The 72,089-nt window shown below is 41.7% G+C and overlaps 2 protein-coding genes across 2 annotated transcripts; one reads left to right on the plus strand and one right to left on the minus strand.

Annotated features, from left to right (window-relative positions):
* Nucleotides 1-4,197: 4,197 nt before the first annotated feature.
* On the plus strand, nucleotides 4,198-21,710 carry LOC118359009 (regulator of G-protein signaling 5-like). The gene is made up of 5 exons (XM_035737133.2): nucleotides 4,198-4,351; nucleotides 10,148-10,261; nucleotides 15,594-15,655; nucleotides 17,998-18,164; nucleotides 18,320-21,710. Exons 1-5 carry the CDS (start codon nucleotides 4,308-4,310, stop codon nucleotides 18,479-18,481), a joined length of 549 nt encoding a protein of 182 aa, XP_035593026.1. The 5' UTR covers nucleotides 4,198-4,307; the 3' UTR covers nucleotides 18,482-21,710.
* A 20,639-nt stretch (nucleotides 21,711-42,349) lies between these two features.
* LOC118359010 (regulator of G-protein signaling 4-like) lies at nucleotides 42,350-53,788 on the minus strand. Its single transcript, XM_035737134.2, has 5 exons — nucleotides 53,618-53,788; nucleotides 53,267-53,365; nucleotides 48,283-48,344; nucleotides 47,165-47,328; nucleotides 42,350-46,751 (listed from the first exon to the last, which is right to left on the minus strand). Exons 1-5 carry the CDS (start codon nucleotides 53,659-53,661, stop codon nucleotides 46,512-46,514), a joined length of 609 nt encoding a protein of 202 aa, XP_035593027.1. The 5' UTR covers nucleotides 53,662-53,788; the 3' UTR covers nucleotides 42,350-46,511.
* Nucleotides 53,789-72,089: the final 18,301 nt, after the last annotated feature.

The raw sequence follows: 72,089 nt of genomic DNA on the forward strand, positions 1-72,089 counted from the left end.
AAAATTCCAGAAAATTATGTCATGGCTTTAGAAACTTATGATAGGCTAATTGACATAATTTGAGTCAATTGGAGGTGTACCTGTGGATGTATTTCAAGGCCTACCTTCAAACTCAGGCTGGACATCATGGGAAATTCAAAAGAAATCCACCAAAAACAGTTCTAGACCTCCAAGTCTGGTTCATCCTTGGGAGCAATTTCCAAACACCTGAAGGTACCACGTTCATCTGTACAAACAATAGTATGTAAGTATAAACACCATGGGACCACGCAGCCGTCATACCGCTCAGGAAGGAGACACATTCTGTCTCCTAGACTTGAACGTACTTTGGTGCGAAAAGTGTAAATCAATCCCAGAACAACAGCAAAGGACCTTGTGAAGATGCTGGAGGAAACATTTACAAAAGTATCTCTATCCACAGTAAAACAAGTCCTATTTCGACATAACCTGAAAGTCCGCTCAGCAAAGGAAGAAGCCACTGTTCCAAAACTGCTATAAAAAAAGCCAGACTAAAGTTTGCAACTGCACATGGGGAAAAAGATCATACTTTTTGGAGAAATGTCCTCTGGTCTGATGAAACAAAAATAGAACTGTTTGACCATCGTTATTTTTGGATGAAAAAGGGGGAGGCTTGCAAGCCGAAGGACTGGTGCACTTCACAAAATAGATGGCATCGTGAGGATATAAAACGATGTGGATATATTGAAGCAATGTCACGGTCGTCATAAAGAGGAGACCAAGGCGCAGCGTGGTAAGCGAACATAACTCTTTAGTTCGGTTCAGTGTTCTCTCTTTAATTAAACAAAACTAAACGTGAAGCAATATGGCTAGTGCAGAACAGGCAACTAAACATAGTTTGTGGGTTGTTATTCTATCCAAGGCATATGGCTACCTAAATATGGTCCCCAATCAGAGACAACGATAAACAGCTGCCTCTGATTGGTTCTCAATCTAGGCAACCATAGACATATAAACACCTAGACTACATCAAATCCATAAACATACAAAACCCCCTAGACAATACAAAAACTACACAAACCACCATTTTCACACCCTGACCTAACCAAATAATAAAGAAAACAAAGATAACTAAGGTCAGGGCGTGACAAGCAACATCTCAAGACATCAGTCAAGAAGTTAAAGCTTGGTCGCAAATGGGTCTTCCAAATGGACAATGACCCCAAGCATACTTCCAAAGTTGTGGCAAAATGGCTTAAGGACAACAAAGTCAAGGTATTGGAGTGGCCATCACAAAGCCCTGACCTCAGTCCTATAGAAAATTTGTGAGCAAGGAGGCATACACACCTGACTCAGTTACACCAGCTCTGTCAAGAGGAATGGGACAAAGTGCGCAAAATTCAAAAACACTTTTTAGAAATATGTAACTTTCACACATTAACAAGTCCAATACAGCAAATGAAAGATTAACATCTTGTTAATCTACCCACCATGTCCGATTTCAAAAATGCTTTACAGCGAAAGCACAACATATGATTATGTTAGATCACCGGCAAGTCGAAAAAACATGCAGCCATTTTTCCAGCCAAAGATAGGAGTCACAAAAAGCAGAAATATAGATCAAATTAATCACTAACCTTTGATGATCTTCATCAGATGACACTCATAGAACATCATGTTACACAATACATGTATGTTTTGTTCGATAATGTGATTTTATATGCAAAAATCTTCTAAAACATCCGGTGATTTTGCAAAAATACTAATAATAAATATTGATAAAAGATACTAGTGTTATTCAACAAATTAAAGATAGATTTCTCCTTAATGCAACCGCTGTGTCAGATTTCCATTTTTTTTACAGAAAAGGCATAATCTGAGAACGGCGCTAAGAATCCAAAACAACCAGAGGAATAGCCACCATTTTGAAATCAACAAAGTTAGAAACAACAGCATAAATATTCACATACCTTTGATAATCTTCATCAGAAGGCACTCCCAGGAATCCCAGTTCGGCAATAAATTACTGATTTGTTCCATAAAGTTCCATCATTTATGTCCAAATAGCCACTTGTTGTTAGCGTGTTCAGCCCAGTAATCCATATTCATGAGGCACGAGCATTTCATCCAGACAAAAACTCAAAGCTTCGTTAGTCCTTTAGAAACATGTCAAATGATGTATGGAATCAATCGTTAGGATGTTTTTAACATAAAACATCAATAATGTTCCAACCGGAGAATTCCTTTGTCTTCAGAAAGGCACTGGAACGAGACGTAACTCTGATGGGAGCGCGCGTCATGAGACCAAGGCTCTCTGCCAGACCACTGACTCAAACCGTTCTCATGAGTTCCACCTTTAGAGTAGATTCCTCATTCAAGTTTCAAAATACGGTTGACATCTAGTGGAAGCCCTAGGAAGTACAGCTTCATCCATATCTCAATGTGTACTCGGTAGGCCAAGCTTTGAAAAAATCCAAACCTCAGATGTCCCACTTCCTGGTTGGAATTTTCTCAGGTTTCGCCTGCCATATGAGTTCTGTTCATTCAAACAGTTTTAGAAGCTTCGGAGTGTTTTCTATCCAATACTAATAATAATATGCATATATTAGCATTTGGGACAGAGTAGGAGGCATTTCACTCTGGGCACGCTATTCATCCAAAAGTGAAAATGATGCTCCCTATCCCAAAAAGGTTTCAAAGAATTTTAATGCAATGCTACCAAATACAAATTGAGTGTATGTAAACATCTGACCTACTGGGAATGTGATGAATGAAATAAAAGCTGAAATAACTCATTCTCTCTACTATTATTCTGACATTTCACATTCTTAAAATAAAGTGGTGATCCTAACTGACCTAAAACAGGGAATTTTTTCTAAGGAATAAATGTCAGGAATGATGAAAAAATAATGAATTTGGCTAAGGTGTATGTAAACTTCTGACTTCCACTGTAATTGTGTGAGATGTTGTCACAAGTTACATTGCATTAGCTTCATCAGTCCAGTGTTTTTAGATGAATGATTACATCACTGCGAATATACACAGTTTATTAAATGCAGGCTTGTTTCACAATCTATCCAAGATAAATGGGAAATACCTAAACTCTCAGACAAGCACGTTTTTGAGAAGTCCCACTGTTATCATTGTTATGATTTTGCTTTATAGTGATTGATATACAGCAAGTATTACTCTGTACCACCATTAGCGAGTAGACCTTATTTAGTGTTGTTGGTGTAGCTACATTCTTTACCAGTGTGGTGAACTTTCACATGACAATCAGCTTGAGTTGGCATGGGTATGTGAGCCAGTCTTTTTCGTGTTACTGTACATTAGTAACCAATGTTATCAGCTATATAGGAATGGTAACTTCACATCCCATTGTTCAGGGTTCAAGTCCAAACCTCAGTCTACTGAGACTTGCTAGTGCCAAAGAAAGTTGGAGAGCGTGGGTGTGCACTCTATGTCTGTGCCTACCATTACTCGTCAATGGGGAAATGCAATCATTGTTCACCATGCTTGATTACAGCATGGTCAGATACATTTGTCACTCTGACTAATCAACACAATGTTGAAAACAATTCAACATGAAACTACTTCAATAGCAACTTTTAACATGAGGTCCGGATCTCTCTTGTAAGGAGATAAGTGTAGGTCTTTTTGGATAAACATGAATGGCTCCAACTACCATATAAATTACCAGGTTTGGTCGTTCATTTTTTTTCCCTCAACAGCTGTAGACAGGATATCTGTGACTGAACCTTTCCTATTTATAGCTAATGATGTTTGCTTTGTGTGATGGTTGAGAAAGCCATGCATGCATTGCTCACATAGATAATGTTTATCGGAAACATGTTTTTCCAGCTCCGCTGGAGTTCATGCCAGTACTAGGACCCCCTACTTGCAGTCTATACCTAAAGTTGAATTCACTTCCATGTTTTGCTAATTGAGAAAGATAATCGAAAGTAATCTTGATTTGAGTGTTTAATAGGCTGTTAAAAGCCTGCTTAATTACTTGACACATTTCTCTTTCACCACCTGATCAATGGTTCAGTTCAGTGCAACTTTGTTTTACCTTTGTAAATTTAAGCATCTGGTTCCAGATTTGTGGTTAGGGACTAACCTCTACTTCCAGCCATCCCAGTTCTACCAGACCACTTCTCATCCAGCTGACCCTGACTTTTCTTCCTGCAGTTGCAGACCTCCATTTCATTGGCTTATGCTCTTGGCACTGAGCCAATAGCTACTATGTATATAAACCCCTCAAGAGTGCTGAAAGACAAAGTCAAAAAGAAAAAGGGAATCTTACGGTGGTGGACTCACTCAACAACACATCAAAAGAAAAACAGAAAATGTGTAGAGGATTAGCTGCATTACCCCAATCATGTCTGGAAAGGTGAGATACCAAAAGCAATATGCTCTTCTGCTCTCTGAAAGGGTAATCTCTCCTACTGTAGCTTGCCTGAAATAACCCCAGAGATATCACATCACAAGTTTCTGAGGCTGATTTCTTAGTCGGAAAATGTTTGGTCTGTAATTAAAATCAGATTTCTTTATTCATAGTTCATTTTTCATGCTGAAGTCATTGACATATGCTGCATGGTAATGAAGTTAATTGTGAATATAGTTCTTCATTAAATAATTTTTCTACTTTTTGCAAAACATGTACGATAAATGGAAACTTGATTAAATACTCTTTCAAAATCTTTCAACTGTCCAAAAAGTTGAAAGGTTCCAGTTGCAGAGATAAAGGTATTGTTCCACGATCTGATAAGATCTTAATGGTTTAATGTTAGCATCTTGCTGACTGTATTCCACTACTGCAGTCCAGACTCAGCAATTTCTTCCACCTGCAAGACAGGAAGATTTTGCCAAACTTAAAAGCAAAAAAGAGGTACAGTTTATGCTCTTTGTCATCCTCTGGTGATTAACTTATTAAGAAGCAGATTAGGCCAAAAAAAGCAAAGAGAAATCAGTATGATATTTCTGGCACAAGGGAGGATTGATACATACCAGTATCATGCATACATGATTTCTAACTTATATATTGAGTTATGCATATTCATTTATTAAATCAAACTATTACTCGGAGCAGTATTTTTTGATAAAGGATGTTCATAAATAATTGGCAAATAAAGCAATAGAACTCATTGGCTGTTTTTCCAATATGCATTTGCTGAAAACTGCTCATCACTCAAAGCAATTAGACAACGGCTACCAGTTGATCAGAAATCCTGGATTTAAGATATATTTTATTTTCATAGGGGATTTAACACCATTACTTAAAATTACACATCATTACTTGGAGATTTTTAAATGTTCATCTGCTTTATGGGTTATCCTGATTTATTATGACATAGCCCTAAACTCTTGGTCAACCTCTCAATTGCAGCCCTGGTTAGAATGGATATTCTGTAGAAACTAATGGAAACACGCGGCCTAGTTATTTGAGTGTCATCCCCGGCCAGGAACAACCAGGTCTATTCTGTTAACAAGAAGCTGCACGTATGTATGCATGTGTGGCTGTTGTTTTAGTTGAGCCCATCTCCTGATCGCTGACTATAGGGATAGATGAAAGTAATAAAGAGGAATCAACTACCTGCTGTTCACCATATTATTAATTATTGATCAGACTTTGTCTCGTTTTGTTTTCTCTTGCCATTTTTGGTAATACATGAGTGAGGTGAGCTCTAAGTAATGATAAACTTGGTTATTCTATTCAAAGTCTCATTGATTTACTCACTAAACTGTCCTCTTTGTATTAAATCATTTTGATGATTGCGTTTTTGGAAATAGCAGTGAAATTGTTAGTGTGTCATTGTGTCCACAAAGTATTGTGTCCAGCCTCTTTTCTCTTTTTTTTTTACTTTTCGTTTAGTTAGAGATGTTTAAAAGTGGGTATTTTGATAATTAGAAATTACGGTTAACAGATTTAGTTGATCGATGATTAAAAGGAAAAGGAAAAACCATGTTAGAAAAAATTAAGTTTTATCCCTTTTAAATGTAAATTATTACACGGGTCATTATGGTGTACTGACACTGTGCCATTGAAAACAAAGGTTACATCACATGATCTCTAATGGGCCTGATTCATCTGAGGTGGGGTTGTGTTATCCTGGGTCTAAACTAAGGCAGTGTCGATCATGAAATTCTGTCAGACGGTGATTGTCAAGCAAATAACTTCAAGTCTCACTGTAATTGACCATTAATTAACAAACACATTTAGTATCTCCTGGCTTCCACTAATTCATACCTTTGGAACATCTACATTTTTAAAAGTATAATAAGTCCATGTAATATAGCCTACGCATCACAATAAATCCATTATTGATTTTAGGCATGTCTAAAGAAACATGATATGAAAGAAATGTAGTATATTTCAGAAGAACAGAATAGCATACTCTGAGTTGAACAGAATAGCATACTGTGCTTATGTTAGGCCCTGATCTGGCTATGCCATTATGGCTGTGGGCTACACTAGTTCATTTAGCTGACAAGATTTGCTTAGAATTCTGTGGCATTATTTGTTATTAATTTATAGTATGAAGAATACAATTGAACATAGCTGAGTAAAATACAAAGGATATGGCAGTTGTGGCCTTGGGCTGAATATAATATCTATAATTCCCTTCTCCTGGCCGGGCACTCCGAAGCATCTCTCACTCATATCGCTCTCCGTCACGTGATCGGGTCTTTCTCACAGGCTACAAGTGAAGACAGACACATCGGGGACACAACTGCATGCCTCCGTATCCAATTCCGAGGCGCATATTGAAGATATTGGAAGAACTGTCCACATTTACTTTTTGTCAGCCAACAAGATGAGTAGGCCTAACGAACAGCAAAAGCACTAGCACTAGTCTATGTCAATCTACTAACCCCCATAGTAAAAAAGCTGATGCAACCAATCAGAATGTTTAGCTTCAAATGTTGATAAACTATTAGACTATTTCTTCACATTATAAGGAGAATGTTCCATTAGCAGAAAAACACCATTCTCAAAAGTGAGCGCATATGCGATTATGCATGTAATGCTTTTATTATAAAGGTGCATTTTTATGGTTAATATTATCTTCCCCAAACTTGAAACTCACATGCTGCATATTTATGCCAGTTAGGCTCTACACGCTTTGTAAAGTGGATTAACCTGTTTACTTTTAAGAAGTTATTTGGCCACTTTAGTTGTGATATAAACTGTATCATAACATACAGTACCAGTCAAAAGTTTGGACACAGCTACTCATTCAAGGGTTTTTCTTTATTTTTACTATTTTCTACATTGTAGAATAATAGTGAAAACATGAAATAACACATATGGAATCAAGTAGTAACCAAGAAAGTGCTAAACAAATCAAAATATATTTTATATTTGAGATTCTTCAAAGTAGCCACACTTTGCCCCGATGACAGCTTTGCACACTCTTGGCATTCTCTCAACCAGCTTCATAAGGAATGCTGTTCCAACAGTCTTGAAGGAGTTCCCACATATGCTGAGCACTTGTTGGCTGCTTTTCCTTCACTCTGCGGTCCAACTCATCCCAAACCATCTCAATTGGGTTGGGGTCGGGTGATTGTTGAGGCCTGGTCATCTGATGCATCTTGGTCAAATAGCCCTTACACAGCCTGGAGGTCTGTTTTGGGTCATTGTCAAAACAAATGATAGTCCCACTAAGTGCAAACAAGATGAGATGTGTCTGTTACTTGAACTCTGTGAAGCATTTATTTGTGCTTCAATATGAGGTGAAGTTTACTCTAATGAACTTGCCCTCTGCAGCAGAGGTAGCTCTGGGTCTTCCTTACCTGTAACGGTTCTCATGAGAGCCAGTTTCATCATAGAACTTGATCATTTTTGCGACTGCACATGAAGAAACTTTCAAAGTTCTTGACATTTTCAGGATTTACTGACCTTCATGTCTTGAATTAATGATGGACTGACGTTTATCTTTGCTTATTTGAGCTGTTCTTGCCATAATATGGACTTGCTATTTTACCAAATAGGGACATCTTCTTTGAAGAATATAAAATATATTTAGATTTGTTTAACTCTTTTTTTGGTTACTATAAGATTACTATATGATACTATATGATGTGTTATTTCATTGTTTTGATGTCTTCACTATTATTCTACAATGTAGGAAATAGTAAAAATAAAGAAAAACCCTTGAATGAGTTTCCTATTCCTGTTTCATTTTCATGCCAGCCAGATAGGTTATACTCCTGTTTTAAAGAAAAACAATGTGCCTAATATTAGGAAAGTCGAGAAATAAATATGGTAGACCTAGCCTATAAAATAATGTAACATTTAGGGAACAATGTTTTTTAAATTAATCAAATGGTTAGCAGGAGAGGCCAAGTGGACAATCCTGGCCTACAAAACAAAGATTTATGTCGCGCAGATGAGAGCCAAGGGAACCGAACCACACAGGGTTGTAACACCTAAGGAAGAAACTCTTTCCCAGTGTTTTTGCCATTCATGCTCTCCCCATTGAGTAGAATATATCACAGTGACATCTAGATGGCTACCAATATTAGTTATTCTTGTGTAGTATGCTGTCCTACTTGAAATACTGTATACTCCTGGGAGGGGAAAATCCGCCACGTTACTAGATTCCATCGCCGACACTGTGTTAGGCCACAGCTGACCAGTGGCACTGCACAGGTCGGCAGGCACCTCGATACAATACGGTGCACAGGTCATTCGCATCAGCTTTAGTATGGCCCATAACACAGATTATGTGTAAAATGCATCCCGTCAATCCCCAAAAATATGAGTCAACTGCTAGAAACAAGCAATTTTCTCTGTATTAATGGTGGAAACATAACGGTCACGAATCTGTGCTCAGTATTCTCTATTGCACTCAGAGTGACAGCGATGTTTTTCTAGTTCACGCAGCTAGATATCTACAAGAATTTAGAGCAGACCAAAATGGCTTTTGTCAACTTGAGGTAGGTAGCTAGCAAACATTAGCCAGCTATCTAGCTAGGCTAGCTACGGAAATATGCAGTAATTCAACATTGGCTAGCAATTTTATTTTATTTAAACTTTATTTAACCAGGAAGGGCTCATTGAGATGTAAAACCTCTTTTTCAGGAGCGTCCTGGCCAAGATTGGCAGCACCAAGTCATTATATTACAGACAAAAAACATGAAAAACTACAAGTAATCTAGTAAAAACCATAGAATTCACAAGAGTATAACAAAATCAAAAACAGCCAATTAAAAACATTGACAGGGCAGGGAATCAGTCTCAAGATCATTCATCAGTGATTTAAAAAGATCAATCGGGACAAGTTCTTCCAGTTTAAAACTATTTTGTAAGGCATTCCAAGACGATGGCGCAGAGTACATAAAAGCCCTTTCACCAAATTCAGTTCGGACATTTGGAACAGTTGGCAGGATAAAGTCCAGAGAACGAAGAGAGTACCCACCACATTTCTGAACAATAAAAATGCCCAAACAAAAAGGTAGTAAACCCAAAATGGCTTTGTAAATAAAAGTAAATACTGCGTTCATGTTTGTGTGTGTGAGGGCTGTCTGAGTCATTTAAAAAAATTACAGCATCCTCCTTAATGCCCTTATTTGTTTATAAATCTGCTTATGAACAAGGCAAGATACCTACCCGGCAGCTGCTGGAAATATTATTCCACTTCACAGCTGCTTCAAGATTATATTTATTAAAAACCCTGAGCTTCATGTCTCACCCAACAGCATGAAGATGGCACCTGAAATGGATCATTTGAATCTACAGTAGGCATAAGCTATTATTGTTTTAAAAAAGTATTTTTAAAAGTACAGTATATCAGAGTAATTTTTACAGGAGGCTTCCTAATTACAGTTAATAACAGTATTTTTCTGCATTTTACCCATAATGCAGTGCAATCTATGCTGTAGAACACATGAACGGTATACAAAGCATCTTACAGTGTTTTACTGTTGAAATGACAGAAAAGTCTTACAGTGTACTGTAGGTCTTCTGCTCTGTTGGTGATTGCTTTTCAACTTTACGAACTTCATTGATTGGTTATAGCTATCTGTGCTCACTTGGTATTCCTGACTACAATCTGCATTAGCCAAAGCCATTAGCCAAAGCCACTATGGTCATTACACTGTTCTAACTCCTGAATGTGTGTCATTAAAAAAATGACAGCATCCTCCTTAATGCCCTTACTTCCTCATGTGTTTTCTTTCTCAGGGCTAAAGAGATCAAGTCTAAGTTGGGGGTTCTCCTCCAGAAGCCTGAGAATGGCATTGACCTGATTATCCCCTACCCCGAGAAACCAGAGAAGAAGCCAGAGAAGCTTCAGAAGTGAGTAGTGTAACTTTCTCCTTCCCTCAGACAGCCCTCACATACACAAACATTAACACATACTCTCTCTCTCGCACACACTCCCACACACACTCCCGCAAACACCTTAGAACAGCATGGCTACAGAGTGCATCAGTTACATCCCTGTGGTCCTCAAAGGAAGGAAACATATAGAAACTACTCTGCTTCAAACAGTATCAATTGACATTGGTGAATGTGACTTCTGAAGGTAATTGTGGGTGAATACATATGCACGCACCACTTTTCTGCTTTTAATTCTTATTTATTTTTTGAAACAAGTTATTTGTTTCATTTCACCAATTTGGACTATTTTGTGTGTGTCCATCACATGAAATCCAAATCCAAAATCAATTTAATTTACAGTTTGTAATGCAACAAAATAGAAACATGCAAAGGGGGATGAATACTTTTTCAAGGCACTGTATGTAAACATCATTATTAAAGTGCCATTAATAAAGTGACTGTGATCCATTCATTAGAGTGGCCAAAGATTTGAAGTCTGTATGTAAGCAGCAGCCTCTCTGTGTTGGCTGTTTAACAGTCTGATGGCCTTGAGATGGAAGCTATTTTTCAGTCTCTCGTTCCCAGCTTTAATGCACCTGTACTGACCTCGACTTCTGGATGGTAGCAGGGTGAACAGGCAGTGGCTCGGGTGGTTGTTGTCGTTGATTATCTTTTTGGCCTCCCTGTGACATCGGGGAGGGCAGGTAGTTTGCCCCCGGTGGGGCGTTGTGCAGACAGCATCACCTATTGGAGAACCCTGCAGTTGCGGACAGTGCAATTGCAGTACCAGGCGGTGGTACAGCCTGACAGGATGCTGTCAATTGTGCATCTGTAAAATTTTGTGAGGGTTTTAGGTGCCAAGCCAAATTTCTTCAGCCTCCTTCATTACACTGTCTGTGTGGGTGGACCATTTCAGTTTGTCAGTGATGTGTACGCCGAGGAACTTAAAACTTTCCACCTTCTCCACTGCTGTCCTTCGATAGGAGGGTGCTCCCCCTGCTGTTTCCTGAAGTCCCACAATCATCTCCTTTGTTTTGTTGACGTTGAGTGAGAGGTTGCTATTCTGACACCACACTCTGAGTGCCCTAACCTCCTCCCTATAGGCTGTCTCATCGTTGTTGGTGATCAAGCCTACTACTGTTGTGTCATCTGCAAACTTGATGATCGAGTTGGAGGTGTGCATGGCCATGCAGTCATGGGTAAACAAGAAGTACAGGAGGAGGCTGAGCAAGCACAGTTGTGGGGTGTTGAGGATCAGAGAAGTGGAGATGTTTTATCCTACCTTCACCACCGGGGGGCGGTGCGTCAACTCAAATCAAATTTTATTTTTCACATACACATGGTTAGCAGATGTTAATGCGAGTGTAGTGAAATACTTGTGCTTCTAGTTCCGACAATGCAGTAATAACCAACGACTAATCTAACCTAACAATTTCACAACAACTACCTTATACACACAAGTGTAAAGGAATGAAGAATATGTACATAAAAATATATGAATGAGTGATGGTACAGAACAGCATAGGCAAGATGCAGTAGATAGGTATCGGGTACAGTATGTACATATGAGATGAGTAATGTAGGGTATGTAAACATTATATGAAGTGGCATTGTTTAAAGTGGTTAGTGATAAAAAAAATATCAATTTTTACAATATGAAAGTGGCTGGAGTTGAGTCAGTATGTTGGCAGCAGCCGCTCAATGTTAGTGGTGGCTGTTTAACAGTCTGATGGCCTTGAGATAGAAGCTGTTTTTCAGTCTCTCGGTCCCTGCTTTGATGCACCTGTACTGACCTCGCCTTCGGGATGATAGCGGGGTGAACAGGCAGTCGCTCGGGTGGTTGTTGTCCTTGATGATCTTTATGGCCTTCCTGTGACATTGGGTGGTGTAGGTGTCCTGGAGGGCAGGTAGTTTGCCCCTGGTGATGCGTTGTGCAGACCTCACTACCCTCTGGAGAGTCGTACGGTTGTGGGCGGAGCAGTTGCCATACCAGGCGGTGATACAACCCGACAGGATGCTCTCGATTGTGCATCTGTAAAAGTTTGTGAGTGCTTTTGGTGACAAGACGAATTTCTTCAGCCTCCTGAGGTGGATGAGGCGCTGCTGCGCCTTCTTCACCACGCTGTCTGTGTCATTGGACCAATACAGTTTGTCCGTGATGTGTTCACCGAGGAACTTAAAACAAACTACGCTCTCCACTACTGTCCCGTCAATGTGGATAGGGGGGTGCTCCCTCTGCTGTTTCCTGAAATCCACGATTATCTCCTTTGTTTTGTTGACGTTGAGTGTGAGGTTATTATCCTGACACCACACAACGAGGGCCCTCACCTCCTCCCTTTAGGCCGTCTCGTCGTTGTTGGGAATCAAGCCTACCACTGTAGTGTCGTCTGCAAACTTGATGATTGAGTTGGAGGCGTGCATGGCCATGCAGTCGTGGGTGAACAGGGAGTACAGTAGAGGGCTCAGAATGCACCCTTGTGGGGCCCCAGTGTTGAGGATCAGCGGGGTGGAAATGTTGTTACCTACACTCACCACCTGGGGGCGGCCAGTCAGGAAGTACCCAGTTGCACAGGACGGGGTCGAGACCCAGGGTCTTGAGCTTGATGACAAGTTTGGAGGGTACTATGGTGTTAAATGCTGAGCTGTAGTCTGTCTGGGAGATAGACATCCTGGTCCGCGACGGGGCTGGTTTTCTTTTAGTTATCCGTGATTGACTGTAGACACTGCCACATACCTCTGTGTGTGAGCTGTTGAATTGCGACTCGACTTTGTCTCTATACTGACGCTTAGCTTGTTTGATTGCCTTGTGGAGGGAATAGCTACACTGTTTGTATTCGGTCATGTTTCCGGTCACCTTGCTATGATTAAAAGCAGTGGTTTGCGCATTCAGTTTCGCACGAATGCTGCCATCAATACATGGTTTCTGGTTTGGAAATGTTTTAATAGTTGCTGTGGGTACGACATCGCCGATGCACTTGCTAATAAACTTGCTCACTGAATTAGTGTATTCGTCAATGTTGTTGTTTGACGCAATGTGGAACATATCCAAGTCCACGTGATCAAAGCAATCTTGAAGTGTGGAATCAGATTGGTCGGACCAGCGTTGAACAGACCTGAGGATGGGAGCTTCCTGTTTTAGTTTTTTTCTATAGGCTGGAAGCAACAAAATGGAGTCGTGGTCAGCTTTTCGGAAAGGAGGGCGGGGTAAGGCCTTATATGCGTCGCGGAAGTTAGAATAACAATGATCCAGGGTTTTACAAGCCCTGGTTGCACAATCGATATGCTGATAGAAATTAGGGAGTCTTGTTTTCATCTACCTTCATCTACCTTTAGCCTTGTTAAAATACCCAGCTACAATGAATGCAGCCTCAGGATATGTGGTTTCCAGTTTACATAGTCAAATTAAGTTCGTTCAGGGCCATCCATGTGTCTGCTTGGGGGGGAATATATGTGGCTGTGATTATAATCGAAGATAATAATCTTGGTAGATAATGCGGTCAACATTTGATTGTGAGGAATACCAAGTCAGGTGAACAGAAGGACTTGAGTTCCTGTATGATGTTATGATCACACCACGTCTCGTTAATCATAAGGCCAACCTCCCCACCCTTCTTCTTACCAGAAAGATGCTTATTTTTGTCGGTGCGATGTGTGAAGAAAGCAGCTGGCTGTACCGACTTCGATAGCGTGTCTTGAGTGAGCAATGTTTCTGTGAAGCAAAGCACGTTACAGTCTCTTATGTCTCTCTGGAATGCTACCCTTGCTCGGATTTCATCTACCTTGTTGTCAAGAGCCTGGACATTGGCGAGTAGTATGCTCGGAAGCGGTGGGCGATATGCCCGTCTCCGGAGCCTGACCAGAAGACCGCTTGGTCTGCCCCTTTTATGGCGTCTTTTTTTTGGTTTGCCGGCTGGGATCCAATCCATTGTCCTGGGTGGTGGGTAAAACAGAGGATCTGCTTCGGGAAAGTCGTATTCCTGATCGTAATGATGGTGAGTTGACGTTGCTCTTATATCCAATAGTTCCTCCCATGTCCAGGTCCCAATTGCATAGGGTTCGGTTGAGACCCAGGGCCTCAAGCTTAAGATGAGCTTGAAGAGTACTATGGTTTTGACTGCTGAGCTGTAGTCAATGAACAGCTTTCTTCCATAGGTATTCCTCTTGTCTAGATGGAATAGGGCAGTGTGCAGTGTGATGGCGATTGCATCGTCTGTGGACTTATTGGGGCGGTATGCAAATTGCAGTGGGTCTAGGGTGACAGGTAAGGTGCAGGTGATATGATTGTTTAGTCTCTCAATGCACTTCATGATGATAGAAGTGAGTGCTACGGGGCGATAGTCATTTAGTTCAGTTACCTTTGCCTTCTTGGGTACAAGAACAATGGTGGCCATCCTGAAGCATGTGGGGACAGCAGACTGAGATAGGGAGAGATTGAATATGTTCGTAAACACACCAGCCAACTGGTCTGCGTGTGCTCTGAGGACGCGGCAAGGGTTAACACGTTTAAATGTCTTACTCACGTCAGCCACAGAGAAGGAGAGCCCACAGTCCTTGGTAGCGGGCCACTTTGGTGGCACTGTATTATCCTCAAAGCAGGCAAACAAGGTGTTTAGACCTCTGTGTCTGTAACATGGCTGGTTTTCATTTTGTAGTACATGATTGTTTGTAGACCCTGCCACATACGTCTTGTGTGTGAGCCGGTGAATTGCGACTCCACTTTGTCCCTATACTGACGTTTCGCTTGTTTGATTGCCTTGCGGAGGGAATAACTACACTGTTTGTATTCGGCCATATACCAGTAACTGAAACGTCAGCTCAGGGATTCAAACCAGCTGCAAGGTGAAACATCTTTTGATGTTCCCTTGAGCAACGCACTTAACCCTAATTGCACCTGTAATTCACTCTGGATAAAATATAATGAGAACGAGAGAGATCATCCACTTACTTGTGGAACCTCTTACATAATGACTATTTTCCCTACTAGCTCAGTAGTACAGCCACCAATTATGGTTAAATGCTGCAGGGCTCTCTCGCACTAGTGTGTGTGTGTGTGTGTGTGTGTGTGTGTGTGTGTGTGTGTGTGTGTGTGTGTGTGTGTGTGTGTGTGTGTGTGTGTGTGTGTGTGTGTGTGTGTGTGTGTGTGTGTGTGTGTGTGTGTGTGTGTGTATTAGGGGGAGAACAATCGAGGACCTCTAAACCTCAATGACCTTACAGGGTGCTGTATTAATAGGCTGTGGGTGACAAACTGTTTAATCAAGGGTAAGGTGTGTGTTGTTTAACTGTTATGTTGTGTTTGTGTGTTGAACAGGCCCATTCCTGAAGAGGCTGCTCAGTGGCGTGAGTCCCTGGACCATGTGCTGACCAACAGCTGTAAGTACGCCCAGAAATACACACACACACGCACAACAAATAAGTCCTTGTGAAAAGCCATGAGGTCTTCTTGAAAACCATATGTTTCTTAACCCAATCATATGATACTTTACACGAAATACTGAGCAGACCGACTAGAATTAACATTAAGTCTGATGGTATTCATTATCGTTATGCCGAGAGATCTCCTGGGAGAACTAACATTTTATAATCCATCTGTGAACATAAAGTCTATATTAAGTAAAAGATGACACCTGGATCAAAAATGAAGCTGGAAAATACTGAATGCCTTGAAAACACATTTGCTGTTTCATATTAAATCCACATTTTAGATGCTACCACCCTCCTCAATATCAAAACCAAACATGAATTTCATATTGTGTTCTCATTTTCTGCGCACGCCTGTCTGTGTTTCACACCTGTTTGTCCTAGCTAATCAGCGTCGCAATACAGGCACCTTGCTGCCAGACAGGAAGTAAAACAGAGCATGTGCGAGCAAACATTGACATCTACAGTATGTTTGGTTTTCATTTGGAGGTGGGTGTGGTAGCATCTAACAATTGCAATAAATGTTTTCCTGGGAACTGCTCCACGCTGCAAAAAAAGAAAACTTTTCAATCAGAAAATTGAAATACAGATACACTACTTGACCAAAAGTATATGGACAACAGCTCATTGAACATCACATTCCAAAATCATGGGAAGTAATGGGGAGTTGGTCCCTCCTTTCCTGCTATAACAATGTCCTTTCTTCTGGGAAGGCTTGCCACTAGGAACATTGCTGCGGGGACTTGCTTCCATTCAGCCACAAGATCATTTGTGATGACGGGCACTGAGGTTGGGCGATTAGGCCTGGCTGTGAGTCGGTGTTCCAAACCATCCCAAATGTGTTTGATGGGGTTGAGATCAGAGCTCTGTGCTGGCCAGTCAAGTTCTTCCATACGATCTCAACAAAACATTTCTGTATAGACCTCGCTTTGTGCACAGGGGCATTGTCATGCCGAAACAGGAAAGGGCCTTCCCCAAATGTCATTGTATGCTGTAGCGTTAAGATTCTCTTCACTGGAACTAAGGGGCCTAGCCCGAACCATGAAAAACAGCCCCAGACCATTATTCCTCATCCACCAAACTTTACAGTTTGCACTATGCATTCAAGTAGGTAGCGTTCACTTGGCATCCAGATTATGAATCGTGATTCATCACTCCTCAGAACACATTTCCACTGCTCCAGAGTCCAATGGCAGCTTGCTTTACACCACACCAGCTGGTGCTTGGCATTGCGCATGGTGATCTTAGGCTTGTGTGAGGCTGCTTGGCCATTTCATGAAGCTCCCAATGAACAGTTATTGTGCTGACATTGCTTCCAGAGGCATTTTGGAACTCGGTAGTGAGTGTTGCAACCGAGGACAGATGATTTTTACACTCTATGCGCTTCAGCTCTCGGCAATCCCACTATAGTAGAGTCCCTGGATAGATGAAAGCAAAGAGATTTTTCCAAAAAGAGGTCAGGTGTTTTTTCTTATTTCTGAGTCAAGGGAAGTTGCTGGATCAGGGTTCTGGTTATGTATTTATACTAAACAAAAATATAAAAGCAACATGCAACAATTTCAACAAATGTACTGAGTCACAGTTCATATAAGGAAATCAGTTAATTGAAAGGGCAAGGGCGCAGCCATAGGTGGGCCTGGGAGGGCATAGGCCAATGAGGTTTTCCCGACAAAAAGAGCTTTATAATGGACAGAAGTACTCCTCACTTTCATCAGCTGTCCGGGTGGCTGGTCTCAGACAACCCCGCAGGTGAAGAAGCCGAATGTGGAGGTCCTGGGCTGGCGTGGTTACACGTAGTCTGTGGTTGTGAGGCCAGTTGGACGTACTGCCAAATTCTCTAAAATGATGTTGGAGGCGGCTTATAGTAGAGAAATTAACATTAAATGAACACTTTACATGTTGTCTTGTATTTTTGATCAGTATACTGTATATACAGTCAGGCCCATTATGTTTTCACTTCAGCAACACATAGTGAGTATTAGCGGGCCATGTAAGAATCCAACCCCCAACTCTGATATTGTAAACACTCAGCCATTGGAGCTTATCATCATCCTATCATAACAGAGGCACAGTGGCAACATGTCTCTGGAATTCAGGACTCAGGGGAGATGTTGGAGGATTGGCCAAATGCCCTCTGTGTTAAAATATGGGAACAACTCACTGTCTCTCTCTTTCACTCTGTCTCTACTTTCTCTCTCTTTGCTCTTTGCTCTCTGCTCTGTTTCCCTCTTCCCCCACTCTCTCTCTCTCTGATCATTTAATATTCCCATCTCCTCTATCTATCCGTCTCCCAGATGGCCTGGCCATGTTCCGTGGCTTCCTGCGCTCTGAGTTCAGTGAGGAGAACATTGAGTTCTGGGTGGCCTGTGAGAACTTCAAAAAGACCAAGTCTCCCATGAAGATGACTGTGAAAGCCAGAAAGATCTATGAGGACTTCATCCAGACTGAGGGACCCAGAGAGGTGACAGAAAATGTGGCAAGCAAATGTGTACTATTGTTGTATTTGTTGTGGAAGCCCAGACTTACCTTATCCTTCCTGTCTCCGTCTCTCTCTGTCTCGCTCTCTCTCTCTGACTCTCTCGTCCCTCCCATACTTCTCACTTTTCCTCCCTTAAGGTGAACATTGATCATTACACCAAGGATGTGACCCTGAGGAACCTGGTTGACCTTTCCTCCACAACCTTTGACCTGGCCCAGAAGAAAATTTATGCTCTGATGGAGAAGGACTCCTTCGGCCGCTTCCTGAGATCCGAGAAGTACCAGGAGCTGGTTAATTAAGAAGATGATTGCAGAGTAAGGGTAAATTCCAAACCAATTGGTTATCATTTGAAGTGGAATTAGGCCTTTAAAATTATTTGATGGAACTGACTCAAGCAAGACTGCAGGTTTGATAACTAAGGACAAACATAAAGATAGACCTCATTCTAAACCACCTTGACTCCATATTTCAAATGACTAATTACTATTATATTTGACTTATATAGCTGTAGCCAATCAACATTTTACAAGTTAATTATAAAAGTAAAGTGTGGAAACACAATATGACAATTTGACATTATTTGTTAAATGTTTACTCCAACTGAGAGACAAACAAACCACCAATTAAACAGTGATTTAAACAAATACATTTGAACATCACCATTTCTTAGAAAGATAAACCAAAGGTCATAATTATTGCAGACAAAATAATCTGCAATGATTTTGTCCCATAGTCTAAATAAAAAGTCTAAATAAAAAGATCCTAGACAGACAGATAGACAGACAATATTTCTACAACAACTTTCCCTGGAATAAAAGACCATTGGCTTTCAGAGTTTCTGGGGAGGAGAATATGACCTCCGCCTTGAGACTCTTAGTGACACATCCAGTACCCATCCAGTGTTCTAAATGGGGGAGAAAGGGTGAGGGACTTCTTGGAACCGGACACTCTATTGTTCCCACAGCCAAGTAGTAAACAGCCTAAGAAGAAAAGACATACAGTAGATACCAGGTGCCTTGAGAAGCTGTGAGAATGTGTCCCCAATCATGCTCTCATGCAATCCTTGGGACAAGTGGTAGGCAGTTTGTTCAGTGGTTTACGGACCACTGTATTGTACGTTGATAGGATGGGAATACCGAGTAAGAGTGGATCTCATAAAAGAATAGAACTCAGTATTTTTCCAAATATATATATTTTTTTGGGGGGGGTGAACTAATTGAAAGTCAGTCATTTCATCTAAAGATAGCAATGAAGCATAGAGAATGAGTAAAGGACACATACCCAATACATCAACATAATAAAGTTTTCGGACTTTTCTACCATAACAAAATAGAAATATATGCACTCCATTATGAATGAACTAATCGTATCAAGTATTTCTATACAGCTTTGAGCATTTCTGTTTATCACTCACCATTCACTATCACAACTAGTCTTCACACCTTTCCTGGTCTGAAAAGTAGAAAAGGTATGAAAAGGTTCTTGTAGTACGCTATCTCAGTCTAGTGTAGCAATGATATAAATACCTTACATTGTGTTTCTATTCTGCACTTGCACGTTTTTATATATTTTAAGGGTGCAGCTGTCATAGCCACAACATTGGAGTATTATTACACAGCAACTCAGTACCTATACAAGTCCATATTGTTGCCCAATACACACAATTCAACTTACTGCAACACTGCAGGTCAGGAGTTGACAATATGGTCATTGTAATTCATTGATTGTCCAATAAAAAATGTCACTTGAAGCTACAATGTTCGATCACATACTTTGCAATCACTTGACACGGGTACACTAATAGAGTTTAGTAACGATAAGGCAATTCCACTTTGACAGAATGATGCTGAGACTTTTCACTTTAGAACGTATGTCAAACAAAAACAATGACTGCAAAGTTGACCCATACAACTCTATGTTCAAGGACTACTTTAAACCATTTCCACTGACTCATTTACTTGAAGAACAGCAGATGCAAAGTTTTGTAACAGAATGACGGTTTGTCCTGTTTGTGCCATCATTTTTTTTTTACTAAACTTTGCATCTGCAGTGTTCTTCAAGCAAATGTGTTTTTGAAATGTTTCAGTGTTTTTGTAATATTTTCAGTGGAAATTGTTAAACATCGTCCTAATGCATAGTTGCATCGATGTATTCTCTTACTGTGGAATTTCCCAATACTAACACAAAACTATATGTTTCTGATGTGGCATTGATAAGTGTATCTGGTTGCATAGATTGGCCAATCTACTGCTATTGCTCAAGATGTTGTGCCTTCGGCGAAAACACTTATGGACCTATGACTTATGGAGTTAATATCTGACACTTGTATTATTTGTAGTCAACCACATAAAAGACATCAATACATTACATTCCTGAAGATGTAGTTATTTGTCTATGTAAATATCTACCAGTAATTAGTAGTATTTGTGTTGATTAAGTTGACTACCCCACTGGACTGAATGGGAGTTGTGGCCAAGAGAGGACTGATTGAAGAGTATCCAGGAGAGAACCATGTAGTTTAACTGTCATAAAAGAGAAAACATCTGACTATCTATTGACTATCTGTTGTATTATGCAATATCCATGTATTTTGTTACTCTTTTTGTGATCACAAGTTTATCGTTTACTAAAGAAATCTCTCAACATAGTACCCAAGAGAAGGCCTACACAAGGATTTTTCGCACACCAAGTGTTTCATAATAAGTCATTATTTGTTTGTGTGATGACATAAGGGATCAATATTACACAGATATATAAGGGAGAGTGGGGTAAGTTGAGCCAAGGGGGTAAGTTGAGCCATCCTTATTTCTAGGAAACCATAAAATCCTCCCATAAATAACAATTTTGTGAACTAATACTCACACTTGACTCCCCCCCCCCTTACTAGCTCTGACTTTGCTTATAGCTACTTTATTTAAAACATTTACTTACTCTGACTGTGATATGTTGTTGTCCCACCTACAGTAGCTATGAATGCACAAAATGCACCTACAGTAGCTATGAATGCACTGGATAAGAGTGTGTGCTAAATTACTAAAATGAAAATGTAAAAATGTTGACCAAATATTTAAAAAGAGTTCATCATTTTATGGAGTTTGTGAAGGAAGAAACCACATGGGAAAAGTGGTAAGCAAGTTTGGTCCAAAAAACGGATTTTCACCAAGTCATATTAATTTACTGTGTTAGAGGTTTGTATCTAAACCAAAGTAGATCATTTTAAGATTGTTCTATAAATCAGTTGGGGGTCTTTATAAGCTTCAATATGAGGTCCTAAACCTAGCATGAAACTGCATCCTTGTAGCTGTGTGGGCTATAGACAAAATATTTGCCTTGAGCCAATGGTTGAGCCAATGGCAAGTTGAGCAAATTGAAGTGTTTTCTTCCAAGGCATAATGCAAGGGATTATCACTGGGATACACGGTAAGAAACAGGGCCTGGACTATATTAAAAGTGTTTTTAAAAAATACAGTGTTTGTTAGGTGTTAAGGCTGTGTTAATGCTTAAAATAATAAAAATACAAAAAATCAATTGTGATTGTGTTGAAGTGTGTTTGAAAAATGAAGATAAAAGTAGTGGTAATTTTTCAATCAGCACAGAAATGCGTGTCGGTTTAATTTATGTGGTCCTGCGGCTCAATTTACATGAATTCTGATTATTTCCAGGGAACATCTTGAAATATATGTAAATATCTTTGTTAGAAAAACTGCTATATTTCCCTTGCGGGAGTAATGCTGAACGGAAAAAATGTCTCAACTCACAACTCTCCCCTACATACAGTACACAAAATGAATAACCTATTTAAGACAGAGGGGAGATGATGATAAATCCCATCTAAAATACACACACGCTATGATATTGTATATTAATAAACACACAGCTTCCTGAGGCAGAGTTAGCTAACCTTCAGACTCACGACTACTCACATAAAGAGAGAGGTTGTTTTTCTTCTAATTAACATAGCGCGTACATTGTACCCAGGAGGAGAGCATCATTTTCCCGCGAGTGAATGAAAACGTCAGAGCAGCGAGTGGAAAACAAAGAGGAAGCTGATGCACAAACAGTGTCACAGCTTAAAATGTAGGCTTCGCACTCCTTATTTCTGTCATGTGTTCTTAGAATCACATGGAGGGTTGTGATGTCCCCTTGTGGTCATCTGTGAACCTGACAAAACGTCTCGTTAGTTTTCTATCTTCCCTTTTACATGCGTTCACTTCACACACTAGCAGGTTCTGTCGTATGTGTTGAGATTTACACAACCCAAACGGGCAAAAACTGGTTGAACCAATGTTTCCACTTCATTTCAATCCCCAAAAATCTGTGATGACGTTGAATCAACGTGGAAAACAAATTGGATTTGCAAAAAGTCATCAACATAAGGTTTTTCACACAACGTTTAACCTAAATTCAATAACATGGTGACATTTGTTGTTGATTTCGAATTCATGTTAGTTGACAATAACAATTGAAACATGATGTTAAACTGACATCTGTGTCCAGTGGGAGGGCTGTGTCATTGGAACAGGATAAAGATTATCAGTCATCCTGGTAAATCTTTATAATATACATTTTATGAACAAATACTGTTAAAAGCCAGACCAGACAACATGACTTCATAATGTTAAAAAATATCCTACATCTCTTTTTACTCTCTGGCCAATCAACACCATTACCACTCCATGAACCATATCGTCCCCAGCCATGTGTCCAATAATATACCATGAGAGTACACACAACACTGGGCTGGAGATAAAACCCCACACACTGTGGAGATGGTCAGATAACACCTCAATTCTTCTGTCAGCATGAAGAGATGGAGGATTTACGATGAAAGCTAGGATTACAGAAACATCAAGGTTGCTTTTATAAAAAAGGGCTTCACCTTCTCTCCTCATATGAACTTTTCACTTCAACTGCTCCTCGTCTCTTAGTCCGTAGAAGCACAAGCTGTCTCATCCTACAGCATACAGTGAGGAAGCTTCTCAGGTGAATTTGCTCATCTGTCATGGAATATCGCCATCAAGACTTGGGGAAAGAAGACGAAATAGTACTCCCTAAGGTCTCTAAGTTTAGATCCCATTGATGGATAGTGGCCATGAACCTCCATGTAATAGTATTAATGTTTACAGTAGCTTCATAAAAGGCAGAGAGAGGGCTTATGGACTAAAGAGTATTTCTGAAACCATTGTGAGCTGAGCATTTCCATGAGTACCAACCTGAAATTTAAAGGAGCATGTCAAAATGGGTGTCAAATGAAAGCAAAGAGTGTATATTTTTAGACATTAAGGGAAATATACATTTTTACCATTTTCCATCCCACAATTTGGAATAAGCAAAGTCTTTGACTTTTGGTCAAACAGATGGAACATGGATCTTAGACAACATCTACCAGAAAAAAAATCTTAAAAGGTATTAGAAATACATCAAAACACAAAAATGCTGAAGTAAAGTAACAAGTTAAGGTAGCTCTACCAATTAGGTAGTGTTTTTATTGATACCAAGTTTGTTTATGAAATACGGGCAGGCAGGTAGCCTAACAGTTAAGAGCTTTGGGTAAGTAACCGAAAGATTGCTTGTTCAAAGCCTGAGTCCCCTAGGTGAAAAGTCGCTCTGGATAAGACCATCTGCTTAATACCAAAAATGAAAAATAGTAAATCAGTAAAGGAATTACAAAAAAATCCTGGAACAGATCTATTCTAATTTAAGGGGATTCCATAGTTGTCACCTGCTACTGTCCTCCCTTCTGCTGGCATACGGTTATGTTTAGCTGATAACTATTTTATTTCTCTTGTTGTACTGTAAACTGTGCTCCTGATGGAGTACAGTGCTCCTGGTGGAGTAAAACGTGAGTTTATAAGTCCATTCATTGCGTAACAATTATAAATGCAATCCCCTGTTAAAATCTGTTTTGGTGCATGATTGAAAATAGCTACTATTTCTATTTTTCAACTGGTAATTGAAGCATGCCTCCCATTCACCATTCAAGTTCAGGCAACAGGCTATCTGCGCATTACCCACCACTTAACAATGTGAGCTGGTGGCAGTATACATTTTGAAAACATGCTTAATAGTTTGAAACATATTATTATGAGGCATGTCTTACCTTGCTTCAGAGTAGCCTATAGGCAAAATCCAACCATGGAAAAATGGAGGAAATGTATTTATAAAAACTTCATAGATGGCGCGTGAGTTTCAAGTTTGGGGAAGCTTACAATTATCCTACCATTTCCGTGGAACAGTTTTATTTCTATAATAATGTTTTAATTTCTCAAAATCATTGTCATGTGATTAATCCTAAAATCTGAATTCAAATGATAAAACACTAAAAGTTCAAAGTAAACTAATGCGAGATCACCAGTGTCTGACATATGGACACATTGATACACCGTGATCCATTGGTGGCTAAAGAAATGAGTGCATGGAACACCTAGCCTATAGGCCAATGCAGCAGTAGGCCTATAACTTCCAGTGCTCTTTCACACTGTTGCGGTGGAGAACAGGGTTTCTTATGTACCAGATTCCAGGCCAAGAGTTTACCTTTCTGTATTTGACAACCCCCTTTCAAGCCTATCACAAGACAAATCAACTGCTCCCTTTATGACTCTAAATGGACTGAGGAGGACAAGAGACAAAGAACAGGACGTCTTTTACGACTCACATGTGATAAGGCTGTTGGGTTTTAGAGGTCTTAGGGCGCCAGAGCCAAATTTCTCCTCCCACTCCATGTAATGAAGATATAATGGAGCTAAGAGGGCTCAAATTCAATTATAAGACGTTTTCTTCACTGTATTGGAACTGCTGGACTGAAGATGTTGATATACAGTGCCTTCGGAAAGGTTTCAAACTCCTTGACTTTATTCACACGTGATCCGATTCAGGAAACTAGGTGCATGTCGCAAGTCACAAATTCACAGGAGACCTGTTTATTAGCTAAATTAGTTTTTTTGGGGCAGAAATGCCTTCTTGGACATGTGAACTTCATGTACCTTAATATCAAACTTGTATGCCATCTGTAAATACAAATAAAATTGTTAAATTACGAGCCCAGTTGGTTTAGCCACTGAAAAAGTGGGCAACCTTCCCGCTAGCCATGATTACCTGAGATTATGAGTGGGCTGGACAAGCCGAGAGATGAGTTTGGATTTGTCTGCCATATAGCAGGCGTCTGTCTATTGGAGCTGGTCAGTATGCCTAGGTAATCGTGTCAAACTTGACTTTTTGTAAATGTATTGTGTAGTAAAACTGCATAAACCTAATGTCAAGGTAAAGTGAACTGTTAGCTAAAATCAGTGGAATTCGAGTGTGATAGCTAAACACCTGGAGAAAACACGTCTGGATTACATCGTGCATCAGACAAGAGACGCATCCAACCTTGATGTATACTGGTAAAATAGTCTTGCTAGCTACATTTTCAGATATTACACATTTCTAATTTTGGCAGAAAGTGGTTTAATTTCAAGTGTACTGTTAGCTAACGTTAGCTGGCTGGCTCGCTAACTAATGTTATGTCATGCATTGTGGATTCATTGTTTACCTAGCTAGCTACTGGCTACATTTCTTAACAAAATCTTTCCTCTTAGTGTGCCAGAGCGCAGAATAACTGATGCAATTTTGAACGCTCAACACGTCTGCAACAAAGCTTAATTAAATTGTTGCCAGCAGAGTGTTACAGTGTGGATAACACTGCTAGGGGGAGTAAAATGGTCAGTGTGGTGTTCTTTCACTATGTGAATAAAAGTAGCTAGCCAATGGTAGCCAGTTAGCTTGGGTGCTTGACTGTCATTGTGAGGTCAAAGCTTTCAGGAGCAACCCTACTGTTTGTCCAGAGTCCAGTGTGCGCTCTGAACACGAAACGCTCTGCATTTACACAAGGACAATCTGACAGCACAGTTACAGTCACCAACGCTCTGGATAACATACTGTAACAGCCTAACTAGCTCTGCTAGGATGAGTAATGTTCAGTGGTGAGCTGTTCTCTCTCTTAGATGTCTGGAAGTAGCTGGCAAGTTAGTACAGAATGCACTGATCAAACCTTAAAGAGATGGGTGGGGCTAAGGCTTAAGAGGGTGTGATCAATGCTGAATGGGTGAAGACAAATAAGGGTTCTCCAATAGTCGTACCAAAACTTTGAAAGACGGTTTTCTCAAAAGTGAGTTTACAAGTTGATCAACTTTCATATCAGAATTACTTTCCCATTATTTCCTCAAATGCAGTGTATGATAAACAATTTTGTAGTCTATACTTTTATCCAATGTAAAAAACAGAAGTTAAAATGTTGCTACATACTGTAAGACCAAATCCAAGTGGTGAGTCACACTTTGTTAGGTTACAGCCTTATTCTAAGATAAGATTTAACAAAACAAACTTAGCAATCTACACACAATACCCCATAATGACAAAGCAAAAACCGCTTTTTGGAAATATTTGCTAGTTTATAAAAAAAATAAAAAGCAGATATCACATTTATCTAAGTATTCAGACCCTTTACTCAGCAACTTTGGCAGCAATTACAGTCACTACAAGCTTGGCACACCTGTATTTGGGCAGTTTCTCCCATTCTTCTCTGCAGATTCTCTCAAACCCTGTCAGGTTGGATGGGGAGCGTTGCTGCACAGCTATTTTTCAAGTCTCTCCAGAGATATTTGATCGGGTTCAAGTCCAGGCTCTGGCTGGGCCACTCAAGGACATTCAGAGACTTGTCCTGAAGCCACTCTTGCAATGTCTTGGCTATGTGCTTCGGGTCGTTGTCCTTTTTGAAGGTGAACCTTTGCCCCCAGTCTGAGATCCTTTGCGCTCTGGAGCAGGTTTTGATCAAGGATCTCTCTGTACTTTTCTCTGTTCATCTTTGCCTTGATCCTGACTAGTCTCTGCCACTGAAAAACACAGCCACAGCATGATGCCACTCTACCATTAAGGCCTGATTGGTGGAGTGCTGCAGAGATGGTTGTCCTTCTTGAAGGTTCTCCCATCTCCACAGAGGAACTTTGGGGCTCTGTCAGTGTGACCATCGGGTTCTTGGTCACCTCTCTGACCAAGGCCCTTCTCCCCCGATTGCTCAGTTTGGCTGGGCGGCCAGCTCTAGGATAAGTCTTGGCGGTTCCAAACTTCTTCCATTTAACAATGATGGAGGTCACTGTGTTCATGGGGGACCTTCAATGCTGCAAACATTTTTGGGTACCCTTTCCCAGATCTGTACCTCGACACAATCCTGTCTCGGAGCTCTACGGATAATTCCTTCGACCTCATGGCTTGGTTTTTGCTCTGGTTTCATGCACTGTCAACCTGATATACACAGGTGTGTGCCTTTCCAAATCATGTCCAATCAATTGAATTTACCACAGGTGAACTCTAAATCAAGTTGTTGAAACATCTCAAGGATGATCAATGGAAACAGGATTTACCTGAGCACAATTCCGAGTCTCATAGCAAAGGGTTTGAATACTTATGTAAATAAGGTATTTCAATTTTTTTTATTTTAATACATTTGCAAAAAGTTCTAAACCTGTTTTTTCTTGGTCATTATTGGGTGTTGTGTGTAGATTACTGAGGATGTTTTGTTATTTAATCAACTTTAGAATAAGGCTGTAGCGTAACAAAATGTGGAAAAAGTCAAGAGGTCTTAATACTTTCCAAAGGCACTGTAACGTGAGTATGCATTGTTACATTTCTTCTCTTTTTCCATGTTATTAAAAGAGTAATAGGTCTTTCACTGTAACATAAAATGTATGAATGTTATCATAGTCATATTTGCACTCTACAGACTACATATTTCTTTTTTCAAAACACATTTTAACATTCTACGAACACTTGTGAGACAATTTCAGGTTTTGGCCCAATATTGGCATGCCCAATATTGAGACTCGTACTCCAAACAATGAGATCAGGTACAGTGGGCGAGGCCAGGCCAATGGACAGAGTGATCTATCTCCTTGGAAACCAAAATGTCTCTGTGAGAAACCTACACAATGTTGACTTGCACCATCCTTCTCAAACAAAAGAATCACTTGAGAATCTCTGCTCAGTCACAACGAACCTCTGAGTGTTATCGCTCCCAAAAGGGGACCCGAACCAGCATTATATTGCACCCTGTGCCTTAACAGGCTTTGTCTCTTTGGACTTTACACCGTCATCACGAAAACTCTGAACTGAACAAGACTACACTCAGATTCACGTAAATACCTTGTTGCATTGAATTTCCCATTTATGTGATACTGTTTCTGTGTAATAGTGGTGGCAGTAACTTATTGTAAGGATGTTTGTCCTTGTTACATATCATGATTAATACTGTCATTGCATTGTCTACATTCTGATGTGAATGGATAGCCTAGCCACTGGATGAGCCTAGAGTTTCAGTCGTGCTTTCTGGTGAAGAATTTTGAATTATTTTATTTTGCTATAGCCGGAAGTAATTATATAATTTTGGCAAATTGATTTCCATTTACTTCCTTATTGGACCTACCACTATGACATTTCTCTCCTGTTCCATTGGTTTGTAGTCAAATTACAGTAGCAACCCATTCTAGTTGTTGCATCTTTAGAATCCCCCTCTTTCCATCTCTGTCACATATGAGACCACTATCAGGTCAGCTGTTTAGAATGGTGTTTTCCCACAAATGGCATTTTGGCAATAGTTTTAAAATGACGTTTTATTGGCTGCTTCATTACATGAGTTGCATGTCCTTGTTAAAATGCATTACCATAGATTTCTGTCATTCTGAGCACCTTGGGTGAACACCCTTGTAATGGTCTGGGTGTAGCTGGTGCAGAGGAGTCAGGCGCAGGACAGCAGAGATGAGTAACACAAGTAACTTTACTCAAATATTCCAATAGCATGTCGTAAACACCGAGCCCACAATAACGGACCGAACATACATGAAACAATCACGCACAAAAACCATGGGGAAAACAGAGGGTTAAATAATGAACATGTAATTGGGGAATTGAAACCAGGTGTGTAAGACAAAACAAATGGAAAATGAAAAGTGGATCGGCGATGGCTAGAAGGCCGTTGACGTCGACCGCCGAAAGCCACCCGAACAAGGAGAGGGACCGAATTCGGAAATTGTGACAACCCTAATGGTTATGCACCCAATGCATATGAGTCTGGTAAATTTCTCAAATGGCCGGTAAGTTTAAGTCTTCCCAGTCACAATGTAAGGAGCCACATTTTCCGAATGGAAATCCTGGTCTGGACCACCAAATATGGTCTTGTTTGGGAGTGGAGCTCATTACAGTAATAGTCCATTTGTAGAATAATATCCATATATCACATACATCACAATTAAGATAATAATATTAATATCCATAATTATGCATTTCTGTATAGTACAGATCAGAGACCCATGATGTAATTCTGTTAATGGATGTAAATCCACTACACTTACTGTAGTTCAATAACCAAAATATATTTGTTTAAAGTCAAGGTGTCATGTCATAGCTGGAATTATGTTACCAAACTTTGCATCCGCACAGTTCTTCCAGTAAATGTGTTTCTGTACATTGTTCTCAGTGGAAATAAAAAATAATTTTGCATAGAGTATGGTTTGTTGAACTTCTGAGTCTCTGTTACTGTGGAATTACCCAGATTCTTCCTCCCTTGGCTCCTGAAATATTCTGTCCCTGTCACAGACATAGGCTGTAACACACACACACACACACAAACATGCACATGAAGGTCATTAATACCAGATAACGCTGTGACTCTAAAACTTTCTCATGAATGCTCAGAAAAAAAGTTTTGGTTTAAACACTGACAGTAAAAAGCAATAAATAATTTGTGACGGATGAAAGACAAGAACAAACAGTACATTTGGTTTGTTCAGATCCATGTTGGCAAGAACTACACTTCCGCCTGTCCACACAAAACACAACAGAAAACAATCATATACATATACAGACGCACAAATGCTTCCCAATCAAATTGTGTAAACTTTATTATAATCTAAAAATAGTCATCTGAAACACAATCAGTATGAGATGTTTCAATGGAACTGCAGTTCCTCTCCTCCCAGAGCAGGGATCCAGAGCTGCAGGCCTCCAGAGCTCCAGAGATGCAGGGCTACAGCCTAGGGGACTGAGTGTGATGACATTAGTAACATTACTCCTTAATGACCAGGCCTGCATGGCTCCTGTCCTGCCTGCAGCTGCTAAGACACAGAGAGGAGAGGAATCAGGGGGATAGAGAGAACAGAGTGAGGGAAGAGAGAAAGAGAACAGGGGAACAGAGGAAGAGGGAGAACAGAGGAGCAGAAGGAGAGAGAGAACATAAGAAGAGATAAAACAGGTTATAGAGATTATCCATGCATCCAAAGCCCCACAAAGCACTCTGCTACTCTGTCACATACTCATTATTGATGAATCCACTAACAAATATCACAAACACATATAAACACCCCATCCATCCACTAAAAACAAACATCACCAGCAATGGTGAAATGATCCTAATGATTTAAGACGAATATATTCTCCAGCATTGAAATGGTCTGTTTTTGTTCTCTTCCAATGAGAGGAAGTGTTCGGTACCAGAGATGTCATCCCCATGTTTTTATTTTTTTTCAGATGTTAAATTATTTACTAAACTTAGTTTAAGCCCACGTTTTATCATAATTATTTATAAAAAAGTATTTTGCGGAAAGGGCACACTGACTGGACCAGGCAAAGAGTAGCCCCCCACCCCATTCTCCCTAGTAAGTGATTATTTCCAAGGTGCACCACGGAGCAAAGATATGCTAGGCAGGATGCTAGATACTCTAGTAGTGCGTACAGATAGTATCGTCAGTGGTGGAGGAGAGAGAGTGTAGAGTGACACACACACAGTGTATGATTTGATTTCAGCTGTCGGTGATGGGCAGGACTCACAGGAGGTATGTTTGTAAATGAATTAGACCCAGCTATGTAGCCTATTGATTACTTATTGATTCATAAATAAAACAAAAGTGTTTTGTTGTTTCTCTGTAATACTAGCCACCTAGTAATTTTATGAAATTGACTTTAGCTAGCCAGCTGTAGGTCCCTCTCTCAACCTCATAACTACTGTAGCTTACCAAGCCATTTCAGGCTATCAATCCATTTACAGTAGCTTGTCTAACTATCTTAGCTAGCATGCCTGCTGGCAAGGTCGCTAGACTTTAGAAAAACAAGCAATTACTAAATGTACTGAATAAGACTCACATTCCTTTCAAACTTTTACACATATTTATTTTGTTAAGAACCATCAGTCAGGAAGATACAGACAGCTCAAGAGGTATGCTTAGATATGCAGAAAAGTACTTGGTTTAAATGTAATCTGGCACCTTATAAATATGCCATGATATGTGCAAATTATGATTTTTTTTGTGGGTTAGAGAGTCTGTGTGGGCTTGGTGATGCGTCAGAGACTTGTTATAGTGTGTTAGTGTGCTAATGTCGAGGTTACTGTATCTGGATCAGTGAATGCAGACCTGATAGGCAGGTAGGCACACAGCTAGAATGGTTAACAGGGTTGACAGGACAAGGGTTGAATCTTGAATTTTCTGTTCAGATCTTGTGACCAATGAATGTGTGTGTGGATCATAATCATAATCTCCTGTGGAAACCAGACCTCTCCTATCAACTGCTTTTCTCCCTAATCAGATTCAGTCCATCCAGACCATGAGTCACCCGAGTGGTTTCTAAATGGAGTCTGCCCCTTTGACATCAGAAATACAGATACTGTCAGAGCACCAACTAACCAGTTTTCACTATGATCGTGTTCCAGAGTCATGATCAGGAATGTAACAGGAGGCGTTTTGTATTTTATGTATACATAGCAATTACACATTACCATATCTATCCTTTTCACTGTCTGACAAACTAAACGGGTACAACTAGCAGGCCAATAAATGTCTACAGTCTGGAACACATTTTGTGGTCTCATGGTAAGGGAACTAGCCGGCTACCACCCCGTTACTCAACCCTGCTGCCCTATATAATATACATGGAATCACTGGTCACATTAATAATGCAACATTAGTCAATTTAATACCTGTACCTTTAATTCCTGTATGTTGTTGTGTGGCCACAACAACATACAGGAACTCAAGTCCACCTGATTTAGAATTCATCACAATCAAATGTCGACCGCATTATCTACCAAGGGAATTCTCTTCGATTATAATCACAGCCGTATATATTCCTGATAGAGGAAATTATGGTTGAAATGACTAATTATGTATACATTCCAATCAGAACTGACTAGTCCAAATGCTATAATGTACTGTACATGTGAATTTTCTCTCTTGCTACCTTTCCCAAATGTATATAATGTAGTCAGGAGTTAGTAACAATGAAGGTCTGTTCCTTAGTTCATTCAGTTGTACAAATCTCCAGGTGGTGGGAACGGGCCATCTCCAGATTGTCGGGAATGTTGATTTATGCTGACTGGCCTTGACTTCGTGCTGATAACGCGAGGGCTCAAGAGCTAGAGGGGCCCTCTGTTTGTGAAATGGAACGTTTGGAAAACGCTGACGTCATTTTCAGTTTATAACCTGTGGAAATGTGTGTATGCATTTAGTACTCTCTTGTAATAAACGCTGTTTACCTTTGGCTTTTAAGACTGGTCTCAATCTACTTCATGCATAATTAATGAACTTACAACTCATTAATGAAATAGAAATGAGTGCGAATTGATTTTGGCAATAAAACATACAGGAATATAGAATTCCTCTATCAATTCCCCCCCAAGCAGACACATCGATGGCTCTGAACAAACTTAATTTGACTCTTTGCAAACTGGAATCCATATATCCGGAGGCTGCATTCATTGTGGCTGAGGATTTTAACAAGGCTAATCTGAAAACAAGACTCCCTAAATTGTATCAGCATATTGATTGCGCAACCAGGGCTGGAAAAACCTTGGATCATTGCTATTCTAACTTCCGCAAAACATATAAGGCCCTGCCCCGCTCTCCTTTCGAAAAAGCTGACCACGACTCCATTTTGTTGATCCCTGCCTCCAGACAGAAACTAAAACAAGAAGCTCCCGCGGTGAGGTCTTTTCAACGCTGGTCCGACCAATCTGATTCCACACTCCAAGACTGCTTCCATCACATGGACTGGGATATGTTTCGTATTGCGTCAGACAACAACATTGACGAATACGCTGATTCGGTGAGCGAGTTCATTAGAACGTGCGTTGAAGATGTCGTTCCCATAGCAACGATTAAAACATTCCCAACCCAGAAACCGTGGATTGATGGCAGCATTCACGTGAAACTGAAAGCGCGAACCACTGCTTTTAATCAGGGCAAGGTGACCGGAAACATGACCGAATACAAACAGTGTAACTATTCCCTCTGCAAGGCAATCAAACAAGTTAAGCGTCAGTATAGAGACAAAGTAGAATCTCAATTCAACGGCTCAGACACAAGAGGTATGTGGCAGGGTCTACAGTCAATCACGGATTACAAAAAGCAAACAAGCCCCGTCACGGACCAGGATGTCTTGCTCCCAGGCAGACTAAATAACTTTTTTGCCCGCTTTGAGGACAATACAGTGCCAATGACACGGCCCGCAACCAAAACATGCGGACTCTCCTTCACTGCAGCCGAGGTGAGGAAAACATTTAAAAGTGTGAACCCTCGCAAGGCTGCAGGCCCAGACTGCATCCCCAGCCGCGCAGACCAGCTGGCTGGTGTGTTTACGGACATATTCAATCAATCCCTATCCCAGTCTGTTGTTCCCACATGCTTCAAGAGGGCCACCATTGTTCCTGTTCCCAAGAAAGCTAAGGTAACTGAGCTAAACGACTACCACCCCGTAGCACTCACTTCCGTCATCATGAAGTTCTTTGAGAGACTAGTCAAGGACCATATCACCTCCACCCTACCTGACACCCTAGACCCACTCCAATTTGCTTACCGCCCAAATAGGTCCACAGACGATGCAATCTCAACCACACTGCACACTGCCCTAACCCATCTGGACAAGAGGAATACCTATGTGAGAATGCTGTTCATCGACTACAGCTCGGCATTTAACACCATAGTGCCCTACAAGCTCGTCATCAAGCTCGAGACCCTGGGTCTCGACCCCGCCCTGTGCAACTGGGTAATGGACTTCCTGACGGCCGCCCCCCAGGTGGTGAGGGTAGGCAACAACATCTCCACCCCGCTGATCCTCAACACTGGGGCCCCACAAGGGTGTGTTCTGAGCCCTCTCCTGTACTCCCTGTTCACCCACGACTGCGTGGCCATGCACGCCTCCAACTCAATCATCAAGTTTGCGGACGACACAACAGTGGTAGGCTTGATTACCAACAACGACGAGACGGCCTACAGGGAGGAGGTGAGGGCCCTCGGAGTGTGGTGTCAGGAAAATAACCTCACACCTCAACAAAACTAAGGAGATGATTGTGGACTTCAGGAAACAGCAGAGGGAACACCCCCCTATCCACATCGATGGAACAGTAGTGGAGAGGGTAGTAAGTTTTAAGTTCCTCGCCGTACACATCACAGACAAACTGAATTGGTCCACCCACACAGACAGCATCGTGAAGAAGGCGTAGCAGCGTCTCTTCAACCTCAGGAGGCTGAAGAAATTTGGCTTGTCACCAAAAGCACTCATAAACTTCTACAGATGCACAATCGAGAGCATCCTGGCGGGCTGTATCACCGCCTGGTACGGCAACTGCTCCGCCCTCAACCGTAAGGCTCTCCAGAGGGTAGTGAGGTCTACACAACGCATCACCGGGGGCAAACTACCTGCCCTCCAGGACACCTACACCACCCGATGTTACAGGAAGGCCATAAAGATCATCAAGGACATCAACCACCCGAGCCACTGCCTGTTCACCCCGCTATCATCCAGAAGGCGAGGTCAGTACAGGTGCATCAAAGCTGGGACCGAGAGACTGAAAAACAGCTTCTATCTCAAGGCCATCAGACTGTTAAACAGCCACCACTAACATTGAGTGGCCGCTGCCAACACACTGACACTGACTCAACTCCAGCCACTTTAATAATGGGAATTGATGGGAATGATGTAAATATATCACTACCCACTTTAAACAATGCTACCTTATATAATGTTACTTACCCTACAATATTAATCTCATATGCATACGTATATACTGTACTCTATATCATCGACTGCATCCTTATGTTATACATGTATCACTAGCCACTTTAACTATGCCACTTTATTTACATACTCATCTTATATGTATATACTGTACTTGATACCATCTACTGTATCTTGCCTATGCTGCTCTGTACCATCACTCATTCATATATCCCTATGTACATATTCTTTATCCCCTTACACTGTGTATAAGACAGTAGTTTAGGAATTGTTAGTTAGATTACTTGTTGGTTATTACTGCATTGTCGGAACTAGAAGCACAAGCATTTTCGCTACACTCGCATTAACATCTGCTAACCATGTGTATGTGACAAATACATTTGATTTGATTTGATTTGATGATGGTTGGGACTGGCCATGACCTTACCGCATTTACCTTCTTGTCCTCCATCCTCACTCCATGCGGGCTGATTTGGTAGCCCAAGAATGAGACAGCCCTCTGGTGGAATTGGCACTTCTCCACCTTGACGAACAGATGGTTAGCCAAGAGGCGTTCCAGGACTTCTCGAACGTGAGTGATATCATCTTCCAGGTTGGTTGAGAATATCCGGGTGTCATCGATGTACACAATCACCTGACATCCGAGCATGTCCCTGAACACTTTGTTGACGAATGCCTGGAACACTGATGGAGCATTGGCTATACCAAAGGGAATAACCAAGTATTCGTAGTGATCAGACATGATGCTGAACCTCATCTTGCACTCATTCGCCTCCCGGATGTAAATGAGATTGTAGGCACTCAGTTTGGTGAGGAACCGGGCCCCTCAGAGCTGCTCAATGGCTGATGGCACAGGCGGGAGAGGGTACCGATACTTTTTGGTGATGTCATTGAGTCCATGATAATCGATACAAGGGCGTAATCCTCCCTCCTTATTGGCCACGAAAAAGAAACCAGCCGACGCAGGTAATGTGGACCTGCAGACAAAACCCTGTTGGGGCGTCTCTTGAATGTACTCCTCCATGGCCTGTGTCTCAGCCACCGACAGTTGGTAGATGCGTCTGCACGGAGGTGTAGCACCGGAAAACAGGTCAATGGCACAGTCCCAGGGGCGATGAGGGAGACGGGTAGCGCGGGTCTTGGAGAATACCTCCCTTCGATCCTGATATTCCTCCGGGACGTTGGGCTGGAGGGCAACCACAGGACTCTCAACCGACATGGAACCACAGCTAAAGCCAAGGTAGGCCGAGGATGATCTTGTGAACTGGTGCACTGATGAAGGGGATGTTGTCCTCCACGATGACGGTGAGTGGTTGGGTGATGTGTGTGATGGTTCCGGATCCTAGAGGATGACAGTCGAGACCTTGAACCAGAAAAGGAGAGGAGAGCAGGTAGGTAGTAATATTGAGAGAGGAGGCAAGGATCTGATCCATAAAGTTCCCCGCTGTGCCGGAATCCACTAGAGCTGTAGACACAGTGCAGACAGAGCCCCAGCTGTATCCGTCTGCATCCTTCCACCGCGGAAAGGCGTGTGACCCTACCTCCATGGGTTCACGCTCTGATCCTGAACACTGGCCCGAAGGAGAGAGAGAAACGATGGAGATGCCGATGCTCCCGGAGGAGGTTATTCAGATGGATGGCCATCGCAATGAGTGCATCCAGGGTGAGGTTGTCATCTCGGCAGGCCAGTTCCATCTGGACCTCCTCGCGTAGACCTCTTCTAAATAACGTGATGAGCACCGGCTCATTCCATCCACTGAAAGCTGCCACTGTCCGGAAGGTAAGCGCATACTCAGCAGCCATCTGAATCTCCTGCTGGAGCTGAAGCAGACACTCACCTCCCTCTCTGCCCTCCACGGAATGATCGAAAATACATTTAAAACAAAGCCATGAACCCCTCATAAGACTCAAGCTCCTCTTCTCTCTCCGATGGCAATAGCCCATTCCAATGCTCGCCCAGTCAGCAGAAATAACCATGGAAATATTAGACCTCTCGGTGGTGAGAGTTCCCAGCTGATGTGCGAAATAGAGGGAGCACTGAAGGAGAAATCCAAGGCATTTGGCTGGTGTCCCGTCATATTTCCCCAGGAGGGATAGACGGGCATCGCAGACCTAAGCGGGTTGCTGAATGGGCTGGTGTGCTGACTCGTTGGGTACATTGGCTCTAGAATATCCTCCGCTGTTGAGACATTGTAGACTGAGGAGAACATCTTCCATGGCCGTCCCCAGTTGAGCCAGCAGATCACAGTGTTGACGAAGATCATTGATTGTCTGGGAGAAGTCTGGTTGTCCTTTCTGCTTCCATATTTTGAGTTGGTATTCTGTAATGATGGGGTGGTGAGTCGGAAGCAGGTGAAACATTTTATAAGACAAGAAAATGATACTAACGTAAGGCAATACGCCAATACACAAGAACAATACCAACTGGTGAGAGAACATGGAGAAGTGACAAATAAAGGTGAGGAAATTATGAAGGTCATGGAGTCCAGTTGTGAATCATAATGATTCACAGGTGTGCGTAATGATGAATCCCAGGACCGGTGCTTAGTACTCTGGCGACCTCGTATGCCGGAGGAAAGGAATGGGAGCAGACGTGACACTTCCGCTACACCTGCAATAACATATACTAAATATGTGTATGTGACCATTAAAATGTTATATGATTTGACTAAATGTCAGAATTAGAATTATTTTTAAACTGAGAAATGTATTTTATTGCCAAATCTTTTATTTTAGGGGCTCCCGAGTGGCACAGGGTCTAAGTGGCACAGCATCTCAGTGCAAGAGGCGTCACTACAGTCCCTGGTTTGAATCCATGCTGTATCACATCTGGCCATGATTGGGAGTCGCATAGGGCGGTGCACAATTGGCCCAGCGTCATCCAGGTTTTGTGGGGGAAGGCTGTCATTGTAAATAAGAATTTGTTCTTAATTGACGCACCTAGTTTAAAAAAATTGCCTTGCTGTTTTTCATTTTATTGTTTTAAGTGTGTTGCTATTTTAAAAGCACTTAAAATACAGTTTTATTTGATATTGTTGTAATGAACACGTGGGGAGACACAGACAACAGGTTTCAAGTGCAGGGCGCAGCAGGTGTTAATTATAAAGGACCACAGGAGGAGGCAGGTAACTGTGTCCAGGGGCAGGTAGAAGGTCATACATACACAGGGGTTCCAAAAGGGCAACAGTATAGGCAGGGAAAAGGCTAGCAACATAGTCCGGAAGATCAGGCAATCGGTAGTTAACAGGACATTCATAGGCTAAAGTACAGGCAAGGAATAGGCAAAAGGCGTCGTTGGTGAGGCAGGCAAAAACTTTTCATACACGGGAGGAGTAAATCATGGGGAAAACCAGAGCTCTGAAAGATGTGTGTCACAAAACAAACAATACCTCACAGTGATTGTGTGCAAAAACTGAACTAAATCGTGTGCAAAATTGACATACAGGTGATTAGAATTTAGGTGATTGGGATCTGGAGAGTGAGCTGCGTTAAGGGGATGTCAGTGTTTGAGAGTGGGAGCTGGAAAGTGGGCTGGAAAGTGAGCTGCTTTCAGGGATCTACATGTTTGAGGGTGTGAGTTGGAAGCAGACATTACAGAACACTCCTTCTCTGAGATGTTTTATGAATCTGGGCACAGGGGATTTTACAGGAGGTCGACCTGACTGAAATGAAAAATAAACATATATTTACTGTGGCTCTGAACTAACAAGCTTTTATGATCCAAAACATTTGCATGACTGTTATTGGTACCCACGAGAGCTGTGCAAAAGGTAACCTTCAACATACTTGTCCACTCACTGTGCTTTCAGTGACACACAAACAACCTTTTAATCGAGGTAATCTGCATCAGGCAGGCCACTGACGTAAAACCATATCAACCTAATGATGGCTTGTGATAACACGGGTTAGTGACCACATGAGAAGCTAACAGCGAGCAAACATGTTATTTTTCTCTACACTTGCTTCATCTATTTTTGTGTAACTCATATGCCAAGCTGTACGTATGCAAATACTGTCTTTCCACATTAAAGCTACAGTCTGTGGTAATAAACTACTACAAATATTGTGTACTCTTCTGTCACTAACACTGTGACCTATACAGTGGGAGGTAAGGGCAATATTTATACTGAGATCAATCCTAGTTAGAAGCCTAAATAAGTTCAGGAGTAAAAATGTGCTTAACAAGTCACATAATAAGTTGCATGTACTCACTCTGTGTGCAATAATAGTTTTTCAACATGATTTTTAAATGACTACCTCATCTCTGTAACCCACGCATACAGATAATCCCTCAGTCCCTCAGTCGACCAGTGTATTTCAAACACTGATTCAACCACAAATACCGGGGGGAGAAGAAGGGCACCTATTGGTAGATGGGTGAAGTTATTAATTACACTTTGCATAAAGCCGGTCACTACAAAGATACAGGAAATCGCTCAGGGATTTCACCATGAGTCCAATGGTGGCCTTAAAACAGTTAGAGATTAATGGCTGTGAAAGGAGAGGACCTAATTTACAGAGTAAAAGAAGGAAGCCTGTACAGAATACAAATATTCCAAAACATGCACTCTGTTTGCAACAAGGTACTAAAGTAAAACTGCCTAAAATGTGGCAAAAAAATGAACATTATGTCCTGAATACAAAGTGTGACATTTGCAGTAAATGCAACACATCACTAGGAGTACCACCCTTCATATTTTCAAGCATGGTGGTGGTGACAAGGCAAGTCAGTTACGAAGAAATTCTTATTTACAATGACAGTCTACCCCAGACAACACTGGGCCAATTGTGTGTTGCCCTATGGGACCATTTCTTGCACTGAGATGCAGTGCCTTAGACCACTGCACCACTGAGGAGCACGGTATGCTTGTTATCGGCAAGGACTAGGGAGTTTTTTAGGATAAAAAAGAAACGTAATAGAGCTAAGCACAGCCAAAATCCTGGAGGAAGATCTGGTTCAGTCTGCTTTCCAACAGAAACTGGGATATGAATTCACCTTTCAGCAGGACAATAACCTAAAACAAAAGTCTGAATATACACCGGAGTTAATAACCAAGATTACATAGAATGTTGCTGAGGGGCCACCTTACAGTTTTGACTTAAATCGTCTTGAAAATGTATGGCAAGACTTGAAAATGGCTGCCTAGCAATGATCAACAACCAACTTGACAGAGCTTGAAGAATTTTAAAAGAATAATGTTCAAATATTGTACAATCCAGGTGTTCAAAGCTCTTATAGACTTACCCAGAAAGACTCACAGCTTTAATCGCTGCCAAAGGTGCTTCTAACATGTATTGACTCAGGGGTGTGAATACATATATACGTATTTCTGTATTTCATTTTCAATAAAACTGAAAATAAATCTAAAAACATGTTTTCACTTTGTCATTATAGGGTATTGTAGATGGGTGGATTTAATCCATTTTGAAATTGAGGCTGTAACACAACAAAATGTGGAAGGCAGTGCATTATGAAAGTATCCAGACCCCTTCACTTTTTCCAAATTTTGTTACGTTACAGCCTTAATCTAAAATGTTTTAAATTAAAATGTTCCCCAACAATATACACACAATACCCCATAATGACAAAGAAAATACAGGTTTTTAGAAATGCTTGCAAAATTACGAAAGATAAAAAACACAAATACCTTATTTACATAAGTATTCAGACCTTTTGCTATGAGACTCGAAATTGAGCACAGATGCATTCTGTTTCCATTGATCATCCTTGAGATGACTTGTAGAGTCACTTGATTGGATTCCACCTGTGGTAAATTAAATTGATTGGACATGATTTGGAAAGGCACACACCTGTCAATATAAGGTCCCACAGTTGACAGTGCATGTCAGAGCAAAAGCCAAGCCATGAGTTTGAAGGAATTGTCCGTAGAGCTTCGAGACAGAATTGTGTTGAGGCACAGACCTGGGGAATGGTACAAAATAATGTCTGCAGCATTGAAGGTCCCCAAGAATACAGTGGCCTCCGTCATTGTTAAATGGAAGATGTTTGGAACCACCAAGACTCTTAGAGTCGGCCGCAATCGGGGGAGAAGGGCCTTGGTCAGGGAGGTGACCAAGAACCCGATGGTCACTCTGACAGAGCTCCAGAGTTCATCTGTGGAGATGGGAGAACCTTATAGAAGGACAACCATTTCTGCAGCACTCCACCAATCAGGCCTTTTTGGTAGAGTGGCCAGACGGAAGCACCTCCTCAGTAAAAGATACATGACAGCCCACTTGGAGTTTAACAAAAGGCACCTAAAGGACTCTCTTTGGCCTGAATGCCAAGTGTCACATCTGGAGGAAGCATCATGCTGTGGGGGTGTTTTTCAGTGGCAGGGACTGGGAGACTAGACAGGAATGAGGGAAAGATGAACGGAGCAAAGTACAGAGAGATCCTTGATGAAAACCTGCTCCAGAGTGCTCAGGCCCTCAAACTGGGGCAAAGGTTCACCTTCCAACAGGACAACGACCCTAAGCACACAGCCAAGACAACACAGGAGTGGCTTCAGGACAAGTTTCTAAATGTCCTTGAGTGGCCCAGCCAGAGCCCAGACTTAAACCTGATCAAACATCTCTGGAGAGACCTGAAAATAGCTGTGCAGTGAGGCTCCCCATCCAACCTGACAGAGTTTGAGAGGATCTGTAGAGAAGAATGGGAGAAACTCCCCAAATACAGGTGTGCCACGCTAGTAGCATCATACCCACGAAGATTCGAGGCTTGAAAACGCTGCCAAAGGCCCTTCAACACAGTACTGAATAAAAGTTCTGAATAATTATATAAATATGATATTTCAGAGTTTTGTTTAATATATTTGCATTTATTTGTCATTATGGGGTATTGTGTGTAGATTGATGAGGGGGAAATCATATTTAATCAATTTTAGAAGATGCTATAATGTAATAAAATGGTGAAAAAGTAAAGGGGTCTGAATACTTTCCAAATGTACTGTAAGTCAAGGGGTATGAATACTTTCTGAAGTCATGGTATGTTTTTAGAATCTGGTAAGTATTACAATAGCAGCCTTTCGTTCATTTTTGGAAGTTTGAAAGTAAGTGACTAAACAGAAAAAACAACTCGGTGAAACAGTTTTGTATTTACAAATACATTATAAATAATCGTGTCAAGAATAGAGGCTTAAAATAAATAGAGAATGTATTATTACAATGAATATGTAGTAATAATAGGAGTAATAAGAAGAGTGACATGAAGTAGACCAATACATTGAAGTAGACCATTCACATGTATTAAAAGCTATGGAAGAAGTTGTTCAGCACTGCAAGTTGTGCTGTGATTATATCATTCTGTATGGGAGCTGCTACCTTCATGCATTGGAACGAAGCTGAGGGACAACATCGAAATTAATGTGTAATCAAAACTCACAGAACCATATAATTGATTTATTTTACCTTTATTTTAACTAGGCAAGTCAGTTAAGAACAAATTCTTATTTTCAATGACGGCCTAGGGACAATGGGTTAACTGCCTGTTCAGGGGCAGAACGACAGATTTGTACCTTGTCAGCTTGAACTGACCAAGAACCAGATGGTATCCAGACCCCTTGTTACTAGTCCAACGCTCTAACCACTAGGCTACCCTGCCGCCAATTGATATAATGATATAATGGTGATACTGTCATTATATCAATTGTGTCAGCAATAGTATCAATATCAATGATATATGAGAGCCCAATAAGACACGTTCATCTGCCCTACTTGTCCATCCCCAATAACTTTACAACATAAATCATTCACAATAAGTAATACAGGTAGGTGTTATCAAAATACAATACCAACAAAGCTATAATTGGAACAGTTTTCATAGAATGAACACAAAGCTTACAGCCGTGGATATTTAAGTTAAATGTTAATGGTTGAATAAGAAGAGTGACATGAAGTAGACCAATACATTGAAGTAGACCATTGACATGTATTAAAAGCTATGCAAGAAGTTGCTCAGCACTGCAAGTTGCGCTGTGATTATATATTATATATATTATATTATGGGAGTTGCTACCTTCATGCAGTGGAACGAAGCTGAGGGACAACATCGAAATTGTTCTGATGATGTCCACACAGAGGCCTGGCTCTCTGTGGGTTAACTTTATTTATTTGTTTATTTGGATCCCCATTAGCTTTTGTAAAAGCAGCAGCTTCTCTTCCTGGGGTCCACAAAAAAAACACAAAACATGACAAGTAACAAAACACTGATACATTGATAGACAAGAAAAGTCATACAAATAAAAAATATTATGATATGCAAACAATGCAAATTAAAAATAATACAAACAATACAACAAAGAAATACAACAACAAAAAATGGTGTGTGTGTGTGTGTTGTGTGTGTGTGTGTGTGTGTGTGTGTGTGTGTGTGTGTGTGTGTGTGCGTGTGTGTGTGTGTGCGTGCGTGTGTGTGTGTGTGTGTGTGTGTGTCCCCTCATAGTTTTGTTGTTTGCTTGAGTAATTGGAGATGGAAGAGAGTTCCATGGCTCTGTATAAAACTGACTACTGCCGTGAGCTCATGTGGACTTGGGGACTGTGAAGAAACCACTGGTAGCATGTCTTGTGTGATATGTATGGGTGTCTGAGCTGAATCTTATTTTATTATGCAGGTAATCTGGAATTTTCATCACAGTAATATCTATCATAAAAACTACAAGAGAAGCAGTTCTTCTCTCGTCAATCCTCAACCAAGAAAGACTAGCATGCGTGTTGTTGATGTTAGTTCTGTATGTGCAGTTAAGGGCAAGGAACCAGGTCTTCTTCTAGGATTTTTTCCCGGTGCTTAGCTCCAGCCCTTTACAATTACAAGCATACCCATAACATGATGCAGCCACCACAATGCTTGAAAATATGGAGACTGGTACTCAGTAATGTGTTATATTGGATTTTCCCCAAACATAACACTTTGTATCCAGGACACTTTGTATCAAGGACAAAAATGTTATTGCTTTGCCATATTTTTGCAGTTTTACTGTAGTGCCTTGATGAAAACAAGATGCATGTTTTGGAAAATGTTTTATTCTGTACAGGCTTCCTTATTTTCGCTCTGTCAATTAAGTTAATATTGTGTAGTAACTACATGTTATTGATCCATCCTCAGTTTCTTCTATCACTGCCATTAAACTCTGTAACTGTTTTAAAGTCACCATTGGCCTCATGGTGAAATCCCTGAGCAGTTTCCTTCCTCTCCGGCAACTGAGTTAGGAAGGACGCCTGTATCTTTGTAGTGACTGGGTGTATTGATACACCATCCAAAGTGTAATTCATAACTTCACCCTGCTCAAACGGATATTTAATGACTGTTTTTTGGCCGTATTTATTTAGGCTTGCCATAGCAAAGGGGTTGAATACTTACTGACTCAAGACATTTCAGCTTTTCATTTTTAATTAGATTTCTTTGTTGAAAAACATAATTCCACTTTGACATTATGGAGTATTGTGTGTAGGTCAATGATAAAAAAAATCTAAATGTTAACCACTTTAAATTCAGGCTATAACACAACAAAATGTGGAAAATGTCAAAGGGTGTGAATATTTTCTGAAGGCACTGTAGCAAATAGCAGTGGCAATACAGTCTGCTACCATTCTCAATAGTTTCCCATCAAGGTTGTCTATCCCCAGTGGTTTTTTGATTACTGATTGATAACCATAGTTTTGCCACCTCTCCCACACTAAATTGACCATTAAAAACAGCAATCCTTCTCTTTCATTATTATCTTTTATACAAAAATATGATGTTTCACTGTTAATTGTTGTCATTTCACTTCAGAGTTTTTCCACGTAACTAGTGAAATAGTCATTGAAATTACTGGCAATATCGAAAGGTTTTCTGCCCACGACATAATTTTTTATTTTACCTTTATTTAACCAGGCAAGTCAGTTAAGAACAAATTCTTATTTTCAATGACGGCCTAGGAACAGCAGGTTAACTGCCTGTTCAGGGGCAGAACGACAGATTTGTACCGTGTCAACTCAGGGGTTTGAACTCGCAACCTTCCAGTTACTAGTCCAACACTCTAACCACTATGCTACCCTGCCGCCCCATTAAGGTACTCCAAAGTATTTTTCCATTGTGTTTTCTGTCATTTATCTTTTTTTGGTAATATAATTTCTTATATTTGTTAAGTTTACAGTATGTCAACCAATCAGCTGAGCAGCCTGACTTGTTTGCCACCTCTTTTGCATTATTTATTTGAACCATAACAATTTTTCAATTCATCATCAATCCATCGGGCTCTAACAATTCTCACAGTTCGTTTCTTTAACTGGTGCATGCTTGTCAACAATTGGAATTAACAATTAATAAATGACTGTAGGCCCAACCTTTGGCTTTCCTTGTTATTGCCACAATGTTATGGTCACTACAGCCAAAGGAAACTGATATTGCCTTGGAGCAAAGCTCTGCAGCATTAGTGAAGATATGACCAATACAAATGGATGTTACAGATCCAACACTATTAGTTTGCACTCTAGTTGGTTTAGTGACAACCTGAGTCATATTACAGGCACACTCACAAGCTTCCTCTTGAGAAGACAGCTAGTTGCTAACCAGTCAATGTTCAGGTCACCCAGAAAGTGGGATAGGGATGGATAGAGAGGTAGTTCCTCATTGTTTTTCCCTGTGTTTTGAATCAAAACATCACCTGGTCATGACTTCATCGGCAGGTTAACAGAGGGCAAGTGAGCTACACCTCAGCAGTGCACAAACGAGCCTAAGGTAAAGCACTGATAGAAAAACATAAACACCAGTCATGTGAAAGGAGCTTTTAACACCAATCCAGACATAGTTATCTCCATTCATAAACTATAATCTAATTTAACACTCAGTTTGAGGAAGAGCATTTTCAAGCCGGAAAGCATTATTGGCGTACATGCATGACTTAGCTTTGAGCCCTTGATGAAAGCAAGACAGGGGGGAAACAGGGAGCTGACCAGAGTGAAATGCCTAAATCTCAGTTTGAATCATTTGACTCTTGTTAGAACTCAGGAAGATATTACATGGAAAGAAAATAGACCCTCACAAAACAATGGAAAATCAGGAGAAAGAGGATGATATTTCGTCCTGAAAATCACATCTCTGATCGTTTTCTTCTCTCCCTCTCCATGCATACCCTAGTCTGAAAGACAAGCAATTTGTGATACTTGTTGAAATAGTTCTCTTGAGCAACGGACAGAAAAAAAATCTAAATCCACCCACTCATAACAATGTTTTCTCTTCAAGACAACCTACTCTTTCCCTCACAGATTATGACAGTGTTTTAATTGTCAATGTTTCTCTCTTTCTATCTCTGTCTATGCACCACCGCTCTCAGAACAGCCTCTCATCCCTCCCCTTTTCTCCAGAGCACTGAGTTGGGTGGTGGTGGTGGGCAACGGGGACAGATCCTGGATCAGTTTGGAATAGAGGAACCTTCTGTATGAGTCTTTCTCCATCAAAGTGAAGATTTTCTGCTGGGCGTTGTCGAAACAGAATGGGCCGGCATTAGACAGGTTCTGTCTGGTCTCCTCTCGCGTTGCTGAGTCCAAGTTCACCTGAGAGGGGGAGGGAAAAGGAGAAATATAAGTAATGAAATACAACATGGATACTGTGTCAATAAAAGGTGCCATAAAAAGCCCTATAAAAATCCAAAACGGCAATCATAAAGGAACAACCACAGGTGCTTTTAGAAAGGGAGGAATCGTTAGAGGAAAAAGAGGATACATCAACAGGATGTATGAAGTGTTTTCAGAATCCATGTCAAAGGCACTCATGCAGGAATATTAAAAACTTTTATATTAATGGAGAAAACTGATGTATGGAAAGAGCCAGGTCATTACTCATAAGTGTACTATGACTCCAACAGAGTCATAGTGTGTAACACAGAATACTGCCTTTGAATGAAACCATTTTGGGGTAGCAGAGATTACCAAGGGAAAGTTTAAGACTATTTTTATTCCCATTTTACCTCGTTAAGAGCGTCTGCCGCGATGTACTGGTCATAGATCTGTTTGGCTTTACCTGCCATATTTTTGGGGGCTGACATTTTGTATTCCTCACAAGCTTTCCAGAACTCCATGTTCTCCTGGCTGAACTCTGCCTTCAGGAAGGTAGTGAACACCGTACGGCCAGCTGAGACAGACAAAGAGAGAGAGAGAAAGAGTATACATTAGTCAGGTGCTGGGTTTTACGATTTATATGAAGCTACACAATATTATGCTCCTAATGAAATGCTCCTAAAGAGAGAAACAGAGAGCATCCCTCTGAAGGGAGTCATGGAGGAAGCTATGGAATGTTGGAGGTCAAGGCCAGGATGGTTCTCAGGAGGCCGTTGCTCCTACTCCGTGTCCCCACAGAAAGCCTGACACCACAGGGACCATCAGCTAGCTAGCTAGCTAAGACTCACACTAGAGCAGCAGGCCCTCAGGGGCCACCCAGCATTGCCTCCAGACACGTAGCACATGACCAGAGCATGAGAACACAGCCGAAGAGCCATGTAAAGTCCCCAACAACCCACAGCCAGCCAAGTACCCTACAGCCCACACAGGCGTCATGGTAGTCTCTTAAACAGAGAGACAGGGGTCAGAGAGACAAGGGAGAGAGAGATATGAATGTCACTCAAGTTAGAGTGTTTGAAAACATGTAGTCCTGTATTGTGGTGTAACGCTAGTGTTATGGGTTGGTAATAGGTAGTGGCAGAGTTTTGACAAATATTTAGGAGTTCTATACAAGGGGCAGCAGAGAGCTTCATTCAAATGTTTTTTTTACAACTTCTTATTAATTAATAAAACCACCATCCCATTATCGAAGGTGTTTTCACATTTGAGCGCATTTGAGCAAGATAGACTCCCCGATTCTGTATTAGTAGGGCGGCAGGTAGTCTAGTGTTTAAGAACATTGGGCCAGTACCCAAAAGGTTGCTGGTTCGAATTCCCGAACTGACTAGGTGAAAAATCTGTCAATGTACCCTTGAGCACTTAACCCTTAATTCCTCCTGTACATCGCTCTGGATAAAGGTGTCTTCGACATTACTAACATGTTAGTGTATGTCCATAAGATGTCTCCCTTGATTTGTGACAAACTCACCTTCACTATTCATCAGGTTGTTGAAGGACAGTTTCCATTTCTCCACATCAGCAGGTGAAACTCTAAAACCAGAGAAAGGGCATAATCAGTATATTGGGATTAACAATAATATTTTCAATATTTCGGGCCTCCCGAGTGACGCAACAATCTAAGGCACTGCATCACAGTGCTAGCTGCGTCACTACAGATCCTGGTTCAATCCCAGGCTGGGTCACAGCCGGCCGTGACCAGGAGACCCATGAGGCGTCGCACAAGTGGCCCAGCGTCATATGGGTTAGGGGAGGGTTTTGCCAGCCGCGTTGTCCCATCGTGCTCTAACTCCTGTGGCAGACGTTTCCTCCGACACATTGGTGCGGCTGGCTTCCGGGTTAAGTGAGCATTGTGTCAAGAAGCAGTGCACCTCACCTGAGTCCGTACGGGAGTTGATGGGACAAGACTAACTACCAATTGGATATCATGAAATGAATGGGTTTTGTTGTAAAACGCTATATATTGATTGTTTAGCTGGAATGAAATGTTTATATTCTGTATTTGACGGTGATATGTGGATCTCTCACCTAGCTATCTTAAGATGAATGCACTAACTGTAATTCACTCTGGAAAAGAGCATCTGCTAAAATACTAAAATCTCAAATGTAAATATTTTCAAATAGATCTCATAAAATCGAATTCATTCGTTTAAAAAAAAGTTGTAATAATGATGTCACAAATGTATCATTTGTACAGTTCTTTATAAAAAATAAGGTTCTTCATTTGACTGTGTAAAACCTAGCAGCACTACTTATTCCTCCTGAGAGTGAGGCGGATATATAGAATTTTGCAACAAAACATTATTACTTGTCTCTCTGAAATTAAACTATCAAGTGATAGATTTCAAACAAATACGTGTCTGTCATTGAACAATGAATCTCATAATTAAATGGTTAAATAACACACCAATCTCTTTTATAAGTTCTTTAAAGAATAAAAGCTCATTTACCAACATTTCTGAAAATGTAATGAAACTCTTCAATTACTTTCACATAAATTTCGAAGTAAATCTTTAAAGACAATTAGTTGAATACTGGAATGTATTTGGAAATACACTTGGAAATGACTGTCATGTATTTTAAAATACTAAAATACAAACTGCCATACATTTGACCCAGGTATTTTAAAATAGTATTTGGAATAAGAATTTGAAAGTAGGCTACTTAGAGGAAATGAATGGAAAATACTTTCAAATACTTCCAATATAATTAGTTGATTCTGGCCACATTATTGAAAAGAATCAAATACACAGAAAATGATTATGTAAAAACACATAATCAAATTTTTCTACGGCTGGCCATGCTTTCCACCTGGCTACTCCTACCCCGGTCAACAGCACTGCACCCCCAACAGCAACTCGCCCAAGACTTCCCCATTTCTCCTTCTCCCAAATCCATTCAGCTGATGTTCTGAAAGAGCTGCAAAATCTGGACCCCTACAAATCAGCCGGGCTAGACAATCTGGACCCTTTCTTTATAAAAGGATCTGCCGAAATTGTTGCCACCCCTATTACTAGCCTGTTCAACCTCTCTTTCGTGTCGTCTGAGATTCCCAAAGATTGGAAAGCAGCTGCGGTCATCCCCCTCTTCAAAGGGGGGGGACACTCTTGACCCAAACTGCTTCAGACCTATATCTATCCTACCATGCCTTTCTAAGGTCTTCGAAAGCCAAGTCAATAAACAGATTACCCACCATTTCGAATCTCACCATACCTTCTCTGCTATGCAATCTGGTTTCAGAGCTGGTCATGGGTGCACCTCAGCCACGCTCAAGGTCCTAAACGATATCTTAACCGCCATCGATAAGAAACATTACTGTGCAGCCGTATTCATTGATCTGGCCAAGGCTTTCGACTCTGTCAATCACCACTTCCTCATCGGCAGACTCGACAGCCTTGGTTTCTCAAATGATTGCCTCGCCTGGTTCACCAACTACTTCTCTGATAGAGTTCAGTGTGTCAAATCGGAAGGTCTGCTGTCCGGACCTCTGGCAGTCTCTATGGGGGTGCCACAGGGTTCAATTCGTGGACCGACTCTCTTCTCTGTATACATCAATGAGGTCGCTCTTGCTGCTGGTGATTCTCTGATCCACCTCTACGCAGACGACACCATTCTGTATACTTCCGGCCCTTCTTTGGACACTGTTAACAACCCTTCAGGCAAGCTTCAATGCCATACAACTCTCCTTCTGTGGCCTCCAATTGCTCTTAAATACAAGTAAAACTAAATGCATGCTCTTCAACCGATCGCTACCTGCACCTACCCGCCTGTCCAACATCACTACTCTGGACGGCTCTGACTTAGAATACGTGGACAACTACAAATACTTAGGTGTCTGTAAACTCTCCTTCCAGGCCCATGTCAAACATCTCCAATCCAAAGTTAAATCTAGAATTGGCTTCCTATTTCGCAACAAAGCATCCTTCACTCATGCTGCCAAACATACCCTTGTAAAACTGACCATCCTACCAATCCTCGACTTTGGCGATGTCATTTACAAAATAGCTTCCAATACCCTACTCAACAAATTTGATGCAGTCTATCACAGTGCAATCCGTTTTGTCACCAAACCCCCATATACTACCCACCATTGCGACCTGTACGCTCTCGTTGGCTGGCCCTCGCTTCATACTCGTCGCCAAACCCACTGGCTCCATGTCATCTACAAGACCCTGCTAGGTAAAGTCCCGCCTTATCTCAGCTCGCTGGTCACCATAGCATCTCCCACCTGTAGCACATGCTCCAGCAGGTATATCTCTCTAGTCACCCCCAAAACCAATTATTTCTTTGGCCGCCTCTCCTTCCAGTTCTCTGCTGCCAATGACTGGAACGAACTACAAAAATCTCTGAAACTGGAAACACTTATCTCCCTCACTAGCTTTAAGCACCAACTGTCAGAGCAGCTCACAGATTACTGCACCTGTACATAGCCCACCTATAATTTAGCCCAAACAACTACCTCTTTCCCAACTGTATTTAATTTATTTATTTATTTTGCTCCTTTGCACCCCATTATTTGTATTTCTACTTTGCACATTCTTCCATTGCAAAACTACCATTCCAGTGTTTTACTTGCTATATTGTATTTACTTTGCCACCATGGCGTTTTTTTGCCTTTACCTCCCTTCTCACCTCATTTGCTCACATTGTATATAGACTTGTTTATACTGTATTATTGACTGTATGTTTGTTTTACTCCATGTGTAACTCTGTGTCGTTGTATCTGTCGAACTGCTTTGCTTTATCTTGGCCAGGTCGCAATTGTAAATGAGAACTTGTTCTCAACTTGCCTACCTGGTTAAATAAAGGTGAAATAAAATGAAATAAATAAATAAAATACACATGTATTTGAACCCAGGTCGGATTTCAGTACATCTATTGTGTGTCGATATCCCACAGTTCTTGACCTGCAAATTGCAAATTGCTAACGGCCTATAGTTTAATGATACAAGCAGATGTCATATCTATCATCTTACATAATGCTCTTTACAACAGGACATAAGCTACTGTGTTTTCCATGAGCATCAACCATACCGTATACACCTCTGAGTTAATGAGTAACCAAGCACACTAAAACATGTCAATTAAGTATTAAAAGTACAATTTACAGTTTTTGTCCTTAAGTACATCATTTCACACTAGCTGCAATCAGATTATCAACGTTTATTAACATTACTGCAGTGGTGGAAAAAGTACCCAATTGTCATACTTGAGTAAAAGTATAGATACCTTAAAGTATAGATACCTTAATAGAAAGTTACTCAAGTAAAAGTGAAAGTCACCCAGTAAAATATTATTTCAGGAAAACTTAAGTATCAAAAGTACATTTAATTGCTCAAATAAACTTAAGTATCAAAAATAAAAGTAAAACTGTAAATCATTTCAAATTCCTTATATTAAGCAAAGCAGACGGCAACATTTTCTTGTTATTTAAATTTACGAACGATGCATTTGTTTTTAGTGAGTCTGCCAGATCAGAGGCAGTAGGGATGACCACGTGTTATCTTGATAAGTGCATGAATTGGAGAATTGTCCTGTCCTGCTAAGCATTCATCATGTAATGAGTACTTTTGGGTGTAAATGTATGGAATAAAAAGTACATTATTTTATTTAGGAATGTAGTGAAGTAAAAGTTTTTTTTAAAAATGGTAAAGTACAGAAACCCCCCAAAACACCTTAAGTAATACTAAATAATAAACTATTTTTACTTAGTACTTCACGCCACTGCATTACTGTAAATTGTGAAGATAATTAAGGGGTTGCATTTATTTGTTTTCACTCCAAGCACACAAACTAGATTAGTCCTAATGAAAGGAAAGGTCAGGCTGGATATATATAACTAGTTTAGGAACAGCAGATGTTCCCTAGGGGGAGGACTCCAACACAGCAAATCAACCTGCATTAAAGTTCTTTACCTACGTGCACACTGGTTATTGCCTTGAGAGTATCATTCCCCATGGTGTGATAAATTAATTTAATAGAACCTGAATGCTGTTTTATCTGTGATATCTGGTATGTTGTTCAATATTATGTATGATGATTAGAATCAAGTGTTTGTTTGCTGCTCTCATACAACAGGTCTCCCTTGTCTCAATGTCCTTTATAAATAAATGATATATCAATCAACACATTCAAGGTTGAAAGGTTTCAGGATTCACAGTATCCACTGTGATTATTATTATTATCATCTGACCCTGCTGGTCATCTATGAACGTTTGAACATCTTGGCCATGTTCTGTTATAATCTCCACCCAGCACAGCCAGAAGAGGACTGGCCACCCCTCAGAGTCTGGTTCCTCTCTAGGTTTCTTTCTAGGTTCTGGCCTTCTACATCTGCATTGCTTGCTGTTTGTGGTTTTAGGCTGGGTTTCTGTATAGCACTTTCTGACATCGGCTTATGTAAAAAGGGCATTATAAATACATTTGATTGATTGATTATTCTCCTGTACACTCACCTCTTGGCAATGTTGGTCTTCTCTTTTATCTGTTCCTTGTCTGGTGGAACCTCAGGCTTATGGAGCAGAAATCCAATCTTGTGCTTGATGTCTTTGGCACTAAGGGAGGAGAAGTAGAGTGGGTAGTGTTAGGCTACAGAATGTAGAAATATCAAATTATTATTATTATAGCAGAACCAAGATGCCTGACACACAAGGCTTGTATTCAAACATACACTACTGTCTGAAAATCTCCCATTACAGTACAGATAGATCATTTATTTGTTAAGATTTCACATGTATTACATGTCTGTTACTAGTGATCTAAAACAACATAATAACAACCTCAAACAACTAAAGTACCCATCTTACCTTTTCATACAGGTTGCAGGCAGTGTTGCTAATCCCTTACACATGTTGCCTCTTTGCTAAATCCAAATCAAGGAGAATGATTTGCAGTGGTTTTGAGCGCAGAGGAAAAGGTTGTAATATTATGACTGGTAGTCCTCTCAGTAAGTCAGTAGTGCGCTCTGTCTTAGTGAAGCCTCCTCCCACAGTTGGGGTTTTATACAGCTACAGTGCTTAAACGCTGACAAAGAGCCAATCACAGCCCTCACTGGGCTAAGTATGCTCTCTTAATTTTCTCAGAGGAGAAATGATATGAGCAGGGAGAAGAGCACAGAAGTGGGTAACAAAACTCAGCTTCCTTTGATCTACATGCATGTTAATCAGAAACACACACTTACTTCTGTGTACATGTTTAGTCGGCATATGTCGGCATTTAACCTCTGCAAGACGGCCCAGAACAGAGCAGCCTGTGCAGGGAATGTAATGCAGTGCAAATAGTATGTTGCTGATTGTTGTACATTTTTGTCTGATGGCATCAGTCAGAATTGAGAGAACTGTTTGCTTGTGTTGGTTAAAGTTACTCCTCAGGTTGAAATACCCAGACCTGTGCAATCGAATTGTGAGTGTGTATGTGTGTAAAAGTGTGTGTGTGTGTGTGTGTGTGTGTGTGTGTGTGTGTGTGTGTGTGTGTGTGTGTGTGTGTGTGTGTGTGTGTGTGTGTGTGTGTGTGTGTGTGTGTGTGTGTGTGTGTGTCTTTCAAAATCACCCCTGGGCAATATACAACAATGTATAACAATCAGTCACATACCATTTTCATTGAACTTAAATTTCCTGCGCAGACTGCTCTACTCTGGGCAGCCATCCAGAGGTTAAATGCCTACATATGCCGGCTAAACATGTACTCAGAAGTATGTGTGTGTTTCTGCTAACCTGCCTGTAGATCAAAGGAAGCTGAGTTTGGGAGCTTGATGACAGGAGAGGGTGAGGGAACATTCTGGGAATATGGAGTTTGAGATGGGAGGAGTTGACGATGATGTCAATGCCATTTTAAAAGACCCCTAAGTAACAGAGGTGGTTTGATGAACCCTGCTCGTATGAGGAGTAACCTTGCCTGAGACCTGAAGAGATGTACTATCTCCCCGAAGTACATGACAGACAAGAGCTCTGAGGAAGCGTTCAAACTGATTTTCACACCTACAGACCGAAGACACTGATAATAACATAATCTCTCATACACACACATAGAAACACACAGAAACTCCTTTTGATTATATTTTGGTTAGAGGTCTAAGGAGTGCTGTTGACAAAGCACAACGTTATCCCAAGCTGCGTTCATTCTGTTTACTCTCTCTGTCTTTGTTATGAACAAAACAAAAGTGAGTAATATCCTAAAGAAGAGAGGAAGAGAGAAAGACAGAGAGATAAATGGTGGTTGGTGTGTGTGCGGACAATATTATGGTGCTATGCTACTAAACCTTATTTTGTATTCCAGGAGTGACTCTGCAAATTGTTTATGTTAGATGAGAGAAATAAAGGTTGTGTCTGTGGATGATTAGTGATTTAGAGAAGCTGAGACGTTAAAACATCTACGCTACCCTGTTCTGCATCCTACATACAGGTGCGATTCCGTGGGAAAGTCAACCTGAGCATGCAGGAAGAAAGTTTGTCATTTCCAACTAAAGCCATATTCATAATTATCCTTAAAGTCTATAATATAAAATTCATGCAATGTCCTACAGTACTTGAGTGATTCCTCAGGCAATACCATGACTTTGGGGATTCTTTTTTTTTAACATTTGTATCTAAAAGCATAATTGTGTAACGGCTTTCTTCCTGGGAAGGAGAGGACCAAAGCGCAGCGTGGTAAGTGTCCATGGTTATTCAATGACAGAAACTCAACATGAACACACTACAAAACAGTAAACGTGGCAAAAGCCGAAACAGTTCTATCTGGTGCAGAAAACACAAAGACAGGAAACAATCACCCACAAATCCCCACACAAAACAGGCTACCTAAATACGGTTCCCAATAAGAGACAATGACCAACACCTGCATCTGATTAAAAACTATATCAGGCGGAACATAGAAATAGACAAACTAGTCACACAACATAGAATGCCCACCCAGCTCACGTCCTGACCAACACTAAAACAAGGAAAACACACAAGAACTATGGTCAGAAGGTGACATATTGAGAAATAATAATTCAAAGTGGTGACACTTTGACCTTATACAGGCCTCCTTTAAGCCTCCCTGATGTTTCATTGGGATGTGCTAAAAACCTCAACTTGGTGTCATATTAAGCTTTACTGCTTGCTGTGTAATATGAGTAGTAAATATAAATATATATATACACTTTTTTATTATTACATACATTTCTGAATATTGGAAAATGTAAATATGCCATTTTAGATTTTGCAACTATTTCTAGATATTTTTAAACATAATATACTCTATGGGCATATCAAAGTTAGAGCCCAATTCATACAGAGAATCAGCATTGTATGCAATGTAACCAAACACAGCAATCCTTTTGCAAATCACCAGCTGAGGGCAAAAATGTATTATAAATGTTCACATTCACTCTGTTGGCAATGCTTACCAATTGGATCATAACTCTAAAAGTAGCAGAGATCCCTCTCTGGAACTGTGAAATACCCATAGAGTATATTATGTTCAACAATATATTGAAAAATTGGAGAAATCAAAAATCAAAAATCTATATTTACAAAGTTATTGAAATCAAAACACTACTCTTATTACAGAGCAAGCGATACAACTTCAGATGACAACAACGTTTGCTTTGTAGCACCTACAGATTAAATAATATGGAGTCTTAATTAAAGGAGGCCTGGTTAAAGCCAAAATGTCATAAATATGCCAACTTTAATAAATCCTTTCTCAACTATGCTTTTAGATACAAATTTCAAATATATGTCAACAATCCTTCCTTCAAAGGACTATTCTATGGATTACGTTTCGTGAAAATCCCCCAAATCATGGTCTTTCTATGTCTGAGTTTTGTGAGGAATCACTCGCTTTAACTTTTCAAATAAAGCCTGAGCTCCAACATACATCAAAATCTATTGTATATGTTCAACCCAGTACCAGTTTATGAGCATCAGTCTAAGATTCTTATACAAAAATATAGACATCACAAGACATGATGATATGTCTATGATATTCATCATGTACAGTATACTGACGCTTAAGTCAATGCTTCAACACATGATATGCAAAGAGCTTTGAGGAAATGGACCTTGTGTTTCTTTCCAACAGACTGTCTGACAATAACAGATGTCTCTCTCTCACACACTCATTTTCCAGAGGTTTGAGGCTCTTTTGTCCTTATAAAGCCAGGTGGTGATGACACATCCCTCTAGTCCTGAACACACACCTGTTCCTCATGTAGACACAGGCAGACTGGCCCACCTGGCTATCAGCAGCCTCTTTCAATCAGGGCTATGCATAACCAACTCCAATTGTATTCTGTCTGCATGAGACTGATGGAGGAATAGGTACAATGCTGTGAATGGCTCTTCTCACAGTCTGAAATCTATTTGGGGATGTTTTGTCTAATTTGTTAGTGAAACAAAACCCCACATTCTGGAAATGCAAAGATAATATCTCGTTCTCCGCTGACACCTGTCAATCAAATTATTATTATTATTATATTATTATAAATTTGTTATAAATTTGATTGAACATATCCTTCTTTTCAGGACAATCCTGACCTGAATTCACCTGATACACAGGGATTATTCCATTAATTTACATGGAATCATGTTATTCTATGTTGGTCAGAGACCTAAGGGGTGCTGTTGACAAAGCACAACGTCACCACTACTTGCATACGGTTCTGTGTGTCTTTGTTATTGCCAAAACAATAGTGAGTAATATCCTGAGCAGAATTTCTAGTTGATGCAATGGCAGGTATCATACTGATGGGAAACTATTATCACCATGCTGAGCTACCATCAATAGCTTAACATCTCTGGCTGTGTGTTTGCTTGTACTATACGTGTTAGTCGTTATTGTAGGATGGCTTCTGTGAAACTTTAATCCTCATCTCGTTGATTTATTCGGGGGGGGGGACTTCCGCCTAGGATTTAAAAATCACACCCAGGTGTGACTTCACACCAGGATGTTAATATCACACCCACGTGTTGTGTGTAAATATCAACCCCATTGTTCTGAGTGGCCAGGGCTTCACAAAGTGGAGATGAATATGACACCCTTGTGTTGTTGTTTTTTACTACGTGTTGTATGTAAACATCACACCCCACTGTTCTGATTATAGTATTGTGGATGTTAGAAGGGGTCCTAGTGTCTGTGTGCAGATATGTTGTGAAAGGTGTTGGTGGGGTGAACGAGACTATTGTGTTGGTAAAGGGGGTATTGTATTGGGGACTATGGTGACATGTGGGGGTTGGTATGATGGGTTAGTTAGGATGGGGGTTCCGTGTCTGGGTAAGACACATTGTCCAATTTTCTTAACCAGTGAAAATGCTTGAAGTGGTGATGGGTTAGTCAGGAGGGAGGTTTGTGTGATTGTGTGTATAGGTGGGGAGGGGCTGGTGATGTGGGTCTGGACAGTTTGGCAATGCTTAGTTTCCAAAATGCTTAGCTGCAAAGACTTTTGATTTATGAGGGGGCGGGACTTCACAACCTGGATATAAATATCACACCCATATGACTTCACGTGACTTCAAATGATGTAGGGTTTGTTCTGTCAAACTGTATTTCACAGCTTATGATTTTTGAGAGGGGTTTGGCAGGAGCAAATAAAATATGGTTATTAAATTAGATAACGACGTGGTCACCACGTTTTGTATGTACACAACTTTGATCTGATTACTTTGTTATGGATGGCTTTGATGTAGGTTTTGCGGCAGGGTGTGCGCGTGTGTGGGCGCAAAATACGGTGCTTTTGACTGTGCTTTTGGTCAATTTTGGGGCAAAGATGTGTTTTGCCCTTGATCAGTGGTAATGTATTAGGCTATAGCCAAAGGTCTATTGGGACTTTTGATCAAGTTTGTGGGTGGAGAGGAGGAGGGTTTGGTTAAGCATGTTGAAACAGTTTTGGTGTTGAGGGTAGGGTTTTGGTTGGGGGACCTGTTGAAACTGTTTGAATGGGGTGTGTTTTGTGGGTCTGGGTTGAAATCCAAACATTGTAATCAAACAGGTTGGGGGTAGGCTTAAGGCTGCTGCATGCTTCCCAACCGAAACAGTTTGGAACAGTTTGTGCATATACTGTATTATGATGACATTTTGTGAAGTTTTTGTTTGTTTTAATGTTCGGGCACATAACATTTTTTTCTCAAGGCCAGCCATTGTTCAGGAGACAAAGTCTATGCCCCTTCTTCCGTGATTGGTCAGCTGTAGGGGTGATGTAAGTTTCTTCATCCTGTTGATTCAGCCCGAAACGGAGTGTGGATTCAATATTGCGAACGACAAACTTTGAGCATCGATTGCCCGAGGAGGTACAGAAGTACCATCACCACTACGATTCTAGCCATACATTATAGAAAGACCAACATGTAAAGGCAAATTCATAGAGGGAGATTGCGGAGATGCTGAGGTCCGACCCAACCACTTCTTGGGAAAAGTGGGGTAAGGTTCGCAAACAAGTTTGTCAAGGTAAAGAAAAGAAAGAAGGGTCACGGTGGAGTGGCCAGTGGAAAGGCAACTTCAGACATGTTGCTGGCTTGTTCAGAACGTGAAGCATGGGAAGACTGAAAGCAATATGCCATCTTCACCAAAGGATGAGGTATAAGGTTATATTTTCTATTGTAATTGACGAAAAGAGTAGCCATATTTTGCTAACAATAGACAGCCAGCTAGAGCTAACTACTTGGCTGGCTCGTGGCTAGCTAGCCTTGCAGCATATTCATGCAGAGAAAGCAAGCTCACCAACTAAATTAAAGATCTTTTGAACGTTTGATCAAACATAATTTTGTCAAAGAAAGAAAATCATAAGCCTCCCACATTGGTAAACATCAAAGTCAACATTTGGTAGAAAGGTCCAGCTAGTTAAAGTGTTGCAAACGTTTGAGCAGAGTTGAGTAGCTAGGCCAGGCCTACTCAACCCTGCTGTCACGTGTGCTCCCTCTCCGGCCTCTAGGTCACCGGTTGCTCGTTATGGAGCACACCTGTCACCGTTGTTATGCGCACCTACACGTCATCAGACTCACCTGGACTCCATCACTACCCTGATTACCTTCCCTATATACAATTGAAGTCTGAAGTTTACATACAGTTAGGTTGGAATCATTAAAACTTGTTTTTCAACCACTCCTCAAATTTCTTGTTAACAAACTATAGTTTTGGCAATCAGTTAGGACATCTTTGTGCATGACAAGTAATTTTTCCAACAATTGTTTACAGACAGATTATTTAAATTACAATTCACTTCTGTCACAATTCCTGTGGGTCAGAAGTTTACATACAAGAAGTTGACTGTGCCTTTAAACTGTGCCTTTAAACAGCTTGGACAATTCCATAAAACGATGTCATGGCTTTAGAAGCTTCTGATAGGCTAATTGACATATGAGACAATTGTGGATGTATTTCAAGCCCTACCTTCAAACGCCTCACCTCGATTCAATCTTTTTTTTTACATTTGAAAAAACATAACATTATTATTTTTCTTCACATTTTCAAACAGTCCATTTGTATTTTCCAACGTGGCTATACATTTGTGGAAGCAAAACAACTTGTGTCGACAGGTGCAGGTGTAGTACCGCTACTACCAGCAGTACTACACCTGCACCTGTCGACACAAGTTGTTCTGCTTCCACGAGCACATCCAACGCTAGCATAAGTAATTCTATATTTGTTGTTAGCCCAGCTAGCATGGACACTGACAGTTGTGAATCTGATACAGCCGAAGAGCTTCTTTACCTGGGAAAGCACCATCGAAGAGGCACAAATATGATGAGAACTACATTGATTTGGGGTTCACTTATATTGGGAGTAGTGCCTTTCCTCAGCCACACTGTGTTATATGTGCAAAAGTACACTCTCTCTCTCACCACTCGATGAAACCTTCACTCTCAGACATTTTAGAAACAAAACATGACAATTTGGAAAAATAAGCCACAGGAGTTTTTTAGTGAGAATTAGGATGATTTTCGAGTAGTAAGATAGGTATAAAAGCAACAGATACTAAGAAGGGGCTAGAAGCGTCTTATATGGTGAGCTACCGAGTGGCTAGGACAGGAAAGCCCCATACTATTGTTAAGGACTTAATTCTTCCTGCTGCCGCAGGCATGGCTGAGACAATGCTGGGGGAAAAGGCCCAAAAAAACTATACAGACAATTTCTTCATCAAACAACACTGTTTCACGACGCATCAGTGACATGGCAGGAGATGTTTTGAAACAATTACTGCTTCACATACAAGCCAGTAAATTCTATGCTTTACAGCTGGATGAGTCAACAGACGTGGCGGGCACAGCTCCTCGTATATGTCCATTACGTTTATGGAGGGTCAATTAAGGAAGACATCCTCTTCTGCAAACCACTGGAAACCAGGACAACAGGAGAGGATATTTTGAAAGTACTGGACAGCTTTGTGACATCAAATGGACTTTGGTGGTCAAGATTTGTTGGTATCTGTACTGATAGCGCAAAAGCCATGACACGCCACTTGGGTACACTGCAGCATCCACTTGGCTCTTGCTGCCAAGGGAATGCCTGACAGCTTGAAATACGTTTTGGACACTACAGTGAAAATTGTTAACTTTGTTCAAATTAAAACAAGGCCCCTGGACTCTTGTGTATTTTCTGCACTATGCAATGCTTTTTCAACTAATGCGCTGGTTTTCAAGGGGCAAAGTATTGACAAGTTTTTTTAAATTGAGAGACGAGCTTAAAGTTTTCTTTACTGACCATCATTTTCACTTATGTTTCTCATATGACTGGCCTATCTGGGTGATGTTTTTTCTCACCTGAATGATCTGAATCTAGGATTACAGGGACTATCCGCAACTATATTCAATGTGTGGGACAAAATTGAGGCTATGTTTAAGAAGTTGGAGTTCTTCTCCGTCTGCATTAACAAGGACAACACACAGGTCTTTTCATCATTGTATGATTTGTTGTGTGCAAAATCGCGCTGTTAAGACACTGATGCCCTTTGCAACCACGTACCTATGTGAGAGTGGATTCTTGGCCCTCGCTAGCATGAAAACTAAATATAGGCACAGACTGTGTGGAAAATTATTTAAGACAGACTCTCTCCAGTCCTCCAGGCGGAACACTGCTCGATCACCCCAGGTGAGTAAGCACCAAACTCATTCAGAGCTTCCTGTCGGTCATGTGTTTGTATTGATTTCTTTCCCTGGGTTTTCCCCCTCTCTACAGCATAAGGCGCTAGTCGATTCAGGCGCAGCTGGGAATTTTATGGATCGTGGGCTTGCGTTAAGGCTAGGGATTCCCCTGGTGTCGTTAGATCGACCTTTCCCCGTGCACTCCTTAGATAGCCGACCATTAGGGTCAGGAGTAATTAGGGAGGCTACGGTGCCGCTGGACATGGTAACGCAGGGTGATCATAAGGAGCAGATTAGCCTGTTCCTTATAGATTCACCTGCGTTTCCAGTGGTGTTGGGTTCCCTGGTTAGGTCAACACAACCCGGTGATTTTCTGGCGACAGGGGGCTCTTAAGGGGTGGTCAGAGGAGTGTTCAGGTAGGTGTATAGGAGTTGCCGTTGGTGCGACTACGGTGGAGAGTCCAGACCAAGTTTCCACCGTGCGCATTCCCTCTGAATATGCTGATTTGATCGCCTTCAGTAAAGGGAAGGCAACCCAATTACCACCTCATCGTCGAGAGGACTGCGCGATAAACCTTCTGGAAAACGCTGCACTTCCTAGGTGTCACGTGTATCCATCGTCCCAGGAGGAGACAGTTGCGACGGAAACATATGTTTCCGAATCGCTGGGACAGGGGTACATTCAGACCTCCATATCACCCGTCTCCTTAAGCTTCTTTTTTGTGAAGAAGAAGGATGGAGGTCTGCGTCCGTGTATTGATTATAGAGGTCTAAATTCCATTACAGTGGGGTTTAGTTACCCACTACCTCTCATCGCTATGGCAATGGAATCATTTCACGGGGCGCGATTCTTCACAAAACTGGACCTGAGGAGCGCGTATAATCTGGTACGTATCCGGGGAGGAGATGAGTGGAAAACCGCATTTAGTACTACTTCTGGTCATTATGAGTACTGCGTCATGCCATACGGGTTGAAGAATGCTCCAGCCATTTTCCAATCCTTCGTAGATGAGATTCTCCGAGACCTGCTCGGGCAGGGAGTGGTAGTGTACATTGATGACATCTTGATCTATTCTGCGCGGAGCATATGTCTCTGGTGCGTAAGGTACTTGGGCGACTACTGGAGCATGACCTGTATTGCAAGGCGGAGAAATGTGAGTTTTTCAAACAGTCAGTTTCCTTCCTGGGGTATCGTATTTCCACCTCCGGGGTGGTGATGGAGGATGATCGCGTTACAGCCATGCGTAATTGGCCGACTCCGACCACGGTGAAAGAAGTGCAGCGGTTTTTAGGGTTTGCCAATTACTACCGGAGGTTTATCGGGGGTTTTGGTCAGGTGGCTGCTCCCATCACCTCACTGCTGAAGGGAGGACCGGTGCGCTTGCGCTGGTCAGCAGAGGCGGGCAGAGCTTTCAGTCGTCTGAAGGAGCTGTTCACCAATGCGCCCGTGTTGGCGCATCCGGACCCCTCTTTAGCGTTCATAGTGGAGGTGGATGCGTCCGAGGCTGGGGTTGGAGCCGTGCTGTCCCAACGCTCGGCGTGCCATCCAAACTCCGCCCGTGTGCTTTCTTTTCGAGCAAGCTCAGCCCAGCGGAGCGAAACTATAATGTGGGGGACCGGGAGTTGTTAGCTGTAGTCAAGGCTCTGAAGGTGTGGAGACATTGGCTTGAGGGGGCTAAATACCCTTTTCTCATCTGGACTGACCATCATAATCTCGAGTACATCCGGGCAGCTAAGAGACTAAATCCACGTCAGGCTAGATGGGCCATGTTTTTTACTAGGTTCCAGTTTACCCTCACATATCGGCCAGGTCCCAAAACACCAAAGCTGACGCACTGTCTCGCCTCTATGATACCGAGGAACGGTCAGTAGAGCCAACTCCCATCATTCCACCGTCATGTCTCGTGGCACCGGTGGTATGGGAGGTAGATGCTGAGATAGAGAGGGCCTCACGGTCAGAGCCGGCTCCTCCTAACTGTCCAGTAGGGACCAAGTACGTGCCGAGGGTGGTCCGGGACAAGCTGATTAGGTGGGCTCATACTCTTCCCTCCTCGGGTCATCCTAGTATCAAGAGGACAGTGCAGAGTCTGAGAGGGAGATACTGGTGGCCCACACTGGCTAAAGACGTGAGATTTTATGTCTCCTCCTGCTCAGTGTGTGCTCAGAGCAAGGCTCCTCGGCACCTACCTAGAGGGAAATTACAACCCCTCCCGGTTCCACAACGGCCGTGGACACATTTATCGGTGGATTTTCATACCGACCTTCCCCCGTCCCAGGGAAGTACTACGATCCTGGTCGTTGTGGATCGGTTTTCTAAGTCCTGTCGTCTTATTCCGTTGCCCGGTCTTCCTACGGCCCTGCTGACTGCTGAGGCTTTGTTTACCCATGTCTTCCGGCACTATGGGGTGCCTGCCTGAGGACATCGTCTGGTGCTTGATCGGGTCCCCCTAAACCCAAACAAGGGCACTTCATCCACCTCTGGCCTGCCAGAGTGTGGAGGTTCGCTGTTGGCTCCCCATGGAGAGAACAAACTCCCTCACGGGGACAGCGGAGTCAATCACCACCTTCGGAGACACCTGAAACCCCACCTCTTTAGGAATACCTAGGATAGGATAAAGTAATCCTCAGGTTTAGATCACCTGTTCCACTGGATGTCATAAGTGAATGGGCAGGTGGAGTAAATGTCTCTGATCGGGGTCCCCAATTCCAGGATTTGGGCAGGTTTCTAATGGGCGGTCCCAGGATTTGGGCATTGTCGGGACCGGCCTGGTGAGTGGGCAAGGTATGTTCCATGGGCCGAACTAGCCCAGAACTCCTTACGCCACTCCTCTACTAACTTGTCTCCTTTTGAGTGTGTGTTAGGTTACCAGCCGGTCCTGGCTCCATGGCATCAGAGTCAGACCGAGGCTCCTGCGGGGGAGGAATGGGAACAGCGCTCCAAGGACACCTGGAAAGCCGTTCAGGACTCATTACGGTTAGCGGGAGAACGGCAGAAGAGGAGCGCTGACCAGCACCGCAGTGAGACCCCCGTGTTTGCACTGGGGGACAGGGTCTGGCTCTCGACCCGAAACCTGCCCCTCCGCTTGCCCTGTCAGAAGCTGGGGCCGCAGTGTGTGGGGCCGTTCAAAGTCCTGAGGAGAATAAACGAGGTGTGTTATAGGTTACAACTTCCTAGGTATTACCGTATTAACCCCTCGTTTCATGTGTCTCTCCTCAGGCCGGTGGTGGCCGGTCCCCTGCAAGAAGGTGAGGTGTCTGAGGTCCCTCAGCCCCCTCTGGACATCGATGGGCCCCCGGCATATACAGTTCGAGGCATTCTGGATTCTAGACGCCGGGTGGGGGGCCTACAGTACCTCGTGGACTGGGAGGGGTACGGCCCGGAGGAGAGATGCTGGGTTTCGGTGAGGGACATTTTGGACCCTTCTCTCCTGATAGAATTCCACCGCCTCCACCCGGATCGCCCAGCACCTCGTCCTCCGGGTCGTCCTCGAGGACGGTGGCGCGCTGCGGGAGCCGCGCGTCAGAGGGGGTGTACTGTCACGACTTCCGCCGAGGTTGGCTCTCCTGCCCGTTCAGGCGGTGCTCGGCGGTCGTCGTCACCGTCCTACTAGCCACTACCGATCCCTTTTCGTGTATCTGTTGGTTTTGTCTGATTGTTTTCACCTGTGTGTTGTTTAGTTAATTAGTGTCTGTATATAATGTAGGTTGTCCCGCCCTTGTTTTGTGCGGGATTGTTTATTTTGTCATTCGTTTCCTCTGTGGGTGTTTTTGTGTTTATTATTCTCCGTTTAGTCTGTTATCCTGTTTTGGATAATTTCACCCTGTTTGTATTTGGGTTGACCGTGTTTATTTTGTTCACCGGAGAATAAACGTATTATCGCTATTTGCTCTCTGCGCCTGATTCCACCCACCTTGATTAGACGTGACATGAATGCATTCAGTTGTACAACTGACAAGGTATCCCCCTTTCCCTATTTATACTGAACAAAAATAAACAGTGCGTTCGGAAGGTATTCAGACCCCTTGACCTTTTCCATATATTGTTACGTTACAGCCTTATTTTAAAATTGATTAAACATTTTTCCCCGAGCAATCTACACACAATACCCCAAAATGACGAATCCAAAACACATTTTTAGATATTTTTTGCTGATTTATTAAACATAAAAAACATCAATACCTTATTTATCTAAGTAGTCAGACCTTTCGCTATGAGACTCTAAATTGAGCTAAGGTGCATCCTGTTTCCATTGATCATCCTTGAGATGTTTCTACAACTTGATTGGAGTCCACCTGTGGTAAATTCAATTGATTGGACATGATTTGGAAAGTTACACACGCGTCTATATCAGGTCCCACAGTTGACAATGCATGTCAGATCCAAATCCAAGCCATGAGGTCGAAGAAATTGTCCATAGAGCTCTGAGACAGGGTTGTCTCGAGGCACGGATCTTGGGAAGGGTACCAAAAAGCTTCTGCAGCATTGAAGGTCCCCAAGAACATATTGGCCTCCATCATTCTTAATTAATTGGAAGAAGTTTGGAACCACCAAGACTTTTCCTAGAGCTGGCCGCCCGGCCAAACTGAGCAATCGGGGGAGAAGGGCCTTGGTCAGGGAGGTGACCAAGACCCCGATGGTCACTCTGACAGTGCTCCAGAGTTCCTCCGTGGAGATGGGAGAACCTTCCAGAAGGACAACCATCTCTGCAGCACTCCACCAATCAGGCCTTAATGGTAGAGTGGCTAGACGGAAGTCACTTCTCAGTAGAAGGCACATTACAGCCCGCTTGGAGTTTGCCAAGATTGAACTATTTGGCCTGAATACCAAGCGGCACATCTGGAGGAAATCTGCCACCATCCCTACAGTGAGGCATGGTGGTGGCAGCAACATGCTTTGGGAATGTTTTTCAGGGGCAGCTACTGGGAGACTAGTCAGGATCGAGGGAAAGATGAACGGAGCATAGTACAGAGAGATCCTTGATGAAAACCTGCTCCAGAGCTCTCAAGACATCAGACTGGGGCGAAGGTTCACCTTCCAATAGGACAACGCATAAGTGGCTTTGTGACAAGTCTCTGAATTTCCTTGAGTGCCCCAGCCAGAGCCCGGACTTGAACACGATTGAACATCTCTGGAGAAACCTGAAAATAGCTGTACAGCAATGTTCTCCATCCAACCTGACAGAACTTGAGAGGATCTGCAGAGAAGAATGGGAGAAGCTCCCCAAATACAGGTGTGCCAAGCTTGTAGAATCGTACCCAAGAAGACTCAAGGCTGTAATCACTGCCAAAGGTACTTTAACAAAGTACTGAGTAGTGTCTAAATACTTTAGTAAATGTGATATTTCAGTTTTTTTTTTCTTCATTATACGGTATTGTGTGTGGATTTATGAGGGGGGGAGACGATTTATTCAATATTAGAATAAGGCTGTAATTTAACCAAATATAGAAAAATCAAGGGGTCTGAATAGTTTCCAAATGCACTGTAAACACAATATGCAACAATTTCAAAGATTTTACTGAGTTACAGCTCATATAAGGAAATCAGTCAGTTGAAATTCATTCATCTATGGATTTTAAATGACTGGGAATACAGATATGCATCTGTTGGTCACAGATACCTTAAAAAAAGTAGGGGCTTGGATCAGAAAACCAGTCAGTATTTGGTGTGACCACCATTTGCCTCCTTCGCATAGAGTTGATCATGCTTGTGATTGTGGCCTGTAGAATGTTGCCAGGTGAGTATGCAGGCCATGGAAGAACTGGGAAATGTTCAGCTTCCAGCTTCCAATGTTCAGCTTTCAGCTCTGTGTAGATCCTTGCAACATGGGGCTGTGCAACATCATGCTGAAACCTGAGGTGTTACATAAATGACAGAAAATGCACACATCAATGTAAATAAAAAAAATGAAAGCAGAAAGAACAACATGGTCATAAAAAACAAACACTTTCATCACTATTAAGGTCCTCAGTCAGCCTTGACTTGCCCTAAAGGCACAAAAACATCAAATTTCAGAGCATTTTTAAAGATTGTTCCACAAATAAGGTGCAAGAAAATCTCAATTACTTAACTCAGTAGAAACCAAAGTAATTATCAGAGTTAACCATCCCTGAGACCGTGTGTGGTAACTCGTATGTCTAAAGTTCATCCAGAGATTTTCCCTTTGCCTCGACTCAGCAGTCTCGTTCAATCATCATGGCCCTGGTGAGTTACGTGACGCTTACAGCAGGCATGTGTAGTTCTGTATGATAGTCACATAAGCGGCTAATAGCATTAATCACAAATTTCAATAAAGGGTGAATATATTGATAAAAGTCACCTTCTCCAGGAGAGATTCACAACATTTTTCAATGTGGTTCCGTCCCATGTAGCTCAGTTGGTAGAGCATGGCACTTGCAATTCTAGGGTTGTGGGCTCGATTCCCACAGGGGACCTGTATGAAAATAGTATGAAAGTGGATGCACTCACTACTGTGAGTTGCTCTGGATAAGACTGTCTGCTACATGACTAAAATGTCAAATATAAAATCTGTTTTGGTGAAAATAACAATTGGAACCATTTTGTGTTTGACTGCTAGGTTTCATGGGTATTATGAGTCACACTGTGGTACTCTGTATGTCTACATCCGCAGAGTACGACCCTGCCTCACACAGGAAGCGGCGCAGGTCCTAATCCAGGCACTTGTCATCTCCCGTCTGGATTACTGCAACTCGCTGTTGGCTGGGCTCCCTGCCTGTGCCATTAAACCCCTACAACTCATCCAGAACGCCGCAGCTCGTCTGGTGTTCAACCTTCCCAAGTTCTCTCACGTCACCCCGCTCCTCCGCTCTCTCCACTGGCTTCCAGTTGAAGCTCGCATCCGCTACAAGACCATGGTGCTTGCCTACGGAGCTGTGAGGGGAACGGCACCTCAGTACCTCCAGGCTCTGATCAGGCCCTACACCCAAACAAGGGCACTGCGTTCATCCACCTCTGGCCTGCTCGCCTCCCTACCACTGAGGAAGTACAGTTCCCGCTCAGCCCAGTCAAAACTGTTCGCTGCTCTGGCTCCCCAATGGTGGAACACACTCCCTCACGACGCCAGGACAGCGGAGTCCATCACCACCTTCCGGAGACACCTGAAACCCCACCTCTTTAAGGAATACCTAGGATAGGATAAGTAATCCTTCTCACCCCCCCCCCCTTTTAAGATTTAGATGCACTATTGTAACGTGACTGTTCCACTGGATGTCATAAGGTGAATGCACCAATTTGTAAGTCGCTCTGGATAAGAGCGTCTGCTAAATGACTTAAATGTAAATGTCTGGGTTTGAAGACTACTGTACATCGAAAGCAAGGGAATGTAAGATAAGTTTCAGGAGTTTAGCTAATCACTAATTATTCAATAAACAATGTAATCATTATGATGGATTATAACAATATTGTTTGTCTGGGCCTACTATGAATGAATCCTCAACATCCTCAACACACTCACGTTGTATGTGGGCCTAGGCCTACTCTGTTTATTTTGGTTTCTGAACTATTCGTTCTGAATTTTGATTATGAATTTCAGTTATCCTTGGGATGTTTTAAGATTGTAGTGAAATCAAATGTATTATATTAATTTTAACATAGTTATACAGAATAGAGACGATTAATGCTGTTAACAAAAGCGTTATTTTGACTAAATCATTCAACTGAATGGTGAGGTCAGAAGTATAGTGGTTCTCAAGTGTCACGTTCCTCTGCTTGTCTCCTTTCTTTCATCTGCACTGATGTGAGAGAACTGGACAGGCTCAAATTAAGAAAATATTATGAAGAACTCTAGTGACACCGTGTGGCTAGCCGAAAACACATAGAATCGGGTGCTTTTATTACTTTCTACTCCTTCCACCCACTAAGGATGCACTGCACCATGCAGTATCATGACAAAGTTATCAAGTCATATTCTCTCCATGACTCACCACATGAAAATAACCACTCCACGATGTTAATGAATCAGTTTGTTGCTTAACAACCTGACGACTCAAAACTTTCAGTCTGCAAACATATTTTCAGACATCTAGCTATGCCTTCAGATGAAGGTCTACCAGTTTATAACACACTATAGCACCTAACATTCACAAAGGCTCAACTAAACACATTGTGCACTCTTTTTATTTATCCGTTATTTTACCAGGTAAATTGACTTGGAACACATTCTCATTTGCACCAACGACCTGGGGAATAGTTACAGGGGAGAGGAGGGGGATGAATGAGCCAAACAGGGGATTATTATGTAAACAGGGGATTATTAGGTGACTGTGATGGTTTTAGGGCCAGATTGGGAATTTAGCCAGGACACTGGGGTTAACACCCCTACTCTTACAATAAGTGCCATGGGATCTTTAATGACCGCAGAGAGTCAGGACACCCATTTAACGTCCCATCCGAAAGACGGCATCCCCAATCACTGCCCTGGGGAATTGGGATATTTTTTAGACCAGAGGAAAGAGTGCCTCCTACTGGCCCTCCAACACCACTTCCAGCAGAATCTGGTCTCCCATCCAGGGACTGACCAGGACCAACCCTGCTTAGCTTCAGAAGCAAGCCAGCAGTGGTATGCAGGGTGGTATGCTGCTGGCAAATTGCAAAATGTTGTCTTCATGAACAATTCAATTTAAAGTGAAACACTTTCCATTTTTAACTTAAAGACATTCTAAGTTTAAGGTCTGTTAGCCTAGCGGGGCGGCAGATAGCCTAGCGGGGCGGCAGATAGCCTAGCGGGGCGGCAGATAGCCTAGCAGGGCGGCAGATAGCCTAATGGTTAATGGTTAGTGTTGGACTTGAAACAGAAAGGTTGCAAGATCAAATCCTCAAGCTAACAAGTTAAAAATCTGCCGTTCTGCCCCTGAGCAAGGCAGTTTACCCACTGTTCCTAGGCTGTCTGAAAATAAGAATTTGTTCTTTAACTGACTTGCCTAGTTAAATAAAGTTCAGTTCAACTCCCTTTTAAAATGTAATGATTAACCTTGACTCTATGTATGTGCAGAAGCAGGTCCCTTTAATGCCTCTGAGTCAGATTAATACTGATGCACTGCCTGATGTAAGGTAAAGATAGGTTACAGACAAAGCTTTGAGAGTGGTTAGAGAATAGCTTAAAGGCAATTAAAAACTGTAGTCAGGGAAAGCAAGAGACCCATTAGTCGTTAGTGCTTTGAGTAGAAGGTTGTCTATTGTGCGAGCTAAAGTATGCAAATTATCGTCAATCAGAGCATCCCTTTCTTTCACCTGTCCCTCTCTATTATTTTTTCTCAGTTGGAGGCAAAGAGAGAGTTTAGAGTGACACCCAAAATAAATAAATAAAATACATAAATCATCACAAATGTCAAGGCCTTCGGTCGCAAATATTGTTTATTTTCTGCCTTGTTTTGTGTACTGTTGGGGGTGACAGAAAATGACAAGGAAAAACACGTAGTAATAGTTCGTAATTACACACCTGGGACGATCTGCTTCTTTGAAAGAGAACACTTGGATGCTACCATGTAGTGCGAGAGAATGAGTGATTCTCCACCTTCCTCAGTAGGGTAGTCGTTGACAATACATGTACATCCGCATTATGTGTGAAACAGCTTGCTGGATGGAGAGAACATCCTGAATTGTATAGTACAGTAAACACATGGTTCTAATACAGAACACATTTAAAAGATTTAGATGCAAGTGGCTGTTCCACTGGATGTCATAAGGTGTATGCACCAATTTGTAAGTCGCTCTGGATAAGAGCGTCTGCTAAATGACTTAAATGTAAATGTAATACACATTTACATTTTAGTAATTAAGCAGACGCTCTTATCCAGAGCGACTTACAGTTGCGTTCATTTTAAGATAGCTTGGTGGGACAACCACATATCATATCCATAGTAAGTACATTTTTCCTCAAAGTAGGGGAGAACCGGGACAAAAGTAGCACTTGTGTTTTTCCTAATTACTCAGAGATCGATAAAGCTAAAGACACCATATTTTATGACGAACAACATATATATGTCCTCTACCATTAGTAATTTCATTCCTAGGGTTAATGAGTTGAAATTAAATAGACTGAGAACAGAACTACCACAACGTTACTTTTATACCTGCCGGCGGGGCGGGAGTAAACACAGTCTTGGGACGGAAGTAACACCTGGCGAGAAGTGCACAATATCTGTCATATCTCCATGTTTCTGGTTTGTAATGTACTGTAATGTACTCTCAGCCATAATTTCATGT

The sequence above is a fragment of the Oncorhynchus keta genome, chromosome 26 (genome assembly GCF_023373465.1).
Source record: "Oncorhynchus keta strain PuntledgeMale-10-30-2019 chromosome 26, Oket_V2, whole genome shotgun sequence".
NCBI classification, from domain to species: domain Eukaryota; kingdom Metazoa; phylum Chordata; class Actinopteri; order Salmoniformes; family Salmonidae; genus Oncorhynchus; species Oncorhynchus keta.

Excerpts from the sequence above, each read along its gene's own strand:
- LOC118359010 (XM_035737134.2), bottom strand. The coding sequence starts at position 53,661 with ATGTGTAAGGGATTAGCAACACTGCCTGCAACCTGTATGAAAAG. Across the intron at positions 53,366-53,617 it reads CCTGCAACCTGTATGAAAAG|TGCCAAAGACATCAAGCACA; the intron begins GTAAGATGGGTA and ends CTCCTCCCTTAG. Across the intron at positions 48,345-53,266 it reads AAGACCAACATTGCCAAGAG|AGTTTCACCTGCTGATGTGG; the intron begins GTGAGTGTACAG and ends CTCTGGTTTTAG.
- LOC118359009 (XM_035737133.2), top strand. The coding sequence starts at position 4,308 with ATGTGTAGAGGATTAGCTGCATTACCCCAATCATGTCTGGAAAG. Across the intron at positions 15,656-17,997 it reads CCATGTGCTGACCAACAGCT|ATGGCCTGGCCATGTTCCGT; the intron begins GTAAGTACGCCC and ends TCCGTCTCCCAG. Across the intron at positions 18,165-18,319 it reads AGACTGAGGGACCCAGAGAG|GTGAACATTGATCATTACAC; the intron begins GTGACAGAAAAT and ends TCCTCCCTTAAG.